This window comes from Lepus europaeus, chromosome 7 (genome assembly GCF_033115175.1).
Source record: "Lepus europaeus isolate LE1 chromosome 7, mLepTim1.pri, whole genome shotgun sequence".
In the NCBI taxonomy this organism is placed as follows: Eukaryota; Metazoa; Chordata; class Mammalia; order Lagomorpha; family Leporidae; genus Lepus; species Lepus europaeus.
The window spans coordinates 16,361,771-16,433,859 of NC_084833.1; the positions used below are offsets into that span (position 1 = coordinate 16,361,771).

At 37.7% G+C, this 72,089-nt stretch overlaps 4 protein-coding genes across 4 annotated transcripts; all 4 read right to left on the bottom strand.

Annotated features, from left to right (window-relative positions):
- Nucleotides 1-5,282: 5,282 nt before the first annotated feature.
- On the bottom strand, nucleotides 5,283-6,203 carry LOC133763675 (olfactory receptor 4P4-like). The gene has a single exon (XM_062197468.1). The coding sequence runs from the start codon at nucleotides 6,201-6,203 to the stop codon at nucleotides 5,283-5,285; it is 921 nt and encodes a 306-aa protein (XP_062053452.1).
- Nucleotides 6,204-36,137: 29,934 nt separating this feature from the next.
- LOC133764308 (olfactory receptor 4C15) lies at nucleotides 36,138-37,100 on the bottom strand. Its single transcript, XM_062197979.1, has one exon. It carries the CDS (start codon nucleotides 37,071-37,073, stop codon nucleotides 36,138-36,140), a length of 936 nt encoding a protein of 311 aa, XP_062053963.1. The 5' UTR covers nucleotides 37,074-37,100.
- Nucleotides 37,101-48,545: 11,445 nt separating this feature from the next.
- Nucleotides 48,546-49,481, bottom strand: LOC133764309 (olfactory receptor 4C15-like). Its single transcript, XM_062197981.1, has one exon. It carries the CDS (start codon nucleotides 49,479-49,481, stop codon nucleotides 48,546-48,548), a length of 936 nt encoding a protein of 311 aa, XP_062053965.1.
- A 17,196-nt stretch (nucleotides 49,482-66,677) lies between these two features.
- LOC133763676 (olfactory receptor 4C6-like) lies at nucleotides 66,678-67,607 on the bottom strand. Its single transcript, XM_062197469.1, has one exon. The coding sequence runs from the start codon at nucleotides 67,605-67,607 to the stop codon at nucleotides 66,678-66,680; it is 930 nt and encodes a 309-aa protein (XP_062053453.1).
- Nucleotides 67,608-72,089: the final 4,482 nt, after the last annotated feature.

Below are 72,089 nucleotides of genomic sequence, written 5' to 3' on the forward strand. Positions count from 1 at the left end.
GGAAAAGAAATGAAATTTAAAAGTTTAATGATCATTGAATTTGAACAGAATCAAGGCAAAATGAATGAAGTTAGTTACTCATTACCATGCCTCTTTTTATAACCACAATCTCCTTCTCATTTCTGCTTCTCTGATATATTCAAAGACAAGAGATTTTGATGAAACAACCTTGATCTGCTTCTACAACAACTTTCTAGTGACAATCATGTCAGAAAATCAACTAAGATCTAAAATGCTTAACAAAAACACTTATTTCATAAATTATTAATATTGGGTAGTGTCATTCCCATTTTAATTTGGAACTGGAATCTGAGTACTCTGAACAACGCTTTTTAGAAATCAGAGAAATAAGAAATATTTGGGTTAATAGCAGCTATGAAAAAACATTAGCATACATCAAATACCAAATATCAAAATGATCTTTGAAGGTTGAAGAAGATTATTTGAAGCTAAAGTGTTTCTTGTCCCACTATGAGGAAGAGTTCAAAGTAAACAAAGCTAATATATAGTTTAAAACAATAAATACTTATTTGAATATGTTTTACAAATAGTGATTAATAACATAATTCCTTGTGGGTTAAGGATATTATTTGACTTTAAATCTATATCATGAAACTCTGAAGACAGTCAACTATATACCAGTTGCTAACTGACACCCTTAAGAGATGAACCCTGGCCGGCGCCGTGGCTCAACAGGCTAATCCTCCGCCTTGCGGCGCCGGCACACCGGGTTCTAGTCCCGGTCGGGGCACCGATCCTGTCCCGGTTGCCCCTCTTCCAGGCCAGCTCTCTGCTGTGGCCAGGGAGTGCAGTGGAGGATGGCCCAAGTGCTTGGGCCCTGCACCCCATGGGAGACCAGGAGAAGCACCTGGCTCCTGCCATCGGAACAGCACGGTGCGCCGGCCGCAGCGCGCTACCGCGGCGGCCATTGGAGGGTGAACCAACGGCAAAAGGAAGACCTTTCTCTCTGTCTCTCTCTCACTGTCCACTCTGCCTGTCAAAAAAAAAAAAAAAAAAAAAAAAAAGAAAGAGATGAACCCTAAGACTTTAATATGAAGAAGATGAAGGACAATAAAATGGAGTCATATCTCTTAACTTTACAAATATTAAAGTGGTAAATTAATCAGGATCATGTCAAAACTAAAAAGTGGTTGTATTTATAGCAGAAAGATAACAAATTTGCAATTTTATTTGTGATCATAATATTCTATGATGTAGTTAAGAATGTTATGCTACTATAGTTTTGATTATATGTGATTATTTTAAAATTTACTGTATATTAGTTCCCACAGGGGTCTTTTCAATTATTCCTTGTGAAACTTCATATTTTGTGAAGTATTAATCCTTAATAATACAAATTTAAAATATATTATCTCAAAAACTAAAGTTAAAAAAATAAAACTTTTAAAATTTGCAAAGCAAGCTTGCTTAGATAACTTACTAAGAAAACATAACCAGAATGTACTCAATGAGTAATATTTATTGTTGCTTTACATATTCAGTAATCTCTAAGAGCACCATGACTTCATTTGCTTAAAATACGCCATAACTTCTAACTTCACAGAAAATAACTTAAATCGAATGTATTGTGGGCCGGCGCCGCGGCTCACTAGGCTAATCCTCTGCCTTGCAGCGCCGGCACACTGGGTTCTAGTCCCGGTCAGGGCGCCGGATTCTGTCCCGGCTGCTCCTCTTCCAGGCCAGCTCTCTGCTGTGGCCCAGGAGTCCAGTGGAGGATGGCCAAGTGCTTGGGCCCTGCACCCCATGGGAGACCAGGTTAAGCACCTGGCTCCTGCCTTCGGATCATCGTGGTGTGTCGGCCGCAGTGCGCCAGCCGCGGCGTCCATTGGAGGGTGAACCAACGGCAAAGGAAGACCTTTCTGTCTGTCTGTCTCTCTCTCTCTCACTGTCCACTCTGCCTGTCAAAAAAAATGCATTGTGTTTTGCAGATAAACCATTCCACACTCACCCCATGTCCTCCTCATTCATGAAGCCATGAAGCTGAGTAATAATATGATCGAGTTATTTCTGCTAGAGTTGGCACAGGATCCTTTTTGAAAGAAAATAATGTTTGTCACATTTTTGCATTGCTATTTGGGAGCATTGTTGGATAACTTGCTGATTATCGCTACCATCATGACCAGCCGAGCACTTGGGAGTTCAATGTACGTCTTCCTTTTCTACTTATCCTTATCTGTTACCTGCTTCTCTAGTTCCATACCACTAGAATGCTTGTGGATGCTCTTTTGATTAAGGCGACTATTTCTTTCAATGGATGCATTACCCAAGTAATTTTTTTTCCAAATTAACAAAGTTGTCTGCCATTATTTTCTTAATAAGCTTTGTATCCCCATCTTTCTTAACCCTTTTTACTTCACTGACTCAAATAATTAATCTTTTGATGCTGCTATCCCGTAAGTTTCTTAAGTGCCTACATTCTTTCTCATTGTTATTATTTTCTCTTCTGATTCCATACAAGTGTTTTTTAAGCTGTCTTTGAATTCCCAGATCCTTTATTTTGCTTTATGCATTTTCCTATTGGTGATCTCTATTGTATTTTTCAGCCTCAAAATTTGTTTTTGAAATATGCAATAGTTCTTCAAAATGTTTGTGGAAATAGGCATGCTATAAACACTACACATGGATTCAAAAATATGCCTCAAAACAAACTTATATTTCAATTCCTTTTTTTGTCACAGACTTTTTAAAATAATCTTGTGTATAATTTCAGTCTTGCTGCTATTTTTTTTTCATTTTCAACCTTTATTATTTTTGTAACTTCCATAATGGTTTGTATCTTCTTGATGTTCACTAAGCTTCTTTAAAACAATTAGTTTGAGTTCTTCATCAAGCAGTTCATATATATCTATTTGGGGGTGTGAGTCTCCTACTAGGAGACTATTTTTCGCTTTTGCTGGACTTACAGTTCTTGTTTGTGTTTCCTCTAGCATCTATCTGTATCTTCATTTGAAGGAGGGACTTATCCCAGTCTTTGCAGACTGGTTTTATCTATGCATACCCTACATCAAAAGCACATTCAAGGCTCTGGGCAAGTGGTCTGGAATGGTCTAAGGGCGAGCTTAGTGCTGGAATCATTGGGCAAGCTCACCTGGTGTCTCAGCCCACGGGGTGATGGGCCTAGTGCCTGAGCCCATAAGATAGGACTTGGAGACTGGTTCCATAGGGGATAGACCTATTCAGAAGGTGCATAGCAGTTGGCCTAGTGCCTGGGTACATAGGATCTGGCCCTGAAGTTAACTCTGCAAGTGTTTCTGAGGACTTAAATGAGAAACTTACTGTTTATTCAAGCCTGGAAATATAGTCCTCAGGGGAAAACCTGCATTCATGGTATCTGCTCTGGATCTTGATTCTTCATAAATCATCCTAGAATCTTAATACATGGGACCAGCCTGACACTGGGGTCTAGTAGATATGCAGTCTGGAAACTAGGAGCATGAGTACCAGCCTAGAATCTAAAACTGGCTTGATGCTTGGGCAGGCATGGAGCCTGGGTCTGTGGGGACTGGGATGGAGACCAGGGCCTGCCAGAATTTGGCCTAGTGCCTGGAGCTATGGGGATTGCCATGGAGACTGAGTGCACTGAGGCAATCTCGCATACTGTGCATGTGGGTGCTGCCCTGGAATCTAAGTCTGTGAAGAATCACCTGGAAGTTGCTAGTCCTAGAACTTGAGTTTCTGGGGAAGGTCCAATGTTAGAGTCTACAAGAACAAGACTGGACCATAGCTGTTGATCTTGTGGTTCCAGGGTCTGGCCTAGAGCATGGGGCCCAAGGATACACCTGACTCTGGGGAGACCTGGAGCTTGTGTCTACTGGTTAAATTGAGGCCAGGGGTGCTGACCTTCAGCTGGAGTAGGGCCAGAGCCTCCTAAAGCCTAGAGCCTGTATCCACAAGATCCATTATAACACTAGAGAGGACTTGGAAACTCAGACGATAGATACATTCTTAAAGTTTTTATCCATATGGGTCAGCATGGAGGCTAGATCTGGTTATGGTCTGATGATTATGGCCATGTGGGCCAGTCTGGTACTGGGGAAAGCCTGAAACCTGGAGCTATGGGGCAGGCTTAGAGTCTGAGCCTGCAGAATCCTGCCTAGGACAGGAACACACTTGGAGACTTAGTGTATGGGTACTAGCTGGGAGTTAACATCTCTAGTCATCAGCTTGAAGGCTATGTCTGTGAACACCAGCCTAATGGTAAGGAAACAAGATCCTAGAGCTGAGGTTGGCCTGGTAGAGGGAGTGGTGTAGAGACTGGCACCATTATATTGGAGTGATGGCAGGGAAGTGTCTAAGACTGTCCTCCAGGCAATCTGGACCTTGTGTCTGCAGGACTCATCATGGCACTAAAGTGAGCCAGAAGCTCTGCCCACTGATACTGGTACTTAACTAGAGCCTGAGGCCACAGGGCTCTGCATAGCCCTGGGTTTTACTGGGCTAGGTCCAAAATTAGAGTCTGAGATAAAGGCCAGGCCTTCTCTCACTGGAAGGGAATCACTTTCCATTCCATGGCACCCAGGTTATGGGAGGAGTGAAGTAGTAAAGTAAAACCAACTTTCCTACCTTTTTCAACACATTTTTGCTCTTTCTGTGCCATATTCAGATGCTACAATCTCACTTGTTTTACATAGCTCATGTGAAGTTATTTTTGGACATGAGTATTTGTCAAATTGATGTTCAAGGGTGGGTGGTGGCTGAGTGCCAGATATTTCTATTATATCATGTTGCAGATATCATTACCCCAGTTTGAAAATTCTAATTGCTAGACTACACCACCAATTAGATACTAAGGACTAACTACAATAAACTCTACCAGTTACAGTGTGAAAAACATAATTTGTCAGGGTAAAGAGTTAAAATATATAAAATACATATTTTTCGTGTCTTTATTGAAATTGAAGTCTCAAAAATGAAGTACTTAGGGCTTCTCATTATGACAGATGTCTCAGTCAACATTATCCAAACCATGCAGTCTTTCCAATTTGTCCAGGTAATAATATTATAGCTCATTATGACTGGGATCATGTAGGACTGAATTAGTTCCAGAATGTCAGAGCTGGGAGGACCCTGAAAATTATCTGATCCATACCCCTTGCATACAGGCTTGGAGAAGTCTAGCAAGAGAAAGATAGAGGTTAAGGGTCTCTCTCTTCAAAGGCTGTAACATTTGATAATAGCACACAACTTCTCTGTGCCTGCTGCAGGGATCAAATCGACTCTGTGCACAGAATTTCATTCAGCAAATAACTTCAAACAAGAGTCTAATTCCTTTCAAACCATTTGTCTTGGCACCATACTCTCCTCATAGCATTCTTCATATCTGTGTTTCTCAATGTATAGATGAGGGGGTTGAATAAGGGGGCAATCATGGTATAAAATAGAGCAAACACCTTGTCTTCACTAACAGAATCAGCCATAGGGACATAGGTGAAAATGAGGGGCAAGAAGAACATGAACACAACAGTGATGTGAGAGCCACAGGTGGAGAGGGCTTTGCGCCGGCTCTTGGCTGAGTGGCTCCTCAGGGTGTTCAGGATGATGATGTAAGAAATTACCAAGGCAACAAAGGTCAAAATAGACAACACCCCTGTGGTGGTGATGATTATAATAACCAAGAGCGTAGTGTCAGTGCAGACCAGCTTCAACAAGGGAAATATATCACAGAAAAAGTGATCTATCCGATTGGGGCCACAGAAGGGAACATTGATAATAATCACTACATGCAAGAGTGAGTGGATAAAAGCTCCAGTAATAGAGACCATCACAAGGACACAGCACACCTTTCTGCTCATGATGACTGTGTAGTGAAGTGGCCTGCAGATGGCTACGTAACGGTCATAAGCCATGGCCACCAAGATGAATATCTCAGTGGCACCAAAAAAGTGAGCGCAAAACATCTGTGCCATGCAGCCATTGTAGGAAATGGTGTTCAGCTGGATCAACAGGTCTATGATCAGTTTGGGAGCAACTGTGGAAGTGAAGCAAACATCCATGAATGACAAGTGGCTGAGGAAAAAATACATGGGCTGTTCACCGAGGTGGCTTCCCCTGATGGTGAAAAGAATGAGTAGGTTTCCAGAGAGAATTGCAAAATAGCAAAGGGAGACCAGCACAGATCCGGCAGCCTTTCCATTCTCACCAGGAAAAAGCCCCAGAAGGATAAATTCTGTGATGTTTTCCATTACTTTGGCAGTTTTGATTATTTAGGAGCTGAAGTTATTATACCTGAAATACTAGCCTTTTTGAGTCATTGACATATTTTCAAAGTCATTCACATACAAGGACACTTCAAAGAGATCATAGAAAAATGATACAAAAGATTTGGAATCCATATATGGTTTTTTCATAGCATGCATTTCATGAACCTTATGAAGATCTACTTGTGTATGGATTTCACAAATTATCCCAAAATAAATCTAAGTCCACTTTCCATGAACTTTTAAAAATTCTCTCATATTCCATAAATATGTGTGGATGATTTCCTATTATTCAATCAATGTAACCAATGATATAGATAGCAATAAACAAAATATATACAATCTCTACTCACAAGTACAGTTCATTAGAGCAGATACAGAGTAACAATATTAGCACAAATAATCAACTAATTGTAACTGTGATCAATTCCAAAGTCTCACACTCATTCAACACTGAATGAGAAGGGGAATACTTAAAAATCAAAACATAGTTTTCAGTTTGAGATGCAATTTCAGCATTACAGATTAAGAATAGTTTTTAAATATCCAGTATGTATAAAATTGACCAAGTTTTCTGTCATTCAAATGTAGGAAAGATTCTGTAATTCTCAGTCCTTCACGGTGACTGAAACTGCTAAATCCTAAAAGTTTGGTACTGTCAATGGACACTCATCATTTTAAATATTGTGTTATCAATAATCAATGGACTCATTATCTTAAATATTATATCTCTAGACTTAAATGGATTCATTATTGAAATATCTCTTGGTAACAAACTCAGAAACTGCCTTTGGTTTTCATAATCATTTTTTAAAGTGGAGGAAAGCAAAGAACAACAAGCAAAGTGTTAGTTCCTTGTATGGGCTTCAAATGTGGCTATGAATTCCTGGGATTTACTTGATTTCTCAGTTCATTTTCCAGTATGATCCAGGAGTCATCATCATTTTCATCTGAGAGTTCTGTTCTCCATCATCTACTTTTATGACAGCATCGTGGAGAGACAAATTGCATCCAGAGTTCTTCACTTGATCAATTTCACCACCTTGTACATCTTTGAATTGAAACATCATTTTTTCTATCACTCTTACTACATGTCCATAGGCCAAATCCTAGAATATTTCAGTTAAAAAATATTTAACAAAAATATGACACCACATATCTTACTTCCTTTCTTCAAGTATTACTAACTTGGCGGCTAGTATTTTTAAAAACAATAAAACCTGAACATTGATGCAAACTTGTCAGAATTGTTGTAAAAGATTAGAAGGACTTAGTCATGCCCTTTATGTTGTTAATATGAAAATGTTTTAGAAAAACCACATTTAACATACAAAGATAATTTGATAGGATTTTTATAAGATTTTAGAGGCTTCGTGGACTTGTGATTGAATTCCATCCAAGGACCGAGTGATTTTATGCAAAATCTCTGAAAAATATCTACTGTCACATAAACATAAGCCCAATTGCAATGAACCTGAGTTGTGGTATGATTATTAAGTAAAAATTAAAAGTTATTCTAAACTTTGAGTCAACTATAATGTCCTTGAAAATGGAAGCCTCACTTCAAATATAGAATTTTATTGTAAGATATAAAAAACAAAAATCAGATTTTTCCTTGTTTATGGCTCATGATTAAGGAGGATACAGATTCAAGAAGTTATTTCTTTACAAGTCAAGCAATAATGTCAATAATTAAAACCAAAAACCTGAAAAAGCTTTTAGAAAAACTTGAATATTCCAAAATGAGGAGCCTGAGCTGAGGTATAGCAGGTAAAGCCACCATCTGCAGTGCTGGCATCCCATATGGGCGTTAGTTCGAGCTTCTGCTGCTCCACTTCTGATCCAGCTCTCTGCTATGGCCTGGGAAAGCAGTAGAAGATGGCCCAAGTCCTTGGGCCCCTGCATCTACCTGGGAGACCTTGAAGAATTTCCTGGCTCCTGGCTTCAGATCAGCACAGCTCTGGCTGTTGCAGCCATCCGGGGAGTGAAATAGCAGATGGAAGACCTCATTGTCTCTCTCTCTCTCTCTCTCTCTCTCTCTCTGCCTCCCTCCCTCCCTCCCCCTCCTCTCTGCCTCTCTGTAACTCTGCCTTTCAAATAAATAAATAAATAAATCTTTTTAAAAATCCAAAATGAACAAATAATTGATACCTGTCATAATTAAGCTACTTTTTAAAGGAAGAGCAAAGAGGATAAGCATAGCTTTTCAGATATTGAGGGACATTATAAGCCTATGGCCACTAAAGAAGTGCTATAATAGACATATTGCAGGTCTCAAGGACAGTTGTAAACAAACAGATAAGGTAGTGGATTTCAGTTCATGTTTAAAATAACATTTCAAAATAATGAACTTTTCAGTAATTCAATTAGAACTTAGAAGTTTCCGCCTGAAAAATCTCCTTAGTCACAAAAAAAATGTATTTCAGAATGTTCAAAGATCCAGAAATATCAAATAAAACAAAAATAAATATTGAAAGAACAATTAGGAAAATGGGTTTATATCTCAAGATTGGTAGAATGTTTTTAAAAAGCACAAAAAAACAAATTTATAAATAAAACAATGATTTTAAATATTCTATATGACAAAATTACATTGAGTAACATATTTTCATGACTGCCAGAATGACAATAAGCATTTATAACTCTTACAAATCATTAAAATGAACATAAGTAACCAAATTTAAGAGTGAAACACATTTGAATGGAGAATATACATAAAGAAAATTATAATTGGCTAAGAGAATATATAAAAATTATCAAGCTGATTGGAATCAGGAAAATGCAAATAAGAATAAGACACTAGTTTCATCCATCAGCTCTGTAAAATTAAAATTAAAAAGCCTATCAGTATAAAATTTGATGGTGATTGAGGGAATAAGCATTTGGCCCAGAAATCCACCCAAAAAGCCTTCAGAATATATATGTGGGAGCCTTTTCTTATTTGAAAGGGAAATTATCTAAACATTTGACAATAATAGAAATAATATATGTATCTCATTTTACACCTTTAACTGAATTTGGATTTTATATGCATTAAATTGTATGACTCTCATTAGATTTTTAGATTACTGATGCCTGTTGAATAAATCCTGTATAAATCTCGTTAGACTTTCAGATTCCTGATGTACTTTGAATAGATTACAAGATGATCATTAAATCTAACAAATAATCTTAAGGACTCGATTTATCATTTGCTTTTTATGGCTCCTTGTTTTGCTGATCTCACACTAGCTCTTTTTATAGTTTTAAAGGGAATAGAATATTCATATGCAACAGATAAGAAAGATGCTTTAATACCAAGATGTGTCATGCATATGAAATATGTGTGCTAAATAAAGATATGATTGTACTTAAACTTCCAAAGACTAAAAATGACCAGTCTGTTGTAAGAAGACCATTAATAAAATCTACATTGGACAAAATCCAAAGGGACAGTAAGGATATATTCCCCACAGGAAAACTTATTAAAAATGGGGAAAAATAAAGGAAAATATTCAATCTGATTTTCAAGGTCATTTAGTTTCCTTAGTCTCACAGAACATTCTAAGAAAACAGCACTGCTCCTCATGTGGGATCTCTGTCCTTAATGTACTGTACATTTTGATTTAATGCTATAACTAGTACTCAAACAGTATGTTTCACTTTGTGTTTCTATGTGGGTGCAAACTGTTGAAATCTTTATACTAAATTGATCTTCTGTATATAAAGAGAATTGAAAATGAATCTTGATGTGAATGGAAGGGGAGAAGGAGCGGGAGAGGGGAGGGTTGAGGGTGGGAGGGAAGTTATGGGAGGGGGAAGCCATTGTAATCCATAAGCTGTACACTGGAAATTTATATTCATTAAATAAAAGTTAAAAAAATAAAATAAATAAAATAAAATAATAAAGAAAATCACAAAAAAAAAAAAGAAAAGAAAACAGCACTAACTTTCAGCTCCTAAAATAAAACTGGTCATTGTGTCCACAGGGAGGCAGATTGTTGCCATGGGTGAGAGTTCTCAAGGAAGAATCCATGGGTTCCAACTTGTGGTCTACCATTGAAGTGTTGATAGTCTTAGACAAGTCACACAACACTCTGTGCTTGGCTTTGTCATCTGTAAAGCTGATAATAGAACCTACCACAGAGCACTGCTGTGGGAATCAAATGAAAATACCATACACAACATTTGTACATACATATGTGTATCTAGTACATTCTCAGAATTAACTAAGTATTATTTCATTTATTATCTGTTTAAGAAGCATCACTACTCTAACAATTTCTATGACAAAGAAAGCTCAGGGAATTAATTTTCTCCAGTGAGTGCAGCATGCCACTGAATAAATTTCTACAGAAGTTATGAAGCATTTTGGTATTTAATCTCTACTAAAACCTAAAATGAGCACTAGGAGATGTGCTAGGCAATAAAATTTAACATTTCACATATTAGAAAATTGAAATCAAAGTATCACATTTCTCCAAAAGGCATATCTATCTATCTTTTATAAAGAGACATATTTTTAAAGAGACATGTTTTTAAAGAGGCATATCTTTTGTAAAGAGACATAATTAAATCAAAAACTTTAGGAAATTTTCATTTTAATCATATCCCTATATTCTACCTGGTTCATTCTGTGATTTTATCGAATTTTTTATATGTTCCGAGAAATTCAAAAGTTTGTAGAAAGTGGAGTAAAAGATAAATTTATTGTGGTTAAAAAAATTTATGTGTGTGGTCATTTTTTTGTGTTGATGAAAATTTTTGAACCCATGCATAACATTTTTATGATATGCTTTTTCATGAACTCTTGGAAGATCTCATATATATATATATATATATATATATATATATATGTGTGTGTGTGTATGTATATACATATATATATATATACATATAAAAATCTTTGTTAAAGAAACAGATTTTTTTATAATTTAAAGATCTCCAAATATGGCCACTAAGATATTTTTCTGTAATGCACACCTTTAAGCTAACTGTCAGAGATTATTGCAAAATCTTGCATAACAGATGATACACTGAGGCAAGAGATTAACACATGAGTCTTGATCTGCCACTCCCATTATGTGATTTAGGAAAAGTTCCTCAAATTCTATAGCTTCCTATTTCCTCAGTAACTTTCCTAAATCATCCCAGCTGTAAAAAACTAATGTTTACGTTCTGATCTATTAATAGTGCAACAATTAATTTATCAAAATTGATTTCTGTATTTGACTTCCTATTTTATTCTGCTATTGCTAAACTTCTTTGATGTTTCAAACACTTATAATTTTTATCATTGTTTTTCAATCTGAAGTAGAGTAACCCATGCCACACAGTTCTCTTAGCCTCCTTTCCTAGACAGTCACAAATTTGAAATTAGGATTTTTAAATAGTATTCCATGTCAATTTGCTATTAGAACAGAGTGCTTGAAATTGTCTGGTACATTATTAAAACATTAAGTAATGAAATAAACTAGAAGAATACAAAGATCATAAAATGATTCTCAGCCACAAAAAATTGTCAGAATACATATTTGTAAAAAATAATTTTCTCAGAAAATCAGAAATAAAAATAGATGATTCTAGGAATATTTTAAAAAATGACCTTACTTAATTTTACTTAAAATTAAGCATGGAAAATATGAAGGAAGAATAAAATGTGGAAATAGGAAAATAAAATTATAAGAACTCACATGCTTGCTTTCAATCAATTCCAGTCAGCATTCGAAGCGATATGTTTCTTTCTTGAACTCATGACCAAAAAATGGTGAAAAAAACCCATCCTAATCCAATGAAATAAATAGATAATTAGGAGGAAAAACAATAAAAGAAGCTTTGTGGTTTGTATCTATCTTTCACATATATTTCAAATAATCATACTTTAAAAAAACTAATATTATATGTACTCAAAATTACATCACAAAATTTCAGGGGAAATCCAGCTGTATCTGGGTCTTTTGCTTTTTTCTCTCTTCTTTCCCCAGAATAATGAAAGTTTGAAGGCTCAGAGTCTAGAGACTCGTGGAGAAGCTGCAAGTACCACTGAAAGGAGCATTTAAAGGACCTGGAAAGGGATTTGGATGCAACCCCAGTAGATAATCCCCATGGCAATTCTTGGATAAGTGTAAAAATAAGCTGTTGTGATTTTAACTTGCTGTTGGTTTTTCAAATGCATTTTTCTTCAAATTATTTTAATTTGCTTTAAACGTATCAAAAAGTTTAAAGCAGTCGACTCACTATCCAGGAAATAAACCCTTTTACATTATAGATAGAAGGATGGAGAGACAGATGATCAATAGTACACACAAGAGCAAAGGTCAAGTTCTAAGTTATTTCTGTGTGTGTGTGCAAATAACCTATATAACCTTTTATACTGTATTATATATAATTGTTCTCTGCTTCCACTATGAGGTTGATCATCTATGACTATTGAATGCATGTGAGTAGAGAGTTAGCCAGCAATTAAGACACCCATCACCTGTGTTAGGGTCTCTGGGTTTGCTTCCTGGAGCTATCTCTGGCTTGATCTCCCTACTAATGCAGCCCCTGAGAGGCAGTGGTGCAGGCCCCAGTTACTGTTTTCCTGCCACCCTTTGTGATACCTGGTCTGTGTTCCCAGCTTCAGTGCTGGCCTTTGTGGGCATTTGGGGAGTAAGCAAGTGGATGGGAGTTCTCTCCCCCTCTTTGTCTCTTTGCCTTTCAAATAAATGTTAAAAAATTAAAACATAGTAAAGGCATTTATTTGTTCTTAACATAATTAAGGTCAAACTTAAATGCCTTCATTTCCATAAAGCATATCCTAATTTTTACTATCTTTCCTACAACCACAGTCCACACCCAGTCATTCCATTGCATTTCCAATACTTCATTTATCCAGATCACTTGATTCCCCTTATACTTATAGTCCGATATTCTGGTTTTAATATTAGAGTTCTTCTCCTAACTTCTCAATAGATTTTTTAAAAAGTGAAATTACATCTACTCTTTCTCTCCTTTATGTAATAAGTTAAACTTTATGATGGCAAGGGTAATAGCAATAATTTTGAACATTATAAAGTGCCAAAATTTTAAAGCATTTTGAAGTTTAGTGCATCCAATGACCCTATGATATGAGGCAACTAATTTTTCCACTGAGCAACAGTAGATAATTTGACAATGGAGCAAATAATGAATAAGTCAGAACTTCACCTCTGCTAAGATAGTTCACTGGCGTTACAATGACTATGACCAATCTGAATACACTTTATACATAACACGTTTTAGGCACAATATGCTAACTTAGGAATGTCTGTCAATAATATGACTACATTTCTACACTTTATACATAGTAGGCATTTAATAAATATTTCTGAATATTCAATTTAAAGACAGTAATAGCTGCTAGTGTTGTGGCATAGTGGGTTAAGACTCCAACAGGAATGCCAGCATGCCAAACGGGCATCTGTTCATGTCCAGGATGCTCCATTTCTGATCTGCCTCACTGATAATGACCTGGAAAAAGCCATGGAAATTGGCCAAAGTGTTCAGATCCCTGCTACCCACGTGGGAGACCTGGAAGAAGCTCCTGGCTCCTGGTTTCTGCCTGGCCCAGTCCTGGCTATTGAGAGTGAACCAGAAATGGCTGATCTCTTTCTCTGTCCCTCTCACTAGATAACTCTGCTTTTCAAATAAATAAACAAACATTTATAAAACCACAGAAGATAAAACTATATACTGAATATTTCTAAACCATGATTGATTTTTGAATATTATGCCTAGGATTCACATAAAATTCTCAAATATGGTTCCTTGGAATTGAGGATTATCAGCTATGTATTTTCTCCAAATCATATAGTTCATTCATAGCTGAAATTCCACAGCAACAACAAAGTAAATTATTGAGAATTTTTTCATAGATTTAATTATTTGAGGATGACAAAGGAACATATGCTTTTAATTATTTTTTTCTTTAACTACATTTATAATTGTGCTTTCCTTACTTAAATCCACTGACTATATAATCCATCTTTTTAATTGTGATGTCAGAAATATGGTAGGAAAGAATGATCATTTTCAAGTGTGTGTGTGTAAATAGCTACAGGAAATGTCTGAAGGATGCAAATGGAACATAATGTTGCATCTAAATTATAAACACAGTAAATATTCAAAAGAATGAGAGAAAATTTTATGTGACGTATGTTTACCAGATATCCAGCAATGTTTATCATCAGAAAAACCAGGGTGTCTGAGGTTGAATTCCATATCTACCATTAACCAGCTATTGATTTCTTACAGGAATTCAGTAATAAAATAATAATATGTATTTCTCACATGTAATAAGGAATATGTTAAGAATTTATTATTATAATTATTATTGTTATTATTATTAGAAACTCACCAATGTAATTTGTTCAACAAAGTAGCATAGCAAACTTAGAAACATTTCATAGATAAAGCATTTAGATCACAGTCTCTAAAGTGAAGTAACGGTGTATCAGAACAATATAATACAATAACATAACACAAAACTGAAATTGAAATTCCTGTTCCCATTTTAAGTCCCCATATATGATTTTCACATGCTCATGCATGTAGATAATTCGTTATTACTGAATTGATTGTGAAAGATATTTGATGGGGGCTGGTGCTGTGGCGCTATGGGTAAAGCCTCCCCTTCCAGCACTGGCATCCATATGGGCACTGGTTCAAGTCCCAGCTGCTCCACTTCCCCTCCAGCTCTCTGCTATGGCCTGGGAAAGCAGTGGAGCATGGTCCAAGTCCTTGGGCCCCTGCATCCCTGTGGGAGCCCCAGAAGAAGCTCCTGGCTTCTGCTTCAGATTCACGCAGCTCTGGCCGTTGCGGTCAACTAAAGAGTGAACCGGCAAATGGAAGCCTCTCTCTCTCTGCCTCTCCTTCTCTCTACATAGCTCTGAATTTCAAATAAGTAAATAAATCTTCAAAAAGAAAAGAAAGATATTTGATGAAGATCATATTTAGTTGGAACAAATAATTTTGAATTTATTAAAATAACATTAATCTTTAATCTAATGTCCTCTACCAGGCCTAGGAAATGTGAATTTTCTTATGGATAATATTTTGGTAGAGTACGAAAATGTAGCTTACTTAATAGAAAGAGTAAAATCATTCTCATTTAAGAAATAAAATTCTACATTCTCTGGTTCTGGTGCTAAAACCAAAAATTTTCAAAGCTCCTTTATCACTATGGTAAGCTTACTCCCACATCGCTCACCAAGTTTCATGCCCTAACTCTTGGACTAGAAATATGGTAATATATCACACCTATATTGTATTACATGGAAAGAGTATTTCAAAAATGTAATTAAGCTTATTAATCTGCTGACTTTAATAATACGGTTGGACACAATCAAATCTCATAAACTCCTTGAAAACTAGTAGCTTTCCCTGGATGATTACAGATTAACTCAGATAGCTGTGAAGTACAAGAATTCCATCAATGACTGCTGGCTTTGACCATGAAGGAGCTCCTTGTGAGAACCTCTAAGAGATGAGAGTGACCCAAAACTGACATCCAGCAAGGAAATCTTGGCCTAAGTCATACAGACCCGAAGAGTTATATTCTTCCAACAACCTGGGTCACTCCTTTCCAAAAACCAGGTCCTCAAGGGAACTGAGTTCCTGAAAGTATTAACAACAGAAAACTTCACCTCTTAGATCGCACAATGACATATGTTAGGCATTGGTTCTGTACATATTGCATCTATTGAATCCAAAGCGTAACTTCTCACAACTTCACCAAGCTGACTTCTAGCACAGTCCTTAGCAGAGCTCTTAACAGGTATTTTCTCTGTCCTATCAGGCTTACCGCTTATGGCTGAAAGTCAAAACTGTAAAAACAGTGAACTCTGAAATCATGAGAACACTTCCACATCTTCTTTGCCTTCAAAAGTTACCATGTTCTTAACAATGTTTATAGGATATTATGTTCGTGTATTAGATAGTTTGCAAGCACTTAAATGCTGCCCTAGGTAGTAGCTGAGAATAGACAGAAAACAGACCTATACTATATCTAAAGCATTTATCGTTTCTCTCTCTTTTTTTAAAGATTTGATTTTTTTTTAGACAGGCAGAGTGGACAGTGAGAGAGAGAGAGAGAGAGAGAGAGAGAGAAAGGTCTTCCTTTGCTGTTGGTTCACCTTCCAATGGCCACCGTGGCCGGAGTGCTGTGGCCAGCGCCCCGTGCTGATCTGAAGGCAGGAGCCAGGTGCTTCTCCTGGTCTCCCATGGGGTGCAGGGCCCAAGCACATGGGCCATCCTCCACTGCACTCCCGGGTCATAGCAGAGAGCCAGCCTGGAAGAGGGGCAACCGGGACAGAATCCAGAGCCCCGACTGGGACTAGAACCCGGTGTACCAGCGCTGCAAGGCAGAGGATTAGCCTATTGAGCAGTGGCGCCAGCCAAGATTTGATTATTTTATCTGAAAGGCAGAGTTACAGAGAAAGAGGTAGGGACAAGGAGAGAGAGAGAGAGAGAGATCCACTGTTTAACTCCCCAAAAGGTCCCAATAGCTGAAGCTGAGCAGACCAGAAGCCAGGAGCTAGAAACTTCTGGGTTTCCCATGTGGGTACAGGAGCCCAAGCACTCGGGCCGTCCTCTGCTGGTTTTCTAGGCACATTAGCAGGGAGCTGGATTAGAAGTGGAGCAAATAGAACTTAAACCAGCGCCCATATGTGATGTCCACATCACAGGAGGCAGCTTTACCTGCTACACCACAGTGTAAGCCCTAAGTATTTATCATTTCTGGTAAGAAAAACTTACTGCCAACTTCAAGGTGTCAGAAATATGATATAATGAACCTGCCATCAGGTGGAAGATGGTTCTCTTAGGGACTGATGTTTCATTAAGTACCCAAGTATGGAATCTGATACAAGAAAACTGATATTCAGAAGTGGCTAAAGGCAGGTCGGTGTTTACAATTGGAAGCCACACCAGTCCTTACAACTACAGACACTCCGCATGTGTGCATGTTGTGTCATCATTAGAGGATCCTCAGGATGGACTGTAACAGAGAATACTTCATCAACATCACGTGCATATTTAAAGCCTACTCTTCGGTGAATGTTAACTAGAGCTCACATCAACAGATCTTTTCACATAACTCCACTTTAACAGATCTACTCATGTCAATATTTTCCAGACCACTTTTCCAATTCTTTTTTTCATCCAGACCCTTGATCAATAATTCAAGCACTTGCTACTGAACCTGAATCAATATGTACCCATGATCCAGGAAATATCTTCCTCTATAAAAAATGAAAAAAAAAATGTTTACTATTCTGGACTTGCCCACTAGCTAAAATTCCCTTATGCTATTTACATTTCAGGCCATCATCAAATTGAACAATCCTGGGCAGATAATATTTTAAGATAAATGATAATGTATTGTGCCTTGTCAATAAACCACACAATAATCTTCTCCTCCTCTTTCAATTCATCATAAAATGCTCCATATGAAACCATATATTTGAGTTGATATAAATGGCCTCAACTCTCCAGTTAAAAGATATGGACTGGCTGAATAGTTTAAAAAACAAGACCCATCTAATTTTTGTATACAAGAAACACATTTCACCAACAAAGTTACACTCAGAATGAAAGTTAAAGGATGGAAAAATATATTCCATGCTCACAGAAACCAAAAAAGAGCTGGAGTTGCCATTTTAATATCAGACAAAATAGACTTCATCATAAAACTCTTAAAAGAGATGAAGAAGGTCACTATGTAATGATTAAGGGATCAATTCAACAGGAAAATGCAACTATAATAAATGTTTATTCACCCAACTGCAGGGTGTCTAGCTATTTAAAAGAAATGTTAATGGATCTAAAGGTAGACATAGACTTCAGAACAATAGAAACAGGGGGCTTCAATACCCCATTTTCAGCAACTGACAGATGAACCAGGCAGAAAATCAGCAAGGAAACCACAGAGTTAATTGACAGCATAGAACAAATGGACCTAGTGGATATCCACAGAACTTTTCACCCCTCAGTGGCAGAATGTGCATTCTTCTCATCAGTGCATGGACCACTCTCTAGGGTAGACCATATGCTAGGCCACATAGCAAGTCTCAGCAAAATCAAACAATTGAAATTATTCCATTCATCTTCTTAGACCACAATGGAATAAAACTGGAAATCAACAAGTCAAGAATCTCTAGAACATATGTAAAAATATGGAGACTGAACAACATGTTGGTGAATAAACAGTGGGTCATAGAACAAAATCAAAGGAGAAATCAAAAAAAACTTCTGGAAACAAATGAACATGACAATAAATTATATCAAAACCTATGGGATACAACAAAAACAGTGTTAAGAGGGAAGTTCATTGGCCAGCACCCACCGCGGCTCAATAGGCTAATCCTCTGCCTGTGGCACCGGCACCCCAGGGTTCCAGTCCTGGTCAGGGTGCCGGATTCTGTTCTGGTCACTCCTCTTCCTGTCCAGCTCTCTGCTGTGGCCCAGGAGTGCAGTGGAGGATGGCCCAAGTCCTTGGGTCCTGCCCCTGCACGGCCTTCTGCATGGGAGACCAGGATAAGCACCTGGCTCCTGGCTTCGGATCAGCACAATGCACCAGCCGCAGCATGCCAGCTGTACCAGCCATTGGAGGTTGAACCAACAGAAAAGGAAGACCTTTCTCTCTGTCTCTCTCTCTCTCACTGTCCACTCTGCCTGTCAAAAAAAAGAGAGAAGTTCATAGCAATTGGTGCCTACATGAAGAAACTAGATAAACACCAACAAATAGCCAAAATTAGTAGGAGTAAATAAATAATTAAAATTAGAGAAGAAATAAACAAAACTGAAACCAAAAAAGTTATACAAAAATTCAGTGAAATGAAAAGCTGGTTTTATGAAAAAATAAATAAATTGATACACTATCGGTACAGCTAAAAAAAACAAATCAATAAAATGAGAAATGAAAAAGGAAATGTAACAATAGACATCACAGAAATAAAGGGAATCATCAGAATTTAGTATAAAGAGATATATGCCAACAAACTAGGAAACCTTGAAGAAACAGGTTCCTAGAATGATACAATCTACCAAAATTAAGTCATGAAGCTATAGGCAACCTAAACAGACCAACAACCAAGACTGAAATTGAATCAGTAATAAAGACCTTCCCTATCCAGGGCCAGCACTGTGGTGTAGAGGCTAAAGCTGCCACCTTCAGTGCTGGCATCCAATATGGGTACCAGTTTGAGTCCCGGCTGATCCACTTCTGATTCAGCTCTTGTGCTATGGCCTGGTAAAGCATTAGAAGATTACCCAAGGCCTTGGGTCCTTTCACCCTGCATGGGAGACCCAGAAGAAGCTCCTAGCTCCTGGCTTTGGATCAGCCCAGCTCTGTGTTACAGCCACTTGAGGAATGAACCAACAAATGGAAGACCTCTATCTCTCTCTGCCTATGTAACTTGGACTTTCAAACAAATAAATAAATCTTTAAAAATAGGCTCTCCCAACAGAGAAAAACCCAAGACTGCATGGCTGCACTGACATTCACAGAAGAACTAATTTCAGTTCTTCCCAAGCTATTCAAAACAACATAAAAGGAGGGAGTCCTCTCAAGCTCCTTCTACAAATCTTGCATCACCTTAATACCTACACCTGGAAAAGATGCAACAGAGTAAGAGAACTATCGACTAGTATCACTGATGAATACAGATGCAAAACTCCTCAACAAAATATTAGCCAATCAAATCCAACATCACGTCAGAAAGATCATTCCCCTGGACCAAGTGGGATTTATCCTTGGCATAAAGTAATGGCTCAATATTTGCAAATCGATCAATGTGATATTTCACATTGACAAACTGCAGAACAAAATCATATGGTTATCTCAATAGCTGCAGAGAAAGCATTTGATAAAAGACAACATCCTTCCATGGTGAAATCTTAAGCAAATTGGGTATAAAAGGAACATTCCTCAACACAAACAAAGCAATATGACAAACCCACGGCCAGCATCCTTTTGAATATGGAAAAGCTGGAAGCATTTCCCCTAAGATCCATAACAAAACAAGGATGCTCACTGCCACCATTGCTATTTAACATAATACTAAAAGTTTCAGCCAGAGCCATTAGGCAAGAAAAAGAAATCAAAGGGATACAAATTGGGAAGGAGGAAATCAAACAATCCCTATTTGCATATGACATGATCCTTTAAAGAATCCAAAAAATCCACTAAAAGACAATTAAAATTCATAGAAGAGTTTGGTAAAGTGACAGGATATAAAATTAACACACAAAAATCAATAGCCTTTGTATACACAGACAGTGACGTGGCTGAGAAAGCACTGCTAAGATCAATCCCATTCACGGTAGCTTTCACGGATGTCAAAGATCTCTATGATGAAAATTATAAAACACTAAAGAAAGAATTATTAAAATACATTATAAATTGTTCATGGGTCAGAAGAATCAACATAAAAAATGTCCATACTACCAATGTGATCCCAATCAAAATACCAACAATGTCTTTCGGGAATCTATAAAAAATGATAGTAGAATTCGTATAGAAACAAAAGAGACCCCACATAGCTTAAACAATCTTATACAACAAAAACAAAGCTGCAGGCATTACGATACCTGATTTCAAGAAATACTACACGGTGGTTATAATCAAAATACCCTGTTACTAGCAAAAAAAACAAACAGACTTGTAGGCCAATGGAACAGAAAAGAAACCCCAGAAATAAATCCATGCATATACAATGAACTTATTTTTGACAAAGGAGCTAAAATCAATCTCTAGAGTAATGACAGTCTCTTTAACAAATGATACTGGGGAAACTGGATCTCCACATGCAGAAGTATGAAACTAGACCCATACCAAGCACCTTATGCAAAAATCCATTCAAAATGTATCAAAGACCTAAATCCACTTCCCAACACCATCGAATTACTGGAGAACTTTGGGGAAACCCTACAAGACATTGGCATAGTCAAAGGGTTCTTGGAAAAGACCCCAGAGGCACAGGCAATCAAAGCCAAAATTGGCAAATGGGATTACATCAAACTGAGAAGCTTCTGCAATGCAAAAGAAACACACAGCAAAGTAAAGAGCCAACCAACAAAATGGGGAAAATATTTTCAAACTACACAAGTGATAAAGGGTTGGAGTCCCAGCTGCTCTACTTCCCTACTAATGGCCTGGGAAAAGCAGAAAAAGATGACACCAGTGTTTGAGCCCCTGCCACTCACATGGGAGATCCAGATGAAACTCCTGGCTCTTGGCTTCAGCCTGGCCCAGCCCTGACCCTTGCTGCCATCTGGAAAGTGAACCAGCAGATGAAAGACATTTTTTCTCTCTATCTCTCAGTATCTCTCTCTTGCCCTGTAACTCTAACTTTCAGATAAATAAATAAACCTTTTTTTTAAAAAAACTGTAAATTTGAAAGCCTCATGGAGTAGGGAAAACATAAAAAGTATATCAAGATATTCTTGCAAGAAAAATAGTAGAGATTTCAAGGGCTATGTCTATATTGCACTAATTTTGGTTTAGCAGATAACATTTGATGTTGCTAACTTGCCAGACCTCTGATAATAGAAGTCATCCCCCAAAGAAGTTCATGGGCAGCCCTGTGGCCCTAGAATTGTTCTGCACTCTAGGGAAACATAAAACTGGTAGGTACAATACAGTTTTTTAACTACAAGAGTTAGAAACAAATATTTGGGTTAAAAGCAGGAGTAATTGATGCCTCAGACCATTTCTCAGGGCAGTAGCTGCAGCTTCTGCACCTGTGCTCCTTGAAGATTTGGGATGTTTTAACATTTATTTGGAAGAAGTACGAAACTGACCATTGTCAGAACTCAAGTGTTATTATCACCATTCAGACCATTCAAAGATAGTCTCTTAATATGAACAAAAATGAAAAGCTTATCATGTAGAAAGTCATCAATTTTTTAAAAAGTGAGAAATTTTTCAAATCTATGGACTAATAATCTAAGCCAGTGCTATGATGAATGTTCAGATAAAGGTCAATTCTCACAACCATTTATTTTCTAAACAGTCAAGGTCAAAACAACCACCCTAACCACTGCTGAGATTAGAACAACACAATTAATAATTTGTAAATGCATGTTGAAATTTTACACCATACTTCATAAAATGTATACACATTAAATGTTTATCAAAGTGTTTTTTGTTTGTTTGTTTTTTTGACAGGCAGAGTTAGACAATGAGAGAGAGAGAGAGAGAAAGGTCTTCCTTCCATTGTTTCACCCGGCCAAGTGACCGCTATGGCCGACACACTGCGCAGATCCGAAGCCAGGAGCCAGGAGCCAGGTGCTTCCTCCTGGTCTCCCATGCGGGTGCAGGGCCCAAGCACTTGGGCCATCAGCAGAGATGCTGAATTGGAAGTGGAGAGACCGGGACAGAACCTGGTGCCCCAAACGGGACTAGAACCCAGGGTACTGGTGCCTCAGGCGGAGGATTAGCCTAGTGAGCCACAGCGCCGGTCTATCAAAGTTTTTAAAAAGAGTTTAATTATGGCTCAACAGGCTAATCCTCCGCCTTGCGGCGCCGGCACACCGGGTTCTAGTCCTGGTCGGGGCACCGATCCTGTCCCGGTTGCCCCTCTTCCAGGCCAGCTCTCTGCTGTGGCCAGGGAGTGCAGTGGAGGATGGCCCAAGTGTTTGGGCTCTGCACCCCATAGGAGACCAGGATAAGCACCTGGCTCCTGCCATCGGATCAGCGCGGTGCGCCGGCCGCAACGCGCTACCGCGGCGGCCATTAAAGGGTGAACCAACGGCAAAGGAAGACCTTTCTCTCTGTCTCTCTCTCTCTCACTGTCCACTCTGCCTGTCAAAAATAAATTAAAAAAAAAAAAAAGAGTTTAATTATAGTAAAAGAATTTCTGAATCTTTACCCTTTAATTAATTTGCCCTTATGCAAACTTACCACAAGGTGGCGCACAACTCAAATTATAAGTTAAGCTGCAGGGTTTTTTTTTGTTTGTTTGTTTGGTTTTTGGTTTTTTGGTTTGTTTGATTAACAAGAAAAAGTGTTTATTTCTAAGGAATACAGTGCAACATTTCAATATATTTCATATATATATATATATATATATGTTAGCTATCTCCTAATATACAGATACATATAAAAAGTCAACTCATTTTTATATTTGTATTTTTTTTTGTATTTTTTTTGACAGGCAGAGTGGAAAGTGAGAGAGAGAGACAGAGAAAGGTCTTCCTTTTCCATTGGTTCACCCTCCAGTGGCCGCCGCGGTTGGCGCGATGCTGCCGGCGCACCGCTCTGATCCGATGGCAGGAGCCAGGTGCTTCTCCTGGTCTCCCATGGGGTGCAGGGCCCAAGCACTTGGGCCATCCTCCACTACACTCCCTGGCCACAACAGAGAGCTGGCCTGGAAGAGGAGCAACCAGGACAGAATCCGGCGCCCCATCCGGGACTAGAACCCAGTGTGCCGGCACCGCAAGGCTGAGGATTAGCCTAGTGAGCCGCGGCGCCGGCAGTCAAATCATTTTTAAAATAAGCAGTCTAAATATTGGATTAAATTTATTAAAAATTATTGAATGAATATTATAAACTTTAAGGAAAGTAATAGTTTGTTTTTTTCCCTTCTTTAGAGATTAGAGGCCAGTAGAGGGGAAGTCAAAAAAGAAAGGACATTGGAGCCTAGGAACAAAAAGATAGGAAATTAGAAAGAGAATAGGAGACACAGATACATATTTAAGAGGAGAGAGAGAGAGAGAGAGAGAGAGAGAGAATAAGGGAACCTAAGAGAGAGGGAGAAAGAATGAGAAAGATAAGATTGCAAAGACTTAAGAAGCAGCAGAGAATCCCCTTGTACCTATTTCCAGGTACGTTCTCTGTCCTTTTATTGCTGCCTTTGAGCACTTTCTGGAAACCTATACATATTTATTAGTTTTCATTTCTTAAAAGTAGATTTATTTTATTTCCAAGACTTTGCTGAAAATGGTACAAATGCAAATCAAGTAAAATAACTTGATCTGACTCATTAGAATTCAAGCATACACTCAAGTTTGTAACTCAGAGCAATTTATCCAGAAAAATAAATATTGCTTACAGATAATGCAAATAGTTATTGAGTGAATTATCAGTATATTTTAAGAGTAATAGATATGTATATATGTATTCAGTGTATTAATACAATTAATTCTATTAGCAATTAGAAGATGGGGATAGAGAAGTCCAGTGTTTCCCTCCTCCACTGAGATAGTCCAAAGGAGCTACTTTTTTACCTGTCAGTGCCTGAGGAAGAGCATCAGAGGCAGCAGGGAACAGGAGCATGATAAGTGAGCCCATCTCTCACCTACTGATCCTCCCCAGAGAGGAATCTTTCTGTCACAGACCAGAGGCTAGGTAAGTAATGTTCTCTTAAGTACTCTGCAATCCTGGACTTCAGAGAGATCCTGTGTGGTTTCCTCCTCCACTCCACAGAGCATGGATTGTGGTGGGGAGATGCTATCTTGAGAGAACCAGCTTGGCGGGTGCCGCGGCTCAATAGGCTAATCCTCCACCTGTGGCACCGGCACACCGGGTTCTAGTACCTGTCGGGGCTTGGATTCTGTCCTGGTTGCTCCTCATCCAGGCCAGCTCTCTGCTGTGACCCGGGAGTGCAGTGGAGGATGGCCCAGGTCCTTAGGCCCTGCACCCGCATGGGAGACCAGGAGAAGCACCTGGCTCCTGCCATCAGATCTGCGAGATGCGCCTGCCGCAGCAGCCATTGGAGGGTGAACCAATGGCAAAAAGGAAGACCTTTCTCTCTGTGTCTCTCTCTCACTGTCCACTCTGCCTGTCAAAAACAAAAGAGAGAGAGAGAGAGAGAGAGAGAGAGAGAGAGAGAGAACCAGCTTGCAAGAAGTTATTGCCTATCTTTTTTTTTTTAACTTTTATTTAATGAATATAAATTTTCAAAGTACAGCTATGGATTACAATGGCTTCCCCCCTCCCATAACTTCCCTCCCACCCGCAACCCTCCCCTCTCCCGCTCCCTCTCCTTTTCCATTCACATCAAGATTTATTTTCAATTATCCTTATATACAGAAGATCAATTTAGCATATATTAAGTAAAGCTTTCAACAGTTTGTACCCACACCAAAACACAAAGTGAAAAATACTGTCTGAGTACTAGTTATAGCATTTCTAGGCCCTAGAAACATTCCTGCAGTCCAGCATGACAGACTGGTCTCTGTGGGTCCTAATGATAACACAGAAATATAAAGAATGATTATTAATTATTAAAAATGGTTATATGCTAAGAATTTGGATAATCTAGAAGAAATGGAGAGATTTCTGTGCACATATATTTTTCCAAAATAGAGGCACAAAGAAAGAAAATTTGAATACACCAGTTACCAAGGTTATTGAGTCATACCGTGAAAATGACAATGTACCCTTCTTTATCCATGTTGTGATCATTGTCATCAATCCCTCACTCTATGCTATTATTATCTTTGATCTTAAGAAAAAATAATAGGTATATGTGTGTTTATGTATGTGTATAATGTCAACATTTGAGGTAAATTTGGAAAAAATGTTCAAAATATTATAAAATAAAGAAACAATAATTTTCACTTCTATAATTTAAAAAATTCTATTAATAATTATCAAATTCTGAAGGTAATTTCTTTGCTGTTCTTCCATGTAAATGAGAAAGGGAAATGGCAGAGGAGGAAGGAAAGTGATACCATTATGTTAGAATTGTAGCTATGAATCTGTTCTCTTTATGTTAATGTAACAGTGACATGAAAAATACAAAGTATCAGATGGTAAAAAACAACAAGAAAACCTGCAAGAGATATCACAAAAATCACTTAATTGAACACATTTACTTTTATATAAAACTCACTACCAAGTTTCTTTCTTTCATGATAACCAAATTGACAATAATTTCCTAATGATCACCTGTACATGGATGTGCATTTGAGAAAAATTCCAATGAAACACTTCTTGGCTTAAAAATTCTACACTACAGTACCCCACCTGTTTGTAGGAGATATGTTCCCAGACTAACAGCAGAGGCCTGAAACTACAGACAACACTAAACTCTGTATATACTATGTTTATTCCTATTCATCACACTTCTGATAAAGCTTAATTGACATAATAGGCACATTAAGTGAACACAACAACAGAATAATTATAACAATTACTGTAATAAAATTCAAATAAAATGTGTAAACAAAAAAATAATGAAAGTATTCATATTCCCACAGTATAAAATCAGTTAACCTTGTAGTGTACTTGCACATTGTTTCACATATTTATACATATATTAAATTTGTATAGTATTGCTTTCTCAGAAGAATATGTAATGTTGCATTTAATATTTTACAGTTTTAAGTATGTAAATGTCATAATCATATTTTATCTAAATAATTAAAATGAAATACAATTCTTAAAAATACTTAAGATAATTATTATCTTCAAACAATCATAATATAATAATCTTAGAATAACATATACGTATGTCATTACAGTATTTATACAAAATATATACTAATGTATGTATACATAGTATACTCTTTTTGTGTATAGTATACTCTTATATACACATAATAGCACTTCAGAAACTAGTGGAAATTGGAATTAAAAGATGTAATTTTGGTACAACAATTTTCGAAATTCATGTGGTTATTTCATAGTATGAATTTTCCATGAACTTTTTGATGGCTTTCGTATATATAAATATATTCACATATATTTTGAATGTTAACTTACATTTTTTTTCTTTTCTACATTTTAATTAATTTATTTCCATTTTATGTGAAAGGGAGAGAGATAAGACATAAATCAATCTTACCACTGCTGGTTCACTCCCCAAGTGCTTGCAACCACTGGGGCTGAGTCAGGCCAATACTGGAGGTGGAAAGTCAATCTGGGTCTCCCACTTGGAAGGTGAGGATCCGAGTATTCCTTCTGCCTCCAGGGGTGTGCATGAACATGAAGCTAGAATCAGAAGCAGATCTGGGATTTGAACCCTGGCATTCTGATATGGGATGTAAGCTTTTAAGTACTACATCTTATCCACTTCACCAAACACCTACCCTCTAACAAGAATATTTTTATCATTCCAGTCCATTCAACAAACACTACAGCATTGAGGGAATACACATTTTAATCCTCACATATAGGTTATCAGTTGAAGTTATACTTTGCTGTACACCATGCGTTTTTCATGACAGTTTTAATTTCTGCCTTCCTCAGTAATGGAGCAGAGGACTGAGTAATGGCAACCTAAGGGTCTAAAATACAGCCACCACCTTGTCTATTGGAAAGGTCTTTGGTAGGCATGTATAAATAAATATCCATGAAACAGAAAATACAATACCCACATTAAGTGGGAGGTGCATGGGGAAAGGCTTTTTGTCTACCTTCTGCTTTGTGGTTTCTCAGAATGTAAGATGACATTACAGGACCTAAGCAGGATTCTGAAACTCACCAAGCATCTTGCCCCACTCTTAGACACTACTAGCAAATTTATCACATAAGGGACCACGCAGGGAAGTTTCAACACAGGGAATGAATGACAGAATTAGTGACCACACAATTCCAAAACCTGGAAAATATATTCTGAAGAACAGATGCAAGATACCACCCAGGTCATTATCTCTAGCATATCATACACCACCCCCCCAATTAATGAAGACTGTGTATCTCAGGGACTTACAAATGGCTACACAGTGATAAAAGGCTATGAGGATGAGCACAAAGATCTCCATTCATGCACCTGAAGAAATAGGCTACAAAGACATGGGTCATGCACTCATTATGGGAAATGATCTGCTCAATTAATCTGTGGGCTGTGGTTGTAGAGATTCAGTATCAGCAAAGGGCAGGTAGAATAGGGAAAATTACATGGCAGTAGGCAAGATTCTGGGTAGTTTGAAATCACCACTTGAGACAATTCCCTGACAGAGTTGCAAGAATCACAAATGTCACCTTCTGCTTTTCCAGCACTCTGTGTCAACGCAAACAGTGTGGATTCTGTGGAACTGTTATTGAGCTTTGTTAGTGACTACAACTCACAAGCAGTTGACCAATGCTGAATCTGCAGAATAAACAGAATGACATTTTAAGGATATTAGGTCACTTTTTTTTTTTTTTCTGACAGGCAGAGTGGGCAGTGAGAGAGAGAGTCAAAGAGAAATGTCTTCCTTTTCCGATGGTTCACCTCCCAAATGGCCAGCGCGGCCAGCGTGCTGCGCTGATCTGAAGCCAGGAGCCAGGTGCTTCCTCCAGGTCTCCCATGTAGGTGCAGGGCCCAAGGACTTGGCCATCCTCCACTGCCTTCCCGGGCCACAGCAGAGAGCTGGCCTGGAAGAGGAGCAACCGGGACAGAATCCGGTGCCCTGACCGAGACTAGCACCCAGTGTGCCGGTGCCGCAGGAGGAGGATTAGCCTATTGAACCGCCTATTAGTGACTTTTTAATTCCTTGGTTCTGTTTCACACCCCATTCTCTCCAACTGTCTTTAGGGTAAGGTAGAATATACCACGAGTCTTTAAATTGGCAGATGTGCAAGCCCTTTTAAGATTTATCTGCTGCCTCAGAAACTCACTGGATTCATTGGACCTAAGCTTTTGCATTTGAGAGTAAAAAAATAAATGTCTACCACAAATTCTCATTTCTACCTAGATTGAGAACTGCAGATTGTAACTCAATTGCTTTCAAATTCAGCCTTCATGTTATGAAAAATAGAATATAAATGCTTGTACTACCTTATTTTGAGTTTTCAAAACCATTGAAAGTATACAGTCATACACACATATACACACATATTTTAAGTATATGCTTCTTTCTCTGTGTTTACCAAAGTGAAAATCACTGTCTTAATATTCAATGAATCTTTCTGGAGAAAATCTTCATACCCTCGTCACTTTGCTTTTATACTTATTCTGTAAGAATTCTGAACTTCTCTTCCAGGAACTAAATTTAAAATGTAGTTATAATCTTATAAGTAATTTTAAAAATCATACATATATGTCTATATTTACACACATGTCCTGAATTTCCCAAAACAGTATTTTCTAAAACAATTTTTTTATTTTTTAAAAAATTCCATAATTCCAACAATCTTATGATTTTTGCCTTTGAAGTCTTTTTCTTTGCACATATGGTCTATATGATTGAAATCATCATATAATAACATTATTACTTAGAGTTGTAATAACAAATATCATCACCTGATACTTCCCATAGTTTAATTACCAATTTAATTATATTATAATGTATAGATTTTTATCAAAAGTGTTTACTTAACCATGTGTCCATTGATAGATGTGTGGTATCTCCAATTTTCACTCTCATACATAAAAACGCTACAAGCAACTTTAGACTAATTCCTCATGTGTAATGCTGCTACCAAAATGCTAAAGATTACCAATATTTTATGGCATATTATTAACTATATTTGTTATGAAACATGCTCATGATTAACATGATCATGCTTATGATTCAATATTAAACAGAAGAACCTGGGAAGAAAAGTATCTCCTTCCAAATCTATATTCAAATTCATAAAGCAAAAATCTATAAACCAGAAAAGGAAGAAGAACCAGGGAATGAACTCAGGGAAAACCTATAGTGCCATGGTGAGCAAAGAATCATGGCAGGGGTAGAGTAATTTCTCCTAGGATTTCAATAAAGACTTTTGCTTCTCTCTTCTCCACTCCTAATATCACCCCTTCCTTCCATCTCTCAGAGAATATAGTAGGCAAACTCACAGTAGATGAAGGATAACCGACATTAATATCACCAGGATTAGTTTTCCTATCCTTGTCCTGACTTTAAACTTTGCAAATTGCAAGTTTGTTGAAATTGGTCTCTACCTCCTTTCCCCTTTACTTGTCCCTGTTTTGTGATCAAAACTGATATGAAGACATTTATGTCAAACAGAAACCATTGTAGGCTGGAAAGAGTGAAATGTTAGATCTTTTCATAATAGAGAAAATATTTCCCTGGAACTTGAGGCTTTTCTGGGGGACAAAATTAGATAATAGTAGCTTCCCAGAAACCTGGTCCCCAGAGAGAGGAAAGAAAAAGGAAACAATCCAACTAGGCTTGGAATTTACCAATTTTTCTTTAAAATTATTAGAAATTCTTCACATAGAGGAAGATTTCAACCAGATATTTGAATACAGAAGTATGACATTTTGCATGAGACATCTGAGGCGAAGATATAAATATGTCATTAGAATAGAGATGGTGCTTCGAGTCATATGAACCTTTGATTTATATTTGGGATTTTTTTTTATTTTGATCCCTTTATTTTTAAACATGTATTTAGATTTTAACAATTTTAGCATTTTGTCACATTCATTTCATATGTAGATATTACATATATACACATGCATGCTATTTTTCTTGACAATGGGTATGCTAATATCACACACATTTGGGAATTTTAATGTAATATACATAATGAAACTCTTTCCCTGAACATTGATGTCCTGAATACATTTCAGAGAAAACCCAACTAATCTTAATTAACTGGGAGATGGGAGAACTTAAAAGCTCGCTTACAAATACGTATGCTCAGTGAAGACTCCAAAAATATACGAGAATATGCATTGTCAATGCATTTCAATTCTCACTTGTTGTATCACTGATTTTCCTATTGTTAATTTCTAATCTTCACTCCTATTTATATTGCAAAGTCAGACTGTGGCATGGCAAGTGGTATGCTGATCTTTTATGTCACAAATAAAGAAATGATCACCCTATCATCTATAAAATGTGCACTTTGAGATGCTTTTCCAGGAGAGCATATGAACATTAAATAATTTTTTCAAACTTTTATGAACAGTTTTTCTCAAAGAGCACACTCATGCAAATGCTCCCATAGGATCATTCTTTAGATTTTCTACCATAGCTTATGGTTCACTTCTCAGCTATGTAGAAAAACAATCTTTTTCTTCCATCTCTCAGGCATGTGCATTACTGTCCAACCCCCTTCATGGACTGTTTTTGTCTAAATTTATTGGTGAACAGTGCCTAAAACAGAATGGATTTTTCATGAGCTGCTATGAAATATATAAATCCAGAATCCCAAAATGCTTGTCCTGGTCATTGATAAATACCTTCATTCTATGGATGAATCTCTTTAATGTAACTTTAGTTACCAGAGAAAACGTGCTTCACACAAATAGAATTCGACTAATGGGCATTCTTGGCTCTGGGCTCAAGTAGTCCTAGTCTGAAACAGTCTTCTAACACAGAAGCATGCCAGCTAGGCATATGGGCCAGAGCTTAGTCTACTAAACAATAAAACCTTTTCCTTGTACTAAAGACTGTACCTGCTATGCAATCAAATTTCATTACTCAATGTGCTTGTAATCTTGGACTCACATCAATGGACATCTTCAATCTCTGGGTTGATTATTATGACCCTAAATCAGTTTTATTATATGTCAGTAGAGGTAGTTTTCATAACTATATCCACTATGAAGTGTTGATTTCTGTAAGTCTCAACACTTTATAAAATATTTGTTAATTCACCAACTGCCAACTGAAAGATTCAACCAAAAGATGTGTATATGGTTAATAGAAGATAATGATAGCTCATTATACAATAGTTAATATGATAAATTAAATATATTGTAAAGTACATAGAAAGAAATTATGTCCCAAACTCTGAAAATGTACATTATAACCAGAATTGTCTTTATTGGTGTAGAACAAGTTAACTCATTATACACATTCAAGACAGAAACAAAGAGCCATTTTGTAACTTTATTGGGAAAGAAAACCACTTATCAATTAGGGCTTCACAAGATGATATGCATGCTTCTCTGGGAACATAAATTTCAATAATGTTTTGAGATTATTGACTGTTCAACTAGTAAAAAATTATATATAATACAAAGTCAGTAAAGTCAGAACCTATTTGCCCACAAATATTATAGAAGACATTACTCCTATGGTCCAAGAGAAAAAGGTTTCAGAAGCCAACTCTCTTCACACAGCTCCTCTTTTGGAAAAAACATGAGTTTAGTGTTTTCCTTTTATTGCATTGGACATTTATAGTAATTCTCACTAAAGTTTGCAGAAACAGACTTTCAGCCTCAGAAGCTCCAAGGAAACAATAACAGCAACCCAATCCCAAATTCTGTCTAATAAACTACTGAGCTCAGACAGTCATGGCAAAGGAAAACATTAGGACCAATCGGTTAAACCATAGCTTACTCTGAATTGCAGATTGCAATCTCTCATATCTCCTCCATATCATTTGTTTAAACTAGTCTTTTCTAAATGACTTAAAGCCCATCAGAGTCTCAGGAACATGAAACTTGTGTAGTACATGTGTTAACCCCACCATTTACTAACCAAATAAATTCAAATAATTGTTTTAGCCTCTTAACTTTTCAACCTCCTCTTTTGTAAAAAGGTAACTAGTAATGATTATTTAACCCATTGTTAATATCATCTATGTTTTTAAATCAATGTAGAGAAGAGAGGGAAATGAAAATGGATAGAAATTGTTGAGTACTTGTCTTACATATTGCCTTTTTATCTTCCTTAAAGATATATGTTCTTCCACTCACAGAGAAAAACAGATTTTCCCTTTTAATGTGGTTACAGGTTATTAAAGATGGCATAGATTCCATTACAGAATTACTTTCCTACTTGGGAGGCAATGTTACTAAATAGGATACCTGCAGGTATATTATTGCCTAATACCTACCTAAAGTGAGGATGAAATGAGAGGTCCAGGTAGGGGTAAGAGGAGAAAGATAGGAAACAGAAATTGAGAAAGGAGTATGCTGTGAATAGATTTCGCCAGGCCTTGCATATATGCTGATGGACCTAGTGGCAACTGGCAAGTCCAAGTGTCTCTGAAAACATCACAATTATACCTAGCTCGATTTGTTGCAAATGGATTACAAGAATTTTTTTTTCTTTCTTTCTTAGAGTGAACATAGTTAGATTTATTGAACAAGCTTTAAGGGAGCAGTGGGGAGCCAGGATAGCCAGAACCTATTACTTCCACATACACTGCAACTGGAGAACCTTACTTATAACTACTGTATCTTCTTAGTTAGGATAAATTTCCCATGGTCCAACAGATTTTTGCAACCCAGTAATCTGCATTTATAGGTAGAGCTGGAAAGCCCACACCATCCTTAGCTTGGAGGCTAAGCTAAGTGCCCTGAGACAACTCACCACATTCTGTCTCCAAATTGATTAATAATTACAAATTTTTGGCATTCAGGTAAAAGTCTTTTCTTCTATAACTATTTCATACTGGACTTGGGGATCATGCTGGCTCTGCATAAAATTGGTTCACCAGGGGTTCAGGGTGCCCCATGATCCTAGCTGCAGGGGTCCAAGGTGGTAGAACCTCAGGAGGGCAGGGGAGTACGGGACGGGATTCATTCTGCAGCTGTTGCTGTGTTATCAAGCAGACTACAGGTGGTGTTGTCTGGAGAAATTTGATGTTGAAGGAGTAGATATCTTTGTTGCATTATTATTTGGCAATGGACTTGCTGTATTCTAGAGGAGATAAACTGAATTGGTTTATTCAAAGCAGAAGACTAAAGACTTGGGGAAAGAAAGGTAGATATTAGAAGAGTCACTAACAGCAGGAGAGGCCATAGAAGCCAAGTTCTCTACTTGGGGAATTGAGAATCCATACCTAGTGTCTCGATTACATTTGTTTATCCTTTTCAAACCTTCTGTAATCTGCTTGTATCTTCTGAAATTTACTTAAATCTTCAGTTTTTACCCTCTTTTGCTTCCATTCTAGTGTCATCCAATCATTCTACTTTACTTCAAATATTTCATACACAATGTCTTTCCTTATCCAAAACAAATTCTCATTCCTTCTCAACCTTCCTCACCAAGAACACATTTCCATGTTTATAGCTCCCTTGTTATTCCTATCTCCCTTATCTACTGATTTCTCTAATTTCTGAATTATTTGTTCTTAAGTATTACATTTTCTGACCAATAAATCCAGAATCTGGAAGGTTTTCTGGGGTACCACTGAAAGTTTTTGGTCCCCAGATTTCTCATCAAATAAATGGTAGTATGAAGTCTTCGTGAAGTTTCTATAAATACTAAAACATATAACATAAAAGAACTCCTGATTCACAGAAAGTGCAGAAGAAATATTAATTAATTCTTAATTCTCATTAGACATAAGGAATTGAGGCAGGAGAAGTAAAATAACTCATCTAAGGTCACATGGGTAATCAATAACAGAAAAAAGCTTAAAATTCAAATCTCTTAATTACAATTCTAAAGCTCTGTTACTTTAACCTGTCATAAGATTTCTTGCCTTGCAAAACAGGAACAAACAGATGGGTCACTATATCAACTTCCCAGAAAATCCCTAAACTAAATCTCTAAACTCCCATCATACCTTTGAGGTAGTGAGCAAGCTTCTAAATTCTGGCAGAAAAATTTTGCAGATGGTAGCATCAAAGAAGACCACTAAACTGAACAAAAGCAAGAAAGTAAAAAAAAAAAAAAAATGACTCCATGAAGTATTTTAAAACTCTGATTGAATTGTGCTGCAATGAACATGGGAGTACAGATAACCCTCTCATGTGTTGATTTATTTGGTTCCTGAAAGTGGGATGGCTGGATCATATGGTAGGTTTATATTCCGATTTCTGAGATGTCTTGATACTGTCTTCAACAATGGCTGCACCAGTTTACCTTCCCACCAACAGATTAGGGTACCTTTTTCCCCACATCCTAGCAAACATTTGTTGCTTGTTAACTTCTGCATGAGGGCCCCTCTAACTGGAGTGAGGTGACAGCTCATTGTGGTTTTGATTTGCATTTCCCTAATGGCTAGTGATCCTTAGCATTTTTTTTTTCAAGTATCTGTTGGCCATTTGAATTTCCTCTTTTGAAAAATGCCTGTTCATGTCTTTTACCCATTTCTTACCTGGATTACTTGTTTTGTTGTTGTTGAATTTCTTGAGCTCTTTATAGATATGGATGTGTACCCTTTATCAGTTGTGTAGTTTGAAAATATTTTCTCTCATTCCGTCGGTTGCCTCTTCACTTTGCTGAGGGTTTCTTTGGCAGTGTAGAAGCTTCTCAGGTTGAAACAATCCTGCTTGTCAATTTTGGCTTTGATTGCCTGTGCTTCTAGTATATTTTATTAAAAGCCTTTGCCTTTATCAATGTCTTGCAGAATTTCCCCAATGTTCTCTAGCAATTTCATAGCATTGGGTCATAGATTTAGATCTTTTATCCATTTTGAGTGGATTGTTGTGTAAGGTGTAAGATAGGAGTCTAGTTTCCTACTTCTGCATGTTGAGATCCAGTTTTCCTAAGACCATTTTTTGAAGATACTGTCTTTGCTCTGGTGATTTATTTTAGCTCCTTTCTCAAGAGTAAGTTGATTGTAAATGCATATGTATCACTCCCTCTCTCTAATTATGCCTTTCAAATAGAAAATAAATCCTACAAAACAAAAGAGTGGCTCAAATTCTCTACCAGGTAGTTATAAATCTTCCTTAAACAATGGAATTATGGGATATAGCCATACTTAGATCTCAATTTAAATGAATCCCTGACCTCTACCTTTCTTCAGCCCCAGTGTTTCTCTTATTAATTAGGTCAATGTACTAATTTTATGATTTGAAAAGCTTTGAGATTGCTTGTTGCTTTTTCTAGCCTGGAGTGCATGGTAAGTCATTTGATAGGTAATATCTATTTTATGATTGTTTTTGGTTGTTAAATTAAAAATAAGTAAAACACTCAATTGCTTTAATATACAGATAAGGATACTGAGTTTTCAATTTAGAGTTGATGAGTAATATGAAAATGAAAAGATCATCTACAAAGTAGGAAGTTTAATATTTGTCCATTAAATTATTTCTTTCCATGCACAGAACATCCTTTAAAGATTTTATCTGACAATTTTGATTTCTTTACATATAACTTTTTTCATTTTTCATGGTTAATGTTTTAGTTTTCATCAGAAACTGCTACCAATTTGTTCCACAATTTCTTCATGGCATTTTTAACTTCTTTGTTCCTGAAAGTGTAGATCAAAGGATTGATCAAGGGAGTCAGGATTGTGTAAAATATGGCCACCATTTTGTCAAAAGAGAAAGCAGATGGAGGTCTTGCATATATAAATATACACGGGACAAAGAACAAAACCACAACAGTGACATGAGATCCACAGGTAGACAGAGCTTTCCATCGCCCTTCAGAACTATGGTTTCTCAGTGAGAACAATATGACACCATAGGACATAAGCAACAAGGAGAAGATAATAATGCAAATAGATCCACTGTTGGCAACCACAAAAAGGCCAAAGACATGAGTATCAGTGCAGGCAAGCTTCAGTAATGGGTACAAGTCACACATGAAATGGTCGATAACATTGGGACCACAAAAGGGCAGCTGGAAAGTGAAAAGTATTTGGATGATGGAATGCAAGAATCCCCCTGTCCAAGCCACCCCCATCAGAATGCTGCAGAGCCTCCAGTTCATGATAGAAGAGTAGTGCAAGGGCTTACAAATGGCCACATAGCGGTCATAGGCCATGGCTGTGAGGATGATCACCTCCACCCCAGCCAGGAAATGTTCGGCAAAGAGCTGTGTCATGCAACCTTCAAAGGAGATGGTTTTTCTCTCATTGAGAGAGTCTACAACCATCTTTGGGGTGATAACAGAAGAGAAGCAGGCATCCAGAAAAGACAGGAAAGCCAAGAAGAAGTACATGGGGGAGCCCAGCAGGGCAGGGCTGCTGATGACAGTCACTACAATTAGCATGTTGCCCCCAACTGTTGCAATGTAGACAAGCAAAAATACAACAAACACAATCTTCTGAACATTAGGACTCTGTGAGAGCCCCAGGAGGACAAACTCAGTTACAAAGCTTTGGTTTAGCATGATTTCCAAGGAGCTATAATAGTGTTCATGTAGAATCTGAAATTGTAATACAGAAAAAATTGTTTCAGAGCAGTTTGCAGCCAGCAAAAATTGGATAACCCCTTATGCTATGCATATGTTGCCATTGGGACAAGGAACTTACATTCTTTGAAGATAGTAGTTGGAGGTGAGACAGAATGGATAGGAACATAAATTATTGAATACTTTGAAATACCAGAATTTCGATATGCCAGAGGGATGTATGGTAGAGAAAAGATATATATCGTATTTCAAGTGCCATAATTGATCACTGACTTGTAACTTCCTGAAATGAACACTTGAGGAGTACTGTGAAGCCACACGCAACTTATGAGAAAAAGAAGGCTCTAATTTACTAATCATGCCTACCATTGTCATGCAATAGCACAGACATGACTAAGAAGCATCCCTGATCTGAAGACATTCTTATGTATAAATAGAAGAATAAATAGTATGCAGTTCAAGAAGTACATGAAAATGATATCTACTCCTCAAATAATTTTCAGAAGTCTAAACTAATTGATTCATTTAAATGAACTGATTTATTATTTATATAAGCATAAACTCTATAGAAATGTAAATACCTGTATAATTCCCATATAAATATGCAGGAAGAATGAGATTTTCATTTTTACTTCATCATTTTAAAAGGAAAAGAAAACTTTACAATAATGCAAGGTAGGCAATTCCTCAGGGCAGCTTAGGAAACCATGCTCACTTTTATTATCCTCACTATTGGCAACTGAGGGTGGCAGGAGACCAGCAACTTGAGCCTTCATCCATGCATACCAGCCTGTGCATTACTTGAATCCAATTCAAGCACCCGGCTGTGTGGCATCTTAACTGATGTCTTACATGACTGCCCAGTGACATGTGACTTTAATACAGAAACTATGGCTCTAACAGCAAATCCTTTCCACTAGATAAAGGGGGAAAGAGTGGGAAATTTCTTTCCAATCAAGAACTTCTAAGATGAGGTTCCCCTATATAAATTAAAGCCTCTGATTCCTGTTCATATTTGAATGAGGCATCTTAGTGAGGGAAACAGAGCAAACGATGTAGTATTAGCAGACCAATTTTTGATGTACAAAAGGTGGCAACAAACCATGTATGTAGGTAAGGAAGAGAATTATGTGTTAAATAAAAGCCAGAATCTTGAAAGTTGTCAATTACTTACTAATTATTTACATAACATGACATGGTCTGATCTAATACAACTCCTCAAGATACATGTTTTAAATTTGTATAACCTTCTTTAAAAAAGAAAAGATGTTCATATATAGTTAACCTGCTCATCTCTCAGATTTATGATGAGAATAACATTTAAAAATGTGACAGTGTTATACATAATAATATTTCATTGCCAATTTTAGTTATTCGTCATTTAAAATGCTAATTCTCTTACTCACAGAAATCTTTTCCATGATTTATCCAGATAATTACTCGAACTCTTGACATCATTTTCCATAGACACACACAGCTTCAAAATATTAGTGAGTCCGCACCTGTACATATAACCCAAATGTATCAGTAAAAAAGAAAATATGTTTGTGTATTCTGTATGTATATGTGTCTGTATATTAAAACAGGTGAAAAAAATTACAGAGTTTATTCTGAGAATTTAAAATAATTTGATTTCATGAACATCACTTATATTTGACAAAACAATTTAAGATGTTAATAAAGCTAACAATACAATTGTCTGTATTATTATCTCTTCTTTAGCTTACTTTAAAACACCCACTTCCATTGTGTCTTTATGTTCATTTCCAGTTGATGTCTACATTGTGACTCTACATTCATTCACAAGTTGTCAGCCGTAAAACAAGTATATGAAATAAACCCTATAAGGTTGCATCAGTCAATAACTATTCATCATACAGTAGAGAAGACCAATGTATGACCCAGCAGTGGTCAGTTTAGCCTATGAAAAAAAAAAAACAAGAAAAAGGAAAAGAAATTAAATGAGTGAGAACCTTGAATCCAGACTCCTCAGCCTGGGTTCAAATCCCAATTTCTCTACACAATCTGTGGCATGGAACAATTTATTTAAAATTCTAAAGTCCTCAGGTATCACTTCTGTCAATGGGTATGAAAAAATAGCCTATTGACAGGGTTCCTCTGAGAACCAGATAAGATGATACACATACATAGTGTTATTAGGTGCAAGAAAGATCAGGGTTAATCTCAAGAACAAGGTCCCTGAGCCACCCAGGGACACAGAGCAGAATTGACATTTTTAGTCCCAACTCTTATATAAATATCAATTATACAACTTCAGAATATTCCATTTTTAATCTAAAATGTCAGTATATAGAGATAATTGGGGAATAAATGAGAACATGTAGAAATAATTTTTGAGGAAATAATACATGGTGAGACTTTCAATTCTCATAAATCACATGTTATGTCACAGAAAGATTAAGTAAAATGATCTTGCAAAAATATGTACTTGTTATGTGGGCTTAACTTGAAATGAAAAGATGAAGATAGATATAATTTTATTGGACTTGAAGAAATAGATGCTCCTAAACAAGAAAGACAGGAGAGAGAGAGAGAGAGAGAGAGAGAGAGAGAGAGAGAGAGACTGACTTACATTCTGTTCCAGCAGCTGCTGTTCACAAGACACTTAGGATATAACGTGTGCTCTCCTGTAGGTAAGCTCCAAGTGTACTATTTTATTTACTTTCACAAACTTAACTTTGATAATTAATCTACAGTGAAGATGAGGAGTTGAGAGAAAGGAAGTTTATATAACTAGTCCATGTATACACATTTATAATTCATAGAGAATGTACTGCAATAAACTTAATAACCTGACCACAACAGACACACTTTTAAGCACTCTGTTACAATTTTAAATCATTTATCAAAATGGAAAACATAAATTATAAATCTCACCATGTATGACTTCCTCGGAGATTCCGGTGAGGACAATTCCTTATTCTTTAGAAAGGGATGTACAAACAGTGGCTGACCAAAATGTGGATTTAGTTTCCAATTCTTCTCTACATCTAAGACGTAGAGGAAGACCAACTGTAGTGGATAAGATATGTAAAGTTTCCCACTGATGTTCAAATTCTGTCCTCAGCATGGTCCCTGGGAAAGAAAAAATGATGAAGCTCAATTTTCTGCCTTCATTTCCAACTAGAATTTAAAGAGGTTCTCCCTGAGAGGTCATGAACCTGTAGACTTGAATCTCAGATTCCCCCAGGGTTTAGAAATTTTCCATCTGTCAGGTTTCCCATGATATTTCATTGCATAATTTGACTTACTCAAGTGCTTAAAAGTTTCTGTCACCATGGCCGGCGCAACGGCTCACTTGGCTAATCCTCTGCCTGCGGAGCCGACAGCCTGGGTTCTAGTCCCAGTTGGGGCGCCGGGTTCTGTCCCAGTTGCTCCTCTTCCAGTCCAGCTCTCTGCTGTGGCCCAGGAAGGCAGTAGAGGATGGCCCAAGTGCTTGGGCCCTACACCTTCATGGGAGACCAGGAGGACGCACCTGGCTCCTGCCTTCAGATCGGTGCAGCCCACCGGCTGTAGCAGCCATTTGGGGGGTGAACCAATGGAAAGAAGACCTTTCTCTCTCTCTCTCTCTCTCTCTCTCTCACTCTCTAACTCTATCTGGCCAAAAAAAAAAAAGTTCCTGTCCCCAAACAAGTTGAAATACATATTTATATTTATTTATATATATATAATATATATTTAATTTTTCCCACTTGTCCTTGGTTTATGTTTGAAGATTATTTTATTTGCCTGGTATTCATTAAAAGAACAGTGAGCACATTGTGTTTGAATATGGTGTCTTTTCTTTGCAAAATTTGGGGAAAATGTCCATGGGCTTCTTAAATGCAAGACATGAGTTCTGGGATAAGCTAGCATCAATCCACAAAAACATGGATTATTTTGGATTGAAGTAGAAATGAGCATGCTTATTCAAGAACAATACTTTATATGAAAAGAAGAAAATTTTCATGGATTATTTTCTATGACATAAAAATTTAAAAACTCATTTCTAGAGAGGAAAGGGATTTTTTTCCTTGTTAATTCCTTGTGAAAGATGATATGGCAGATTCTTTCCACCAAAGGATGGTAGTATTGAGACTGAAGCTTGAGGGAATAGTTGGACTTAACTATCCAAACCCATTAGAAAGTAAACATGCAAAAGCCTTACTACTTCATAATATCATTGCTAACTTTAACTTTTCCTACCATTTTATGTGTATTCAACCCCAACAGGAAAACGCACAGTTGTGGAAAAATAGAGTTATTTTTTAAGTTCAAATGAGAAAAGAGAAGAAGACAGAAAGAGCCATGGATGTCAATGGAGGCTACAGGGATAGCAATTTGCTCATTCAGTGCATTTCCAATATTCTATTCTTTCCAATGCATTTATAACCCCACCTTCCTTGATTGTTAAATTAAAAAACATGTAGCATAGCTCCAGAGACAGAAAGACAATGACTCATTTTATGGACACTTTATTATGTTCTTTAGAATTATTTATTCAAAATTTTTAGCAAAAATTCTATAAACCAGATTATTAAGATATGTTTTGATAGCAAGTAGATCTAGTCTTCCATTTCCTCCCATTTTTTTTTTATTTTTTATTTTTTGACAGGCAGAGTGGACAGTGAGAGAGAGACAGAGAGAAAGGTCTTCCTTTGCCGTTGGTTCACCCTCCAATGGCCGCCAGGCCGGCGTGATGCGGCCAGTGCACCACACTGATCTGAAGCCAGGAGCCAGGTGCTTCTCCTGGTCTCCCATTGGGTGCAGGACCCAAGCACTTGGGCCATCCTCCACTGCACTCCTGGGCCACGGCAGAGAGCTGGCCTGGAAGAGGGGCAACCGGGACAGAACCCAGCGCTCCAACCGGGACTAGAACCCGGTGTGCCGGCGCCGCAAGGCAGAGGATTAGCCTATTGAGCCGCGGCGCCGGCCAAATTTCTTCCCATATTTTAATATCAATAATAATATTCAAAACAGCCACATTTAGAATTAGTTTATCAATTTCTGGGAGAACTTGTTTTCCCAGTGTGGGAGCCAGGGTATGTGACTATTAACACAGAATTGCTTCTAAAACCAGGGTTTCTACTAAGATGTTCCAAACAAGACAAATATTGTTTGCACAAATGATATTTGTATAATCAGTTTCAAAGAAAATAATAAACAATACCACTAACAGGTGCACAAAATCCTGGAGCCAGTGCCAGTGTGCTGATCGTCTGAGGGGGATGTGCACAGAGAGGAGTGTACGCACTTGCTCACTGTCTGCTAAAGGCACTTGAAGACTTTTCTGCATGTCCAGGCATCTCTTTCCTTTTCAGGTCCGAGAACCAAGTCTTCTTGTTCTTTGAAGAAACCGATGGTATTGAACTAATGCCTCTGGATGTCCTAATGACCATTTATTTTACTCTGTTTTACATCATTACTCATCAGGTTGTGTCATTTATAAGGCTGCCCATGAATCTGGCTTCCAGTGATTTTCACATTGACATTTGCTTGATCATGATCTCAGACGCAAATGTGATAATCAGAATATGCAAACAAAATTTCTTTAAATTTTTTTAAAGATTTATTTTATTTCTTTGAGACAGAGTTATAGAGAGAAGTATAGACAGAGAGAGAGGTCTTCCATCAGCTGGTTCACTCCCCAGGTGGCCGCAACAGCCGGAGCTGTGCCCATCTGAAGCCAGGAGCCAGGAGCTTCTTCCAGGTCTCCCACGTGGGTGCCGGGGCCCAAGGACTTGGGCCATCTTGTACTGCTTTCCCAGACCATCGCAGAGAGCTGGATTGGAAGAGGAGCAGCCAGGACTCAACCGGTGCCTATATGGGATGCCGGCGCTTCAGGCCAGGCCTTTAACCTGCTGCGCCACAGCACCAGCTCTAATAGACAAAAAATTTAAGCAATAATTATTTTCTTGGACATGCCAAATACCTTTGTATAGTTTTATAGCATAAGTGTAGAACTACATAGTTCCACCCACATCTTCCCTTGAACTCATTAGGGCCATAACTGTTGCATTTCTAGAATGCAATGTCTTCCAAGACTATACCAATAGACAGGATAGGATTGCTAGAAAAAAATTTAAAAGTATATAAAAAGATCAACTATAGTGTAATTGTCATAGGTGGACTCCTTCCCACATTCTATGAAATGTAAACAAAACCAGAGATGAGAGGCATGTTAGCACAGCAATCCAGTGTAAAATCTGGAGCCATAGCACCAGGACTCAAATCCCACCCAGTTGCCCACCAGTAGTCTCACGTTAAATAAAATCCCTGATATTCACATGTGAAATACACATAATAAAAATTTGCATTTTGTCTTTATATTTATTTAAAGGGAACAAATTTCATGTATTTCATAAATAGTTTAAAGAGAATAATGATACTTCCCACCCTACCACCCATCCCTCCCTCATTCCCATTCTCCCTCCTCCTTTTCTTGTTTCTGTATTTAGTGGAGGTTTAAGCTTATGATTAAAAAGAAAATTGAAAGTATGCCATTGTAAAAATTAAAAGGAAAATATACCTTTTAAGATTACTATGCAGCTTAAATAACCACATATATACAAAGCATATTAAAGATGTGTCTATGCACTGTGTGCTAATGGAAGCGTTTCCTACATTATGATTATCAATACTGGCTTTCAAAAATGAATTTTTCAATTTTCAAAAGTACTAAATCATATTTTTAATTTAGTCATAATAAACTTTTGCAACTGTTTTAAAATGTTAAGTTCCTTTGGTGAGGAGAGGAATTGCAATGACACTGTGAGACAAACTACCTTTTGTCATGATGATCAAGAGTTAGGTATGACAGCTTCAAATGTCTTTAATAAAATCATAAATAAAAAGTACATAATATCTTGAATACATATAGCACAATATAAGAGGAAATATAAACTAAGTGTACCTTTGGCTGTGAAAACAATTAGGATCCAGAGATTTGAAAATCAGAGAAGACACTATGGGAAGAGAAGTGAAATGCATATTTAATGGAAATTAGAAGGAAACACTTCCTAAGGAGAACTGAAGATCCACATGAGTTAGCCAGACTCCAATTCATAGTAGAAAAGTAAGTTGTCCTTTCTGAACATCATGGAAGCAAGGTTATGAAATGTAGACTTGTCTTCATTACTAAGTACAAAATTAGCAGACGTTATAACATGGAAGCACCTTTGATTAAAATTTATTGGGGTGAGAATTGTGCTCGGGGAGTAAAGCCACTGGTTGTGATGGCCACATTCCACACTGGAGAACATGGAATGTTTACTGATACCTCATTCAGTATGGAAACTTTTCTAATCTGAATGGAAGTTTTCATAACCCAAATACACACCTGGTGATTCGTCATCCAGTCAGTGACTTCTACAGAAAACCAGTGTCTTTATGAAATTGTGATTCCTTAAAACACCATCTTTGACACATCCCGTCAAATAGGCAGTGAAGACAATTTCCCTTATTTTCCCACTGTCTTCCCAAGTGCACCACAGTTTTATAGAACAGTAGTATAATTCTTTATCTCTTATTTAAATTTGCATGGAAGGAAAACCTTTCTCTGTCTCTCTCTCCCTCTCAGTCTAACTCTGCCTGTCAAAAAAAAAATTCATTTTTTGATTCATTAGGAAACTACTATATATTCCTGAAAACAGTTGATGCTCAAGGATGTGCAAAGTCACCTCAAGATTTTTGCAAGAATCTTGCCTCTTTAGTGTCACATAGAAATAATAATGATTTCACTAGAAAAGGTATTGTAAAATTATTAAGACAGTGTCATGTGCAATTGGTATCGGAGATGACCCCCTAAAATGTATACAGAAATGTGGTCCCTTAAATTTCCCCAGAAGCGCCATCTGGGATGCCACATATTCTACGGGAATTTGGGGTGCCATACGATATCAACATATGCTTATTATTAAATCCCCAATATTAATTAGCTCGAAGGGGTTCTTGCCTAATATTTAGAGAAGAATTCTAAATACTGGCATCAATAAACAAGGCAGCATGGTACATTTTAGACTTTTATTTAGTGCAAAACGTGTATAGGAAAGTGAGGGCTTTAGTTCAAAGAGAAGAAAAAATCTGGAAACTAGGGTAGCGTCCATACCAAGCAGAGAGCAGGCCAAAAATCACGTGCAGCAAGCTCCTTGAGCTCCTAGCCATAGCTTATCACCAGCAGCAAATCAGAGGCAGAGAGCCTTTTGGGACGCTCCTTGCCTTTTAAATATTTTTCGCAGTGTAGTGGCTCCTGGCTTCAGCTCCAGCCATTGCCACGAGCTGGAGAGTGAGCCAGCATATGGAAGACCTTTCTCTCTGCCTCTGCCTCTCTGTAACTCTTTCAAGTAAACAAATAAAATCTTTAAAAAAATAGATTCTATAACTCAAAAAACTTCAAGAAGTCACTCACATTCTGTGGTAGATGGTAATCCACTCACCTTAAATTGTAGAGTCTTGTGATTCAGGAACCACTCTTGCAGCTATGAGGATGCTCTGCTCTGCCCTTCTAAGCCTTGATTGTCCTGCCACTGAAGTCACCTACACAGAACCATTTTTGAATTTCAATAGTTTGTGTTAGTTTCATCTCCAAATATCTAAAATACATTTTTCCATCCACAAGAGTTTTACTTTTCTAAAGAAATTATCACCAATAATGGTATATATCATGGGTACAGTGGGACATTTTAGTATATGTGTACAATGTGTTCTGATCCAATCAGGATATTGTGAGCTACAGTCCCATCTATGTAACATCAGGAACCTATTCCTTCCATCTGATTTTGTACCCGTAAACCACCACCTCGTATCCCTCGGCACCACATTCAACCTCCAATACCTACAATTCTGTGTTCAGTCTGAGACTTTTGCCTTCCATTTGTGAAGGAGAAAACACAGTATTTGTCTTTCTGTGTCTGCCTTACTCACTTAATAGGTGTCCTCCAGTTCATCCATTTTGCTTCAAGTGAGGAGATCTCATTTATTTTATGACTGAATAGTATTTTATTGTGGATATATACCAAATTTTCTTTATCTGCTCATCTGTAGATAGATACCTTAGTTGATCCCCTATCTTGGCTATTATGAATAAAAGTGGTGCTGCAGAGAACTTTTTTTAATATTATGATGTCATGCAATTTAGATATAGACCCAACAATTGGCATTTGGGTATTTCAGGTTTTGTACAGAATTCTATACTGTTTTTGTTTTTGAATACTAATTCACATTCACCCCACCGTGTAAAAGAGTTTCCCTTTCTATTATCCTAATCAACACTTGTTACCTGTTGTCTTTTGTGGTGATAGCCATTCTAATACAAATGAGGCAGTATCTCATTGTGGTTTTGATTTTCTGGATACCTAATGATATTGAGTATTTTCATATATCAGTTGACTATTTGTATTTCTATTTTTGATAGGTATCTATTTAGGCCCTTTGCCCATTTGTTAACTAAATTGGCTCTTTTGTTGTTGTTGTTAATTTTTTAGTTCCTTATATAATTTGGCTATTAATTTTTTGTCAACAAGTAATTTGAAAATATATTTATCTCCTGCTCTTTGGATATCTCTTAAGTCTGCTGATTATTTCCTTTGTTAAGCAGAATCTACTGAGTTTTATATAAACCCACTTGTCTATAAAAGTTTTGCTTTTATTATCTTCACTTTTCAGGTCTGATCCAAAATAACACTGCTGACATCATCATCTTGAAGTGTTTCTCCTGTATTTTCTTCCAGCAGGTTTTATGGTTTCAGGTCTCATATTTCTGTCTTTGACCCATCTTAATTGATTTTTGTATGTGGTGTGAGGTAGGAATCTAGTTTCATTTTTCTATAGGTGCATAACAAGTTTGGACATTGAAAATAGTATCCTCTCCCCTATGTATATTTTTGTGACCTTCATCAAAATTCATTTGGCTTTATGGAATGGATTCTTTCTGGGTTCTCTATTCTGTTGCATTGAAACATGTAACAGTTTTAATGCTGGTACAGCAATGTTTTAATTACTGTAGGCTTGTAGTATTTCTAAAGTCAAGTATTGTGATATCCCCATCTCTATTTTTTTTCTCACTTTGGCTACTCTTTTGTGGTTCCATTTGAATTTTATGATTTTAGGATTTTTTTTCTAATTCTGTAAATAACATCATAGATATTTTTATGAAAATTACATTGAAACTGTAGATTTCTTTGAGTAGCATAAACATTTTAACAATATTAAATTTTACAATTTATGAACATGGACTATTTTTCATTTTTTCTCCTCAATGATTCTTTGCATTAGTTTTTTGTAATTTTCATTCTAACAATCTCTCACTTCATCGGTTAAATTTATTCCTAAATAATTTATCTCTTTTCTTAATGAGATTAGTTTCTTGATTTCCCTTTCAGTGAGATCATTGCTAGAATAAAAACTGATGTATTTGAATATTGATTTTGTGTCCTAAACTTTACTGAATTGATTTATTAATTGTACACCTTCTTCCAGGAAGTGTTTAGGTTTTTTCCATGTGTAAAACTATATTATCTGGGAGCCGTGCTGTGCTGCTGTGGATTAAAGCCCCAATCTGCAACGCCAGCGTCCCATATGGGTACAGTTCAAGTCCTGGCTGCTCCACTTTCCATTCAGCTCTCTGCTATGGCTGGGAAAGCATAGAAGCTTGCCAGAGTGCTTGGGCAACTACACCCATGTAGGAAACCGAGAAGAAGCTCCTGGCTCCTGGTTTCAATTTGCCCAGCTCTGGTAGTTACAGCCATTTGGGAAGTGAACCAGTGGATTGAAGATTCCTCTCTCTGACTGCCTCTCTGTAACTCTGCCTTTCAAAAGAATAAATAAATATTTTTAAAAAATAAAAAAAAAAATTCATCTGTGAACATGGATGTTCTGACTTTTCCTTTCCAGTTTGAATGCCATTTGTTTTTTTCTTACTCTTAATTATTTTTGCTAATGCTTCCAATACTATATTGAAGAAGAATAGTGAAAGAAGAATGGCATCCTTTTCTTATTTCAGAGTTTAAGAAAATTCTTTCAGCTTTTACCCATTCCATATGATACCGGTTGTTGGTTGCTTATTTATAGCATTTATTATTTTGGGATACGTTACTTCTATACCTAATTTGTTGAGTTTTCCCTCATGAAATAATGTTGAAAAACAACAACGTTTTTTGCAAAGAGTGTTGTGAATGGAAAGCAGTGTGATAGGTAGTTTGCCATGACATTGCTTTTTAAATTACAAGGGTCTAAATTAAAATAACATTCAACTCTATTGAATTAATCTATGAGGATTCAAAGTTGACAACTCAGAGTTCAGTTGTGATTTCCAAGTGAAAACATTTTCTGACTCACACATTAATTTTTTACATTATTTTACTTCTTTCCAGAAAATATACCTCCCCTAAAGTACTTATCATAGATATTTAGTTTCTGTACTATAAACGTTACACATTTTGAACATTTAATATTTTATTTTTCATCAGAAACTACCACCAATCTGTTCCATAATTTCCTCATTGCATTTTTCACTTCCTTATTCCTAAAAGTGTAGATTAAAGGGTTGAGTAATGGAGTTACAGTGGTGTAAAATATTGAAATCATTTTGTCAAAGGAGAAAGCAGATGGAGGTCTTGCATATATAAATATACATGGGACAAAGAACAAAACCACAACAGTGACATGAGATCCACAGGTGGACAGAGCTTTCCGTCTTCCTTCAGAACTACGGTTTCTTAGAGAAAACAAGATAATGCTATAGGACACAAGCAACAAAAATAAGATAATAATGCAAATAGATCCACTGTTAGCAACCACCAAAAAGCCAAAGATGTGAGTATCAGTGCAGGCAAGCTTCAGTAATGGGTACAAGTCACATAGGAAATGGTCAATGACATTGGGACCACAAAAGGGCAGCTGGAGAGTGAAAAGGATTTGGATGATGGAATGCAAGAATCCCCCTGTCCAAGCCACCCCCATCAGAATGCTGCAGAGCCTCCAGTTCATGATAGAAGAGTAGTGCAAGGGCTTACAAATGGCCACATAGCGGTCATAGGCCATGGCCGTGAGGACGATCACTTCCACGCCACCAAAGAAATGTTCGGCAAAGAGCTGTGTCATGCAGCCTTCAAAGGAGATGGTTTTCCTCTCATAGAGGGAGTCCACAATCATCTTTGGGGCCATGGCAGTGGAGAAGCAGGCATCCAGGAAAGACAGGAAAGCCAAGAAAAAGTACATGGGGGACCCCAGCAGTGCAGGGCTGCTGCTGATACTCACCACAATTAGCATGTTGCTCCCAATAGTCACAATGTAGACAAACAAGAATACTACAAATATTATTTTCTGAATATCTGGGTTCTGTGAAAGCCCCAGGAGGACAAACTCAGTAACAAAACTTTGGTTTTCCATGATTTAAAAAAATAGTTGAGAACTACCACAGTGATCATGCAGATCTGCAATTGTGATAAATAAAATTTTGCATCACACTAGTTTGTAGTATTATGTCATCAATAAGTTCCTGCTCAAATGTACAAATATAACTTGTGGGCTTCTATTCCACTGAACACACACACACACACAAATTCATGGGAGGTCAAGCAGAATTAAGGTAGAGATGAATTATCTAATAATCTGAAATAGCTAGAGTTCTATATGGAGGACCAGAAGCAGGCATATGTGATAAATATGCCAAATAATTTTAAACATCAATGTCAGCTGTCATCCTGACAGCTTCCAGGAGTAAATATCTGAGCACATTCAACATTTTTAAGGATGTTTGGACTCTAATATATAATAGCTGGCTTTCCTTAGTACAATATTGGATAGGTTGAAGAGAATGTGATTACTGATCAGAAGACTGCAGTATCTACAAATAGAAGAAGTTACATGTATTCCAAAGGGAAGTCAAAATAGTAGCTATCCTGTAAATATTTAATTAAATTACTAAACTGATTTGCATCTTTAAGTGATTTAACTCATTCTTGATAAAACAGAAAAATCTATGGAAAACTGCTGTACTCCATAATTAATGCATAATAAATATTCACCATCATAATTTTAAGATGAGAACATGAAGATAACAATGCCTATCTCAAGAGTGTTGAAATGGTGGCAAAAGAAAATAATGATAGGAAAGCAATTGCTCAGGACCTACTGCCCAGTAAATTGTTTTGTCTTATTATCCCTATTGTATTGCTTGAAACTCACTCTTAAACAGATTAAGTTTAATCAAACAACACACATTTGATCTAGGATTTTATCAGTCTCTGGCTCCAACACCCAGGTCCTCCCACTAAGCCCACAGGGACAGGAGTAGGGTTTTGCTTCACCAGCAGTAACTTCAGAGCATGGATGGCCTTTCTGCAATCTCCATCCACTGGGGAAGGTTAAAGACTCAGACTCCTTTGGTCATGAATGTATGCAGCACCTGGTGAAGGAAACAGAGAAAATGGTGTAGGTTCAGAAGGTGATAGCCCTTCTACATCAATATGCAAGTTGGCAATAACCACTTAAGAAAGGGAGGAAGTGGTTGACGCTGTGGCACAGTAGGTTAAGCTTCCACCTGAGGTGTCAGTATCCAATATGAGCGCCAGTTCTAGTCCTGGCTACTTCTCTTCCAATCCAGCTCCTCTCTGCTACGGCCTGGGAAAGCAATAGAAGATGGCCTAGGCACTTGGGCCCCTGCACCCATGTGAGAGGCCCAGAAAAAGCTCCTGGCTTCTGATCAGTGAAGCTCAGACCTTCGCAGCCATCTGGGGAATGAACCAGTGGATAGAAAACTTTTCTCTCTGTCTCTCCTTCTCATTGCCTGTAATTCTACCTCTCAAATAAATAAATAAAAATCTTTTCAAAATAAAAGGAAGGAGCTTAACTCTGGCTTAACAGGCTAATCCTCCGCCTTGCGGCGCCGGCACACCGGGTTCTAGTCCCGGTCGGGGTGCCGGATTCTATCCCGGTTGCCCATCTTCCAGGCCAGCTCTCTGCTATGGCCCGGGAAGGCAGTGGAGGATGGCCCAAGTGCTTGGGCCCTGCACCCGCATGGGAGACCAGGAGAAGCACCTGGCTCCTGGCTTCGGATCAGCGAGATGCGCCGGCCACAGCCGCCATTGGAGGATGAACCAACGGCAAAGGAAGACCTTTCTCTCTCTCTCTCTCACTGTCCACTCTGCCTGTCAAAAAATAAAAAAATAAAAATAAATAAAAACATAAAAGGGAGGGAAGCAACAGGTTGGACATAAGCCAGAGATTGGAGGATTTATTATTTGCCTATTATTTATATAATGTGGCACAATGTGATCAGGCACAAACCATAATGACAAATGAACTTGATGTAGTATAAAGCAGAGATATATAATTTTCCTGCTCATCTCCCAGGATTATGATGAGGATCAAATTTGAAGTTTTAAAAATATTGTTCATGATATAGGAAGCTTGCCAAATGTTGGTGGGGGTACTGTTTACTCACTTGAAAAGCCTGTCGCCAGCCAAAACTTTTCCAGGAGTCATTCAGATAATTACTTCTCATCTGTATATGTGTATGTGTATATATATATATATATATATATATATATATATATATACACACACACACACACAAACACTGGCACTTTTTAAAAAAAGATTTATTTTTATTTATTTGGAAGAAAGAGTTACAGAGAAAGGGAGAGAGAGAGAGAGAGAGAGAGAGAGAGAGAGAGAGGTCTTCCATATGAGATGCCAGGGCTGCAGGCCAGGGTGTTAACCCGCTACACCAAAGCACCGACCCCCACACACTGGCACTTTAAAAAGGGTTAGAGAAATATATATTATGGGGGCCAGTACTGTGGTATAGCAGGTAAATCTGCTGCCTGCAGTGCTGGCATCTCATATGGGCACGGGTTTGAGTCCCAGCAGCTCCATTTCCAATCCAGCTCTCTGCTATGGCCTGGGAAAGCAATGGAAGATGGCCCAAGTCCTTGGGGCCCTGCACCTGCATAGGAGACCCAAAGGAAGCTCCTGGCTTCTGGCTTCAGATTGGAACAGCTCCGGCCGTTGAGGCCATCTGGGGAGTGAACCAGCAGATGGAAGACATCTCTCTCTCTCTCTCTCTCTCTCTCTCTCTCTCTTTGCCTCTGTTCTCTGTAACTCTGCCTTTCAAATAAATAAATAAATATTTTTAAAAATGTATATTATGGACAAACTATGCAAGGATTTATAAATGTTTTGCACCAAAATAAATTCATCTTTAATTTAATTATTTTTCTAGTTTGAAAGACAGAGTGACAGTGAGATAGGGAGAGACATTTCTATCTGCTGGTTCACTCTTGAAATGCCAACCAAACCCCAGACTGAGCTAGGCTGAAGCCAGGAGCCAAGGACTTCAAGCAGGTGTCCAACGTGTATGGTAGCGACTCAACTACCATAGCACCAACCCTTTGTGCATGTATGTGTGTGTGTGTGTGTGTGAATATCTATATATACATACATATAAATGAATAAATAAGTAACTCTTTTTTAAAAAAAGATTATCTATTTTTGGGTTCCTGTGGGTTCAGATACCATATGCTCAAATACTGACACAGCAAGAGGCACAGAAGACTGGCCATGAGCAGGGAGAAGAAGCTCCCTGGGCCATCGGCACCTAACAGACATGATGGTGTTTTTACTCTCACTCCTGCTTTATGTCAACAAAAGCTAGTAAATATTTTCACTTATCTCTTTTATTTCTTAGAAATGAAAAACTACTATGAGTGCTCACAATACTGAAATAATATTATTTAAATGCACAGTAGTACCTTTAGTAATCCCTAAGTAAATTATCATGGCTCTCAGACTCACATGTATCTGCTCCCATTTCAGGTAGCTTCATAGGTATTGACAGCTAAATTGGGTGGGGAATGAAAAGAAAAAAAAAGCTTTATATTAATCTTATAATTAAATAATTCTTATCTCTCCACACTTCTTTTCTCTGATGTGTTCTCAGAGCACTACAATTTATAATTAAAATGCTCACTAGATGTAAATAAACTAGTGCTTTATTTTTCAAATAAAAGAAATTTTCCAAATTCATGTTAAATATTTGAGAGCGGAGAGTGACTATAGTGTCCTCATGATTTATAATCAAACAATTCATGACTTTAAATCATTTAAAAGGTAATTGCACAACATGAAGTCCCTTGATATAGTACTGAATCCTAAAACAAGACAAATTTAGTAAAACATAAATAAAATATGCTGTTTAGTTAACAGTAATCTATCCATGATTATTTCATAAAACTAACATATATATCCATGGCAGTGTAAAATGAGAATATTGAGGAAACCTAAAATAAGCAGTATGAAGGCACTCTCTAACCTATCCTAGGAATATTTTCTTCTAATTTATTATCCCAAATACAATTAATTAAAAAGAAAAATAAATTGTTCAATTTCAGACACCAACAAGTTAGAGTCCCAGCTTCATCATCTAATAACTCTGTGTCAATGAACAAACCAATATGATTCTATCGCTTATATTATAACATAGAGTAATGCTAGTTCAACTGCCTGACTCATAGCATCAAATAAGTCATAAGATGTCTTTTGAAAAATATAATTTTTAAATGTTATATAATATTAATATCAACATTTTTAGGCAGAGTTTATGTAGCTTAGTGAGCTGAGTGTTCAGTACAACACTACTCATAATAATTAAGATGTGAAATTAACCTGGATGTCCACTGACTGATGAATGAAGAAAGAAAATAAACACACATGAAGCACAAACACACAATGAAACATTATTCAGCCACAGAATGGATAAAATCCTTACATTTCCAACAAAAATGAATGAAACAGGAGATCCTTATAAAAGTGAAATAAGCCAGACATGGAAATATAAATACCACATAGTCCATCCCATACCTGTGTTTAAAAACTTAATCTACCTGAACTTAGAATAATACTTGCTAGATATTGCAAAGCATGAAGAAGTTAAAAAAAAAACACTGACATTAATGTTTTATATCCTTTTTTTAAAAAAATTATCCTTTGCGGGGCTGGCACTGTGACGTAGAAGGTTAAGCATCTGCCTGCAGTGCTGGAAGCCCAAATGGGTGGTGGTTGGAGTCCCAGCTGCTTCACTTCCAATTCAGCTCTTTGCTGATGGCTTGGGAACACAATGGAAGACAACCCAAGTGTTTGGGATCCTACACTGTGTGAGAGACCTAGAATAAGCTCTAGGCTCCTGGCTTCGGATTGGCCCAGTTTTACAGCCATTTGGCTTTTCGGGGAGTGAGTCAGAAAGTGGAAGACCTCTCTCCCTGTCTCCTTCTCTCTGTCTGTAACTCTGCCTCTCAAGTGAATAAATAAATCTTTATAAAAAAAAAAACTTTGCAAAACACATCCTAAGAACCATCTATTGGACTCTCATTGAGGCAAGCAGCTTGAACAAGGGTAACTATGTCTGTTCCACGGTAGAATGGGTGGAGCCATAATGGTAGCAAGTATTGTTTGTTAATAAGAAGACCTTGTAAAATAAGATAAACCTTTTATTGGGTATATAGATCCCTTACAATCATAATATTTAAAATGAACATCATGTTTAATGAAACAAGCCAGACACAGAAAGACAAACACTGCATGTTCTCCTTTATATGCAGGAACTAAAATTAAAAACAAACAAACAAACAAACAAAGAAATAAAAAACACAAAGAAAAAAGAAATTCCTGTGTGTTTCAGTATTGCTAAAAATATACTTTTGTAAAACTGTGTTTTATACCTTTGTCAAATCATTGGTTAAGAATGTTATACTACCATAGTTTTAATGATCAATGATTATTTTAAAATTTACTGTATATTAGTGAAATATGCTTTTTTGCATTCAATTATTGTTTATAACTATTGTCTATACTCCCACGGAATTAGGACGTTTTTGTTTTTAACTTGTTAAACTTCTGATTTGGTGAAGCATTAAGTCTTCTTGCTGTAATGTAAATTTAAAAGATATTATCTCAAAAGCTAAAAAAATAGTTTGAAAAGGAGGATGGAAGGGAGAGAAGGAGAGAGAGGATGCAATCTCATTATATTCTTAATATTGCACCTATGAACTATAGTGAATCTGTTAAAATAATTTAAAACTAAAAGACATTAAAAATAATAAAATGAAACATACATTTCAACACACAATGCAGTATTTTCTATCAACCGTAAAGTTCAGAGAAAGGTTGTGAGGTGTGAGGCTAATTCATTTGCACAATTGTAACTAATATACAAAAAACACAATTTTAAACTATTAAAAATTCTATTTGAAATCACCTTCCTATAAATTCCCTAAACCCATCATTTTAGATCAAGGATTTTTATCCAGAAATAATACTTTTATTTCTTATCTGTCTGGCTAACCATTTTCCTATCCCCAACCACCTGGAAATTGTGTTCTGTTCAGCTTTCAGATTCTGCTGCATCACCTTAATGATGCTCTGCTCATTTCCCTGAATGTCCCAACCTTAAGACTCTGTTTCTAGAATTTGTAAAAAAAAGTTAACTTTCTGTATTTTCACTGGTGTTTTTGATGGATGCCAGAATCCTCTTTGCTGTCGTTGTTTTTGTTGTATCAATGATATAGATTAAATTATAGAGCAAGTATAGGAGCAAACACTAAAGCAGTCTACAGTTTCATTCATTTACATTTTTCTGAACAATTTTGAGTCAAGAACATAATGGTATTCATAAAAAAATAAACTTAGGGAACATTCTGTGGACCTACCTTGAATAAAATGAATTAACTCTGTAACTTGTATTTTTCTTTCTTCCCTATGCCCTTTAGTATATTGCTGTGGACATAGTCAATGCTTTACAAATAACTATAAATAGTACAGAGCACTTGAATTTATCAGGCTTCTACACTAATGTTGTTTATGTAGTCTCGGGAAATTTTGTGTAAGCCTGATATATCATAATGGGAAAGTATTAGATGATAAATGGTACAAAAGAATATACTTATAAAGAACAAATAACATGCTATTAGAAAATAAAAATTATAGTCCGGCACCGCGGCTCACTAGGCTAATCCTCCGCCTTGCGGCGCCGGCACACCGGGTTCTAGTCCCGGTCGGGGCACCGATCCTGTCCCGGTTGCCCCTCTTCCAGGCCAGCTCTCTGCTGTGGCCAGGGAGTGCAGTGGAGGATGGCCCAAGTGCTTGGGCCCTGCACCCCATGGGAGACCAGGAGGAAGCCCCTGGCTCCTGCCATCGGATCAGTGCGGTGCGCCGGCCGCAGCACGCTACCGCGGCGGCCATTAGAGAGTGAACCAACGGCAAAAGGAAGACCTTTCTCTCTGTCTCTCTCTCACTGTCCACTCTGCCTGTCAAAAAAAAAAAAAAAAAAAGAAAGAAAAGAAAAGAAAAATTATGCTATGCATTTGCTGCATTTCATGGTTATTCATATTTAACTTGAGCATGAAAAATCTGAAGATAGGTCTAACTGTGTTAAAATTAAAGTAATACCATCTCATCCTGAGAAAAGGATTTTGACTCAACTAATAAGCAGTTGTTTTGGGGCGTTTAATTGCATCAAGTGTCATCATATAGGACCACAGGTATTATTTTATTTGTTTTTACATCATTTAAACTTGGTAATGTGATCCTCACTGAAAATGAAGACTCTAAAAGCTATAAAGTTTATGTAACCAGTTTATGCCATTATTAACGACAAATTCATGCAGTCCACGCTTAAGCATGGTTGCCTGAAGAAACAACAACACTTTGAAGTGCCTTCTCACCATTTAAAACACTATCTGAAAATGCTCAAATATGGATTATGAATCTCACAATGTATTTTCCTTGCAAATTCCAGAGATGGAAATTTCCTAACTTCTATAAAGAGGAGCTGATTCGCTGACTGATCTAAGTCTGAAAGTTGTTTCCAAGTCTTGCTTCCACATCTGAAACAGAGGAAGAGACAAAGGAGAAGTTACCCTGGCTTCCCAAGCGCTGTCTTCAACATAGTCCTAGGAAAGAAAAAAGAAGAAACAACCTTTCCCCATTTGGCTTCACCTGGAATTTAAACAGATGTCCCTAAGAGGTCAGGAACCTGTCAAGTTGCTCTACAGTTCCCCACAGAGTTTGGAAATTCCCCAACAGTGTGCCTGTCCATGAGTAACATTGTGTGGCTTGACTTGTTCAAGTGTCTCTAAAACTTTTATGTCCCTGAACAATTAGGGCTTTTTCTATTTGGTTTATATTTGAAAAGGCTTTCATTTCCCTCTAAATACAGGAACAGAACACCAGCTGGTGTGGTGGAATAGGGTGTCTTTTTGCAGAATTTGGGCTGAATGTCTGTGTATGAAATAAGTACAAGCTGAGCTGAGTTCTGGAGTTCTGGGACAGGACAACATTAATCCATGAGGAAAATGTGTGATGTTTGCAACTAGAATTCAAGGAGTGTCTATTAAAGAATAGCAACTTTTGTGTAAATAGGCATAATATCATTGATCAATAAAAAAGTTCTTTTATCTCAGAAACTAATCTTGAAACTCATGAGTTTAAATATAAAGGTACAATTTTAAGAGACAAAAGTAAGATTTCTCTTTTCATTTTATTTGAAAAGTTCACCGAGCAGGTTTGTTATTGAACATAGCATTGAGACTAAGACTGAGGGAAAGCTTAGACTTGGATCATCAGGTCTTTTTAAAGAAAGACCACCTCAAGCAATTCATAGCTTTATAGTCCATTAATATGACTTCCTACGTATTTTGTATCTGTTCACACCCTATAGTAAAATGCATAATTGGTACGATTCTTCAGAATATCCAAAGCTCTAGTCACCATCTTCCTATAGGATTACAACAGAAGTATGTATTTCCTTTTCATTGAAATTCTGGGGCCAGCTTTGTTGCACAGTAGGTTAATCCCCTGCCTGTGGCCCTCTCCTTCTAAAGTCATCAGAATTAATCATGGGATTCCACCCTAATGACTATTAAAGGTAATAACTTCAGCCGGCGCCACAGCTCAATAGGCTAAACCTCTGCCTGCAGTGCCGGCACCCCAGGTTCTAGTCCTGGTCAGGGCGCCGGATTCATTCCCGGTTGCTCCTCTTCCAGGCCAGCTCTCTGCTGTGGCCCGGGAGTGAAGTGGAGGATGGCCCAAGTGGCCCTGCACCCCATGGGAGACCAGGAGAAGCACCTGGCTCCTGGCTTCAGATCAGCGCAGTGCGCCGACCATAGCGTGCCGACCACAGCGGCCACTGGAGGGTGAACCAACGGTAAAGGAAGACCTTTCTCGCTGTCTGTCTCTCACTATCCACTCTGTCTGTCAAAAATAAAAAATAAAAAGTCTGTTGCAGTTTGTTGCTGCCATTTGGGGAATGAACCAGTGGATGGAATATTCTCTCTCTCTCTCTCTCTCTCTCTCTCTCTCTCTCTCTCTCTCTCTCCCCCTTTTTCCCTCCTTTCCCCTTTCTTCATGTTACTGATGAGAGTGTTAATTTTTTATAAAGATTTATTTATTTTTGAGAGGTAGTTACAGACAGAGAAAGACACAGAGAAAGGTCTTCCATCCATTGGTTTACTCCCCAGATGGCTGCAATGGCTGGAGCTGAGCCGATCTGAAGCCAGGAGCCAGCAGCTTCTTCTGGGTCTCCCACGTGGATGCAGGGGCCCAAGCACTTGCATCAGTCCTCTACTGCTTTTCAGGCCATAGCAGAAAGCTGGATCAGAAGAGGAGCAGCCGGGACACTAACTCACACCCATATGGGATGCTGGCACTACAGGCAAGGCTTAGCTGACTATACCACAGCACCACCCTAAGAGAGTGTTAATTTCTTAAATTGGCACAGGAGTCACTGGGTACTAACTTTCTATGCAAGACACCTATCATCAAAAAGTTTTATTATTATGGGAGCTGAAGGTAAACTTAATTCTAAAAAACTCACTTTGCCCCTAGTTTGTCAAATAAAAGATGTTCTTATCTCGTGCCAGTTCCTGGTAACATCTGAATATTCAACTCTTTTACTTGTAAGAGATTCATGTTCCTGGGTTCTTGTCTCAAGTTAACTGCTTCTAAATTCTCCTAAGTTTAACTTATTTGTTAACAAGCACTGAGGCAGACCCCAATCTGAATTATATTCCTGCTGAAATAAAAGAGTAGATCCTCAAGTGTGGGATCAGAGAGTACCTGGAAGGGCTGCACACGCCGTTTCTGTCAGACTCCTCTCACAGATGACTAAATTTCCTCATAGACATCAATACCCCATAAAGCGAGAATGCACATGGGGACTCCAGCCCTTGATTGAAAGTTTCTCTAACATGGAGTCCAGGTTCCATGTCAGTCTCCCTGCAAAACGCCTCATTTTGCATGTTTTAAAATTAAATATAGGGGGTCTATCATTCCACCATAGCAGGGTAAACTGGGATACCAGCACCCCATATAGGCACTAGTTCAAGTCATGGCTGCTCTACTTCTGGTTTGGCTCCTTGATAATGAGCCTGAGAAAGCAGCATAGGATGACCATAGTACTTGGTCCCCTTCACCCACATGGGAGGCCTGGATGAAGGTCCTAGCTACTGGCTTCAGCTTGGCCCAGCCCTGGCCATTGTGGCCACATGGGAAGTGAACCAGCAGATGGAAAGTGCTCTCTCTCTCTCCCTTTCTCTCTCTCTCTCTCTCTCTCTCTCTCTCTCTCTCTCTCCCCACCTCTCCTTTCTGTAATTCTGCTTTTCAAATAAATAAATATGACTTTTTTAAAAAAAATGGAGGATACAGAATTTTTTAGGACCTCAGAGCTATTAATGAGGTATTCGTTCAACTTCACCCTATTGTGCTAAATTCTTATGCCATATTAACAGACACTTGATCTAATTTCATGGTACACAGTCACAGACCTATAGGATGTTTTCTGCTGCATACCATAAAGCCTAGAATATCAGTATTAGTTTTCCTTTGATGGGCTGACATATCCTCAAATACAACCTTCAGTATGCTTGGAAAATTCTTCCTCAAGTCTTCAGAGACCATCCTCATTTGTTTGGAAATTTCTAGATGAGTACATTTGTCAAGGATTAAACCTTCACCTCTTGAGTCTTCAAATGTGAATACAGAGGATAAGTATGCTATTCTTGTGAGCCAATTGAAGATATCAAATATTTCTTCAAAAACAAAATGTAAGAAAAATCTTGAATTTTGTCATATGAAAGCTTTTGGACTTTATGGCAGACATGTTTTACTTGTCTCTTCTCCTTATTGTCTCAGAAAGCTGCTGTCAGCAGGAAAATTCCCAGACGCATTCTTTTATCATAATAGGAGGAAATCCTGAGATATCTCATGAAGCCATTTGAAAAACCTGTCTATTGTCTGGTATAACTTAATTCAGACTACTTGCCAGATTTTACAGAAAATACTCAAGTCTGTGAATGCTCTAACTAAAGTAATCATTGAAAATCAAGTAGCCCTAGCATACATACTGGTTCAAAAAAACAAAACAAAACAAAAGGCAGAGTATGTGTAGTAATTAATGGAATCTATTACATATATTCTAATAGCAGTATGCTCACTGAAAAAGACATTGCAACATCAAATAGCTCTGTAACTCAGGTGAAGAAACTCTACCATTTCCCACTATTTATAAAATGATGTAACATATTCTCCCTTTCCTAGTAGGGATCCCACCCACAATCTGTCTTTTTCCAATTATGCTCATCCTGATTAAGAAATTTGGATTTTTTTCAGCCTTTTAAGCCCTCTCAAAAGCAATGATGACCATGCAGCGGTTGGAACCATTGGCAGTAACTGATGAAAATCTTTTGGCACTTGATACAGACTCATTAGATGTGCTAGGTAGAGATTTCCATACCCAGGACAGGGAGGGCCTGTGAATCTGATCAGCAGGAAGTAGCTGTAGAATATAGATCCACATCTTTCACCACCCCATTAAGATTGAGAGGTGAAAATCTCTAAGTGCCGGAATGATATATTGGAACTAGACAGTAACAGTTTAGGTGAGTTGAAATTCTTGTACCCCCACAGAGTAACACTGTGTCTAACTCTCAGTTTGATACGCCCACCTTCCCAGGATGAATGAACCTGTCTCGCTAGAGAACAAAGTGTCAAGTCCCTAGCCCAATTTTATATCCAATTAGGGCACCTGTCACTACCTCATAAAGAGAGGTAGGAGAGAAGTCTCTCTGCCAAGGACCACACTTAGAGATATCACTCTCATTTTCTCTTTCTTTCATGGGCAACACCATGCCCTACTCTGGTTTGTATCCCTCTGTGTGGGGAAGCCCACACTCATGCATTGCATTTTATCTTTATTCTCTCACCATTAAATAAATCTGTGCTCATTACTAGGCCTCTGCTTTAAATTCTTCCCTTTTTGTGAGGCAAGAACCTGGATTGGAAATCAGTATGCTCATTTCTCACATCAGTCTGAATTATGAGTTTAAAAGATAACCATGAATGCCGTGTTGAAGACTAAATATTGGACCAGATGTTATCAAGATAAAAGTAGAGAGAGTAGGGGCCAGCACTGTGACATTGTGGGTAACACCACTGTCTACAGTGTCGACACACTATATGGGCTCCAGTTGGAGTTCCAGTTGTCCCATTTCTGATCCAGCTACCTGCTGGTGTGACTGGGAAAGCAGAAGATGGCTCAAGTGCTTAGGTCCCTGCACTCATGTGGAAGACCTGGAAGATACTCCTGGTTCCTGGCTTTGGATTGACTCAGCTCTGGTCCTTGCAACCATTTGGGGAGTGAACCAGTAGATGGAGGAACTCTCTCTGTCTCTGCCTCTGCCTCTCTGTAACTCTGCTTTTCAAATAATTAAATGAATCTTTTAAAAAAAATGTAGAGAGAATAGATAAGAGAAGTAATGCAGGTGAAAGTTGATGGGAACTTGGAACAAAAAGACTATTCTAAAATTGATTTAAATGATCCTGTCTGGGTTCCATGTTAAGGATTGACTAGTAGGATTTCCTGATTAACTGAATATGGATTATGACATAGGGGACCAAATGTAGCATCAATTAAGATAGAAAATAAAAGTAAAGTGAACCCAGGGTTAGGGGAAGAATCAGGGGTACACATTTTGATTTGCTTATTTTAATACATATATTAGCCATTCAGGTAGAAATGTGATGGAGGAAGTTGATTTCAAGGACTTAGGCTCAAGATGAAATCCAAGCTGCAGCAATTAATTTGTGAATATTAATCTTTTCAAAAGAATATGTGAAGAGAAGCTGAGTTACATGTTGCTAATTGATTTTGTAAGATAAGAAATGAGCAATAATTGTTAAAGTTTTATGCTACAGAGTTCATTTGTGACTTGGAAAAGAACATTTTCAGAAAGTGTTAGATATAGAAGCAGAACTGAAAGAGGTCTAAAGAGAATTGAAGAAAAGAATTATAAGAATCTCTTGAGTGCTGCTGCAGAGATGGATAATGATATAGGATGGTAGTTGATGAAGAAAGAGGGGTCAAGGAAAGATATTTTCAGAGAAATGGAAGATTATTTCTTTGTTATTGAAAATGATCCGGTAGAGAGATAAATATAAATGAAAGATGAAACAAAAGAGATTCTTTGAACAATGTCCTTGAATAAGTCATAAGGAGATAACTTAAACTTAGTGGTTTCAATGGCTGTGGATTGGGGCTCATATAATTCACGTATAGTGTCACACAGAAAAGCAGCTTATAAGTGAACAAATGTTGGAAGACTGGTTGATATAATTGTAATGATCTGTGGAAGTCCTCTTGATGGCTTAAATTTGCCTAGTGAACAGCAGGCATTTGGTGTAGTGAATAAGTACTCCTTAGAACATCCATATTCTGCTTATGGAGTGCCTGGGCACCAGTCCAAACTTGGCTTCTGAGTACAGCTTCCTGCTAGTGTGTACCCTGGCTTGAGTAGTTGTGTCCCCGCCACTCACTTGGGAGACCTACATCGAGTTCCTGACTTTTGACTTCAGTCTGAGTCCCAGTTGTAGTGGCCATTTAGGAAGTGAGCTAGCTGTTGAGAGATTCTCTCTCTCTCTCTCTCTCTCCCTCTCTCTCCCCCCCTTCCTCTCCCTCTTCCTCTCCTGCTCTCTCTCTCTCTCTCCATTCCTCTTCCTCTCTCCCTCTCTCCCTCTCTCTCCTTCCTACTTCCCTCCCTTTCAAAATAAAAAAAATAAAAAATTATGTGCAATTAAAAAAAAAAACTTTTTAAATGAAATAGGAATCTCACCTTATAGTTCCCCTTAATTTTGCAGCAGATTTTAGGCAGAAAGTCTTCTTCAAATTAAAATACCCTTCTAGTCCTACTTTGCTGTGCCTTTTCTCATGAGTAGTGCTAAATTTCTCAAAACCACATGTAGTTTTTTCAAATCATATATATGTAAATATATAAGTAATGATGAATTTTTTCAAATCCATACATATTTTTCAAATTCATATGTATATATGTGAGTAATTCTGAGTTTTTCAAACCCATACTTTTTTTTATTTTTTTTAAATTTTTTTGACAGGCAGAGTGGACAGTGAGAGAGAGAGACAGAGAGAAAGGTCTTCCTTTGCCGTTGGTTCACCCTCCAATGGCCACCGTGGCTGGCGCGCTGCAGCTGGCGCACCGTGCTGATCTGAAGCCAGGAGCCAGGTGCTTCTCCTGGTCTCCCATGGGGTGCAGGGCCCAGGCACTTGGGCCATCCTCCACTGCACTCCCTGGCCACAGCAGAGAGCTGGCCTGGAAGAGGGGAGGGGCAACCGGGACAGAATCCAGCGCCCCAACAGGGACTAGAACCCAGTGTGCCGGCGCCGCAAGGTGGAGGATTAGCCTATTGAGCTGTGGCACCAGCCAAATACATGTTTTTAAACCCATATACATATCATATACATGTAATCTGATATATATAATTTGATATTATATTTACATATAAATATCAGATTACTTACAAGTTATTATTGATAATAGAAAATTCCTATAAAAAAATAAAGACAGTGGTCAGTGTTGGTGGCACAGCAGATTAAACTGCCACTTCCAACTTTGACATGCCATACAAGAGTGCTGGTTCAAATCCCAGCTTCTCGGTTTCCAATCCAGCTCCCTTCTAACGTGCCTGGGAAAGCAGTGGAATGTGGCTTAGTTGGTAGGGCTGCTGGCACCATGTTGGTGACCCAAACAGTTCAGATCTCCTGGCTCCAGACTGGACCAGCTGGCACTATTGCAACCATCTGAGGCATAAAAGTGGATGGAAGATCTCTTTACCTCTTTGTCTCTCCCTATCTACCACTCTCTCTTTAAAATTAATCATTAAATGTTTTTAAAAATATAGTCTACTATATTTTCCAATCTGTTGTCATATAGTTGTTTGTAATAATTCCTGGTGATTCTTTATTTTTCTGTGGAATCACTTGTAAAATCATTTTTCATCTCTGACATGAATTTAAGTATTTTACCTTTTTAGTTTAGTTAATTGGGCCAATCGTTTACCAATTTTATTTTTTTATCAGCACTTCATTTCACTGTTCTTTTGTATGATTTTTTTAAATTTCAGTTTTGTTTATTTCCTCTCTAATTTTTATTATTTCCTCTTACTAAGTTTGGGTTTGGTATCCCCTTGTTTTCCTAGGTCCTTGAGATGCACTGTTAGGTCATTTATTTAGTGCCTTTCAAATTTCTTGATGCAGAAACTAATTGCAATAAACTTTCTTCTTAATGCTACTTTTCCTGTCCCATAAGTTTTGATATAGGTGTTGTCATCTTCATTTGTTTCAAGGAATTTTTTTAATTTCCCCTTTGATTTCATCTATAACCTAATATTCACTCAAAACAATGTTATTCAGTCTTCATGTGTTTGTATATTATATTTTCTAGAGTTTCTCTTGTTAAATACCAACTTCATTCCACTGTGATCAGAAAACATACATGGTATAATTTTAATTTGTTTTTATTTGTTGAGACTTGTTTCATATTGTCTATCCTAGAGCAGGTCTCATGCATAGATGAAAATGTGTATTCTGTGGCAGTAGGATGAAATGTTCTGTAGCTATCAATTAGATACATTTGGTCTACAGTGTAGACTAGCTCTATTCTTTGTTCTTGATTAATTATCTAGTTAGTCTATCCATTGACAAAAGTGAGATATTGAAATCTCCCACTCTTTTTGTTGGGGAGCACATATATCTGTCTAGATCCATTAACATTTGTTTCAAATAGCTGTCCCAGAATTAGGTGCATGTATATTTACTATTGTCACATGTTCTGATTGAAATGATCCCTTAATCATTACATAATGACCTTGTCTCTTATTTAAAAAAAAAGATTTTATATATTTACTTGAGAGGTAGAGTTACAGACAGTGAGAGGAAGAGACAGAGAGAAAGGTCTTCCTTCCGTTGATTCATTCCCTAGATGGTCGCAAAGGTCAGAACTGCGCCGATTCAAAGCCAGGAGCCAGGTGCGTCTTCCTGCTCTCCCACATAGATGCAGGGCCCCAAGCACTTGGGCCATCTTCCACTGCTTTCCCAGGCCACAGCAGAGAGCTGGATTGCAAGAGGAGCAGCTGGGACTAGAACCAGCACTCATATGGGATGCCGGCACTGCAGGCGAAGGATTAACCTACTGCGCCACGGAGCCAGCCCTTACTTTGTCTCTTTTAACAGTTTGTCTTAAAGTTTATTTTATATAATGCTTTAATATCTTCTTCTGCTCATTTTTTTATTTCCTTTTGTATGGAATACTTTTTTCTAGCTTTTAACTTTCAGCCTGTATGGAACATCCATATTCAATAAATCAGGTCTGTTTAGTTACTCTGGTCTTATATAAAGTATACAACCACAAGCCATAGACACATGATTCTAAACTCTATTTTGACTCTGCTACAAGTGCCTCATTTTGCTTCTCTAAAAAATGACAAGAGGTGCCTAATAAGCTGACACTTAAAAGAATGAAAAGGGGAAATCCAATTCTAAAAGTTTTTATATATGTTTATCATCCCCACTTCTATGTTTATATTTGTTTCAACACTTTTAAAACCTTGTAGTGTCTTTCAGGCTTACATTCATCCGACAATATTTATGAAGCACACACTCCATGATGGGGAAGTTTCTAAGCAGCATATTTACAGCATGAATAAATACACAGAACCCATGCTTTATTGAGAATTACTTTCTTTATGGGGGAGATCACAGATTGAAGCCAAGAAATATTTTGAAGGTATGGTTTGTTGTCATAAATACAAGGATATACCCAGGATCCAAAAAAACAGAGTGGAATGATTAGAAAAAGTTGTCAGTAAGTGGCAGTCTGTGGAAGGGGTGATTTTTCTGGAGATGGAGAAAAGAAGAAACAGGAAAATAGCCAATCAAAGCTTCTGGGAAACATCATTCTAACAGACAGAAAGATAAAGATAGTCATGAACTGGGAAAGTGTCGAACAATGCAAAGTGCAGGTTTTGAAAACAAGTGAACCAATGAAAACTTTTGAGAAAGGGGATGAAGTACAAAAATATACTTGGCATGATGCATTGTGGTTATAGGAAGGACCTTTTAGTATCTTGACCTGTTTTGTGGGCTTACAAGACACTTTTGGTTTCTGAGTGCCGCATTGATTGGAATGACTGAGGAGTAGTGCTCAGTGGTCTTGTCGGCACGATTTGTTCTTGGCACGTACACTAGCAGTCTCTCAGCGTCCTTTGTTTCATCCACAGTTTCCTCATGGCTTTTTTCACCTCTGCATTTCTCAAGGTGTAGATTAAGGGATTTAACATGGGTTCAACAATGGTAAAGCACACAGCCATTGCCTTGTCTATAGGATAAGTGACCACGGGCCTCACGTACAAGAAAATACAGGGCACAAAGAACAAGACCACCACTGTGATGTGGGAGCCACAGGTGGAGAAGGCTTTGCGCCGCCCTTCTGAGCTGCAAGACTTCAGAGAGCAGAGGATGATCACATAGGAGGTGAGGAGGATAAGGAAGATAGTTAGACACATGACCCCACTGTTGAGGATGACTAAGAGGTCCAGGGTGTGAGTGTCTACGCAGGCAAGTTTCAACAATGGAAATAAATCACACATAAAGTGATCAATGATATTGGGACCACAGAAAGGTATTTGGTACATGAAGAGAAGTTGTATTGTGGCGTGTATGGATCCCCCCACCCAAGCGCCTCCGACCATCAAGCAGCACACTCGAGAACTCATGATGGCGGTGTAGTGCAGGGGCTTACAGATGGCCACGTAGCGGTCGTAGGCCATCACCATGAGGAGGATGATCCCCACACCACCGAAGAAATGCTCTGCGAAGAGCTGGGTCATGCAGCCTTCAAGGGAGATGGTGGTGCTCTCAGAGAAGGAGTCCACAATCATCTTGGGGGCAATGACAGAAGAGTAGGTGACGTCCATGAGGGACAAGAAAGTAAGGAAAAAGTACATAGGTGACCTCAGGCTTTGACTTGAGATGATAGTTACCACAATGAGTACGTTTCCCAGCACTGTGGCCACATACATGACCAGAAACACAGCGGACAAGATCTTCCTCAGCTCCGAGTTCTTGGTAATACCCAAAAGAATGAATTCAGTCACATTGTTCGGATGCTCCATTTAATGTGGGCTGAGGAAAGCGCATCAGTCTGTGATGGAAAGTCTACACAAGTAATATTATTTTTACTTAGTAATCACTAGGTATGGATTTTTTGCATCGCGTCTCATACCCTCTTTATGCACCCCTCTCTCCAGTTTTTGCTACAGAAACCAGCTGCTAACCATAAAAGCCTCACAGAAGTTTGATGCCACTCATTCCCTCTCATTGGTGCAGCTCTTGCTTTTTGCTCTGCAGCTCACTGCTTGTAATGGTTTATGAGACCTGCTTCATCATTGTGATGCATATACACACCTAGAAATAGAGATTAACACACTTAGAGAAATCTTTGACCACTAGCGGTTAGAAGGCAATGGGTAAATGGTAACCATCTTCACACAATCTTGGGTAAAGTGCTTTGCTTTTCCTTTTTCACTTTCCATGTTGGAAAACAGAATGGCCCACAGAGCAGATGTTCCTTCAGCTTCTTTTTGAGAACTTTAAGCTAGGATGCTGGTTTTCATTAAATACTAGTCACACCCAATAACTTGGACAACATCATATAAATTGTCCTGTATTTGAGCCATATATTTAATAAACACTTAAAACTGTTTCTAGCACATTTCTTTCTTTCTAAAATATTATTGTTACTATTATTACATATTGCTAATATTCAGTGAGTTCCTACTATGTCTTATATTGTGATATACCAAGATACATTTTGCATTTTAGAGATTAGATACCGAGACTTTAAGGTGAAAGAAATGGCAGAGTTCCTATAACTAGTAAACAGTAAAGCCAAATTCAAATCTAGGTTTTCTTCACTCCAAAATTAACACCAGTAGCAAATTTATATTGTTTCTTTTATGATAATACTGAATGTTCAAAATTAGAAAATATATTATCTTTCATGATGTCACTTCATTTTTATAACAATCCAGTGAGAAAGATTTATGTTTCTGGAGTTTGTTTCATTCTGGAATATCCATATTCAAGTCTTGACACAAGAAGTTACAACGTTAACTAAATTTCCAACTATTCTAAACATTTCCAGATATGCTGATTAAAGAAAATTAAACCTTAAATCTCTCTGCTCCATGAAGATCCAAATTCACAACTTAGCTGGCAGCATCCCTGCACTTGACCCTAAGTTAACATGAACTACTCAATGGATAAAGTAAATATTCTATTATTAAAGGATAATGTAAAACCATTATCACTCCCCCTTCATAACTCACTTCCTCACTTTCATTTGCCCTTGGGAAGGAGTGCTTCCAGATGAAACAAAGGATTCTAAAGAAGTATTAACCTATCAACAAAAACTCTTATTCTTCACTCACTATGCATCGACAAGGTGCTAGGATGGATACATGTGCAATTACATTTATCTTATATATCAGACAAGATGAGTAAAATCACAAATCCCATCTTGAGGAAGAGAAAAGTGAGTCCTGGAGACCTTAGGCATCTCATCCAAGGTCAATGGGTATTATGGAATACGATAGTCTCATTTTGAAGCATAACTTCTTAACCATTGGCTTACACCCTTGCAGAAGTAAGCAGCAGCCTCAGCTAGAGAAATGAAATCCCTATGGTAGTTGCATGATACAAGAGCTGCTCCAAGGAACAAAGTTCCCTTTACTAGGGAGACTTCAGCAAAGGTTGTTAGCTGCTCAGTTAGAATATAATTTTTTAAAAATTTTGATTGACATATACAACTTGTCCATTTTTGTAGTGTTCAAACAGTATTTCATCACGTATACAGGGCATGTACCAATCAAACCAGGCAATAGGACTTTCCATTTCTTCATATTATTTCAGTTTGAAATATACTAGCTCCTCCCTTGCAAATTTTTATGATTTTTTCAAAGAAGATAATAGAGACCATTATTTTATTTTATTTTTTTAACTTTCATTAAATGAATATAAATTTCCAAAGTACAGCTTATGGATTACAATGGCTTCCCCCCCCCATAACTTTCCTCCTACCTGCAACCCTCCCCTTTCCTGTTCCCTCTCCCTTTCCATTCATATCAAGATTCATTTTCAATTCTCTTTATATACAGAAGATCAGTTTAGTATATATTAAGTAAAGATTTCAACAGTTTGCCCCCACATAGCAACACAAAGTGAAAAATACTGTTGGAGTACTAGTTACAGCGTTAAATAACAATGTACAGCACATTAAGGACAGAGATCCTACATGATATTTTTTAAAAAATTGATTAATTTTCTATGCAATTTCCAATTTAACACCAAGTGTTAATCTTAATATCATGTAGGATCTCTGTAAAAAAAAGAAGACCTAAATAAAAGATCTCTGGGAGTGAGATCCCAGTGGAAAGAACGGGGCCATCAAAGAAGGAGGCACCTTTCTCTGAAGGGAGGAGAGAACTTCCACTTTGACTATGACCCTGTCAGAATAAGATCAAAGTCAGCGAACCCTAAAGGCTTCCATAGCCTTGGCAACTCATGACTAGAGCCTAGAGAGATTACTGACGCCATAAACAAGAGTGTCAAATTGTTAAATCAACAACAGAAGTCACTGTGTATTTATGTCTCATGTGGGATCTGTCCTTAATGTGTTGTCCAATGTGAAGTAATGCTATAACTAGTACTGAAACAGTATTTTTACACTTTGTGTTTCTGTGTGGGTGCAAACTGATGAAATCTTTACTTAGTATATACTGAATCGATCTTCTGTATATAAAGATAATTGAAAAAAACTATTTGAATACTCACCAGATTCTTTTCCATTTCTATAACCATCTTGATTTTCTGCTGCCTCTGTCAATGCCCTTTGTTAACAAACTTATCACCACTCCTCCTTCGAGCCTCATGTTCTCCCCAACATCACCTTCACAACTATCACCCAAGGCATTTCTTACATGTACCTGTGTAGGTTGTGTAGCAGCAATAATTACATTATCTCCATGTTTGTTTGTTTGTTTGTTTGTTTTTCATGTTGGTTTTATCTCCTTATGGGGAAGCTAAACGATGACTGCTTTATTCCAGATTTCTAATGCCATACTATGTACACACTTAGTCACTTAATTAAATTTAATTAAAGCCATGAAATTAAAATCATCCAAGGAAAACTGCATTGTACCATGTGGCCCAGGTATTGCCAGTGCCACTCCCTGCCTCTAGAAATGACAGCACCATTGTGAGAAGCTGGCAGTTCCAGTTCAAAAATTCCACTTACAATCTTTGCTGTTTATCATTTCCATGAGGGCAGACATGCTTTAGCCAAATTCAAGAACTTGAAACACACTTTGGACTTACAGCACAGTGTTGAATCACCTCCACCAGCTCCTTTTTGTAATGTTAATTTCTGATAACTTGACAAAAGGGCATAAAGTAAATTAAGTCATGGATTTGGTGCTGTAGCACAACAGGTAAAGCCACTGCCTGTGGAGTCCGGCATCCCATATGGGTGTCAGTTTGAGGCCTGGCTGCTCCATTTCCAATCCTGCTCTCTGCTATGGCCTGAGAAGGAAGTAGAGGATGGCCTGAGTCCCTGGGCCTCTGAACCCAAGTGGTCACAAATCATCAAGAGCTCAGGCCTTTCCAATATGAAACCATAATTTGTATACACTGATAAACACACACAGTTTTAGTGTAATGTGATGTTACATGTGTTTAGGTGATTCAATAATTTCAACAACTTCAAATTAATACCTCAAACTAATAGAAACATGGGCTGGCGCTGTGGCGTAGTGGGTAAATCCACCACCTGCAGTGCTTGCATGCCATATGAGTAATGGATTGATTCCAGGCTGCTCCACTTCCGATCCAGCTCTCTGCTATGGCCTGGGAAAGCAGTAGAAGATGGCCCAAGTCCTTGGGTCCCTGAACCCACATGGGAAACCCAGATGAAGCTCCTGGCTCCTGGCTTTGGATCAGCACAGCTCCGGCCGTTGCCATCAATTGGGAAGTGAGCCAGCGGATGGAAGACCTCTCTCTCTCTCTCTCTCTCTCTCTCTCTCTCTCTCTGCCTTTCCTTCTCTCTGTGTGTGTAACTCTGAATTTCAAATAATAAATAAATCTTAAAAAAAATAGGAACATGTATAATGCTCAAGTGAAATCTTTGACTTCCAAAGCTCAATCTGGTGTTATCTCTGTACTTCCAAAAGCCCCATTACCTGATAATCAGACCAAGTAGAAGTTGGAGATCATGCAAGTAAAATTTCCAAGCTCATATTAGCGAGACCGAAATCTGGTCTCATCCAGGATGCTCTCACATGAACTTTCTTCTCCTGAAGAGATGGGAATCATAACACATTATAGCTTCTAAGTAAATCAGTACCTGCATCAGGTGCAACTTATTCAGTCATACAATGGGAAGTTATTTTGATAGGACTACAGTCCCTAGCAGTTTTTAATTACTTAGAAAAGATGTTCTAAATACCTAAAGACATCAATCAGAAACAATGCCTGTGGTTAGAAAAAGAACTAAAATTTCATATAAATAGGAAAGTTGCCTCCAAAATGAGCATTCATTT

What these genes read in the sequence shown, in the direction of transcription:
- LOC133763675 (XM_062197468.1), bottom strand. Translation starts at nt 6,203, where the DNA reads ATGGAAAACATCACAGAATTTATCCTTCTGGGGCTTTTTCCTGGTGAG.
- LOC133763676 (XM_062197469.1), bottom strand. Translation starts at nt 67,607, where the DNA reads ATGGAGCATCCGAACAATGTGACTGAATTCATTCTTTTGGGTATTACC.
- LOC133764308 (XM_062197979.1), bottom strand. Translation starts at nt 37,073, where the DNA reads ATGCTAAACCAAAGCTTTGTAACTGAGTTTGTCCTCCTGGGGCTCTCA.
- LOC133764309 (XM_062197981.1), bottom strand. Translation starts at nt 49,481, where the DNA reads ATGGAAAACCAAAGTTTTGTTACTGAGTTTGTCCTCCTGGGGCTTTCA.